Raw genomic sequence first — 62,070 nt, forward strand, 5'->3', positions numbered from 1 at the left:
AACTTGTTATAGCAGAGTATAGAATGAATACAGTGTAAGCACAATAAAGTATAGCTTCTAAACAATAAATACAAAGCAATAAATGGAGCTTGACTCTGTTGGTTGGCTTTAATTGATCTTGAATATACTTCACCAACTCTCACATGTAGAAGGTATGATCTTTCAGTTCTCAATGAATGCACTTTGAATGATTTTCTCATTAAAGCTCTTTCTTTTTGCTTTTCAATTTATGCTCTTTATGCATCTCTTTTTGTTCTATTGGTGTTCCCATATATTTATACCACTTGGAAGTGGTTGGAATACTCTCCTAGTCATTAGCCAGGTTAAAAGAGCCATTGTGAGATAAAAGCAAACGTTTTGACTTACAAAAAAACTAGTCATTACTATTGTTAGACATAGAGGGGTTGACTCGACATTTTCAGAAGTTGACTCGTGATCTTTAGGAGTCGACTCGTGATCTTTAATAATCGACTCATGATCTTCAAGGGTTTACTCAAGCTTGCTATTGCTTTTGCTGCACTCTGTCTTTCTTCTGTCATCATTGTAGAGTCGACTCTCTTAGTTCAAGAGTTGACTCATTTGGTGACAGGATTTGATTCGTTATTTTTTGGGGTTGACTTGTCCGGTGACAAGAATCGACTTGTTATTTTCAGGAGTCGACTCTTCAATAGATTGAGTTTTAATACTTTCTGCTTTTTCATTATAGCCATTCAGGGGTCATCTCACTTGTTTCTAAAATCGACTTTTGTTTGACTAGAGTTAGCATGTTTTTCTCATGGGTCGACTCGCTAATGAGATGAGATTTCCAGTGCTCTATCTTTTGTCAGTAGCTATTCAGTGGTCGACTTGCTTGTCTCTGGGGTTAACTCTTGTTAGACTGGAATCAGCTCTATACTTCATGGGTCGACTTGCCAACACAATAAATTCCACAACTTTCTATCTTTTGAGACTTATATAAGGTCGACTCTCGATTCGCTGGAGTCGGCTCGTGAAAGCATATCAACTAGAGACAATATGCCATGGATCGCAAACGTAGGGTTGACTCTTGAGATAGTTTAGAACAAAATTTTCTGTATTTACATGTGAGCTTCTAAGAATTATTCATAGCCTTCTTGGAGTTCTATTTCTTGATATAGAGCTTCAGATAAATGATCTTCATTTGATAATTATTGAAGGCTTTCTTCTTGGTTTTCTAAAATCAATCAATTAAACTCAAAATAATACATTAGTCATCTTTTTACTTAATTATTTTGCGTCATTAAAATCAACTCTTTAGGCTTAACAATCTCTCCTTTTTGATGATGACAAAACCTTTGAGTTTTAAAAAAAAAAATATAAAAAGTGATAACATCTTTTAGATTGTTAAATTTGCAAAATTCAGATAATAATGTAAGCAAGAATAACATTTAAGTTTATATTGGCAAAAATCAGAAAGTTTAAGCAATAGTAGTATCTCTTAAAACTGAGTTTATATTCACTTTTATTTTTGATTGAAATTACTTTTATCACAAAATTGTTTTTATAAATAATTCTTTTCATTTTTGATGTACAAATATAATTTTTAAAAGAGAATTTCAAATTGTCAATTTTATAGATTTTATATTTAGTTACTTGTTTTTATTGTTTTCATAGCAGTTTATATGCTACCTCTTTATACATATAACTTTACTTTTGTTTTCCATTGATCCTTCTTTTGGTTGACATTTTTATTTATTCATTTTTGTTTGAACTTTTTTTCTCTTTTTCACTGTTTTTGTGTCTGATCGAGACTGAGATTGAGGTGTTCAATATTTCTTCAATCACCTTTTTTTTTTTTCCCGGCGAAAACTGTTTGATCACGGAGGATGGTGCAATTCGCGAGGGAAATCCCCAGATTCTGATATATCTTTCGCCTAAAAGAACGATTGATGTTCTTTCCCTCTCCAGACCGCTCGATCGAGGCGCACAGGGTCGAGATTTGGGTTTGTTTGATACGCGTGGAGATGGGACTCGAACGGAAGATGAAAAGGATTCGAACAGGACCGAGCTGCAGATTGGGTTGCCTCCTTCATGGCTCGGCACTCCGGTGAGATTATTTGGATGAAAAATGATGTCCCTACTCCCTTATATCTTTTTTTTTGCTGCTGGCTTGTCGGACTATACTTATGTGAGAACTATATGAAATGCCGTTTTCATAAATAAAAAAATAAATAATAATAATAATAATAATAATAATAATAAATAAATAAATAAATAAATAAATAAATAAATAAGAAGACGAGAAAGAAAGAAAGAAAATTCTAATCTTTCTTGCGCCGGCCTTCTCCCCGAGCAGTGGAGAGGGAGGGCCCACTCATCCCCCAACCGCCGTTGCTCCTGCAACGCCGTTCACGTCGCCGGATCTCTCCCTCGCGGCTCTTCCGGCGCCGTAGAGGCCAGTCCACCTCCGTGGCCACTTCGGCTCTTCCGCCAGTGGCGACCAACCCGAGGATCGTCGACACCGTCCACCTACTGCTCGATATCAAGATGATCATCAAGAAGACGGCCTTCGTCGCCAAGAACAGCCCGAGTTCGAGATGCGCGTCCGTGCCAGCAAAGCCAGCGACTCCAAGTTCACCTTCCACATCATTCCCTCCGACCCCTGCGACGCCTACTGCAAGCAGCGTGTCTCTGAGTTCCGCTCCTTCATCAGACCTTTGACTGCTATATTCCACTAATTAAGTTCGTTTCCCGATTATGTATATTATATTGTTTGTCATTGCAGAATTACTGCAACGATCCTCTTAGGTGATAGATAATATAAGATATTCATTGCCTCTTTATTAGTTAATATTTACCTCTATACACTTGGTATATTTCTATTTGCCAACTTGGTTGGAACGTCAACGAGTCGCATAGAGAATTCCGATCAGTGTCAGAGTTCCTAGTGGACGGATCAAATTTTGTGAAAAAAATTCCTTTGTGTCACGTATTTGATAAAATGCTATGTGCTTGATAAAATGCCTGGCCGAATTAAACGTCTTTAGAGCGGACTCTCTGGTGGTTCTAGTTTCCTTTGTCGTGGTTTTAGGGTTGAATCTTTTGGTTCTAGAAAAAGAATTTTGATGGAAAAAAATCCAATCCATGGTATCCAAGAAGCATGATGGGGGCTGTTAGCCGTGGGAGCTTGTTGACAATTAGGGAGAGTGCTTTGAAAGATTTGCTGGTGAGAGTAAAATTTTAGGACAAAAACCTCCTGTCCAAGGCCTCAAGCGCGCCTGAGATCATGATGACGAGAAGAGCTTCATGTAGCCGTGGAGCAAGCTAAGCCTCGGCAAGAAGTTAGGTTGAGTGGTGGGTCCCCTCTGTTAGAGTATGCCGGTAGGGAACCGGCCAGCGTCCTTGTGTAGTTGAAGGGGTCACGCATGGACCAAGTAGATCTGGTTATCTACGGGAGAACAACCAGAATCTACTGCAATTGTAGAATGTTGTGTAGCTCTTGATGGCCGCCATCAAGAAATGGATAGCTGTTAAACAACATACGCTATATATGACATGGTAAATGCTCATAGATCATCTTATTTGATAGCTGTTCATCTCTTGATGGTAGTCATTAAAGACTACATAACACTCTGCAGTGTAGGCCCATGCACTACAAAGGATTTTTGATGGTGTAGCCAAGGCGAATCATCATAATTAGCAAGAAATAGCTTTGGCATGAAGCAATCAGGTGACAACGTTTGCTTTCAAGTTCAACTTGGAGGATTTGAGTTGAAAAGGTTTACATGTCAATTGGGTATCATTTTCTCTAGGCTTGGTTTCTATATAATTGGTTGTGGTTCCTGCTTTTATTTTTTTTCTTTTTTTCTTTTTTTTTTCTTTTACCCATGATATCTCTAATATGGATTGGATATAGATATGCCCATATTTGTTTTCATATTTCTTCAACAAATATGAATATTGATTGAATAACAAAATTAATATCTATAATTATTTTAAATGAATACGGATATGAATTAGATAATAAAATATCTATTTTTTTTAATTGATATATATATAAGTCAGATATTAATTAATTTATATTTTTCTATCCGATATGATAGAAATTGAATCTTGAGAGATATTCAATAATGCTGGTGAACTTGAAATGATTATAAAGGATGAGAGTAGAATCTGCAAAATATATAAGGCATAATTACTAAGCCTCCACACAAGCCAACACAGTCAAAGGATTGGATCAATAGTTCAATTGAATTTCTATTAAATACTAAAAATTAAAATTTATTTAAAATAAAATGTACATTATAAAATATTAATTAATTTTCTATATTAAATACTTCTATTGCTCTTTAGTTGCAAAATATATAAAAGATAATCATGAATTATCTAATTTATAGACATTGTAAAGGATTATATATAAATGTCAGAATACAGAGAAGTTATTGATATTTTTTATTTTTTAACAATAATTTTTTAAATATTACAAAGAATAAATGATATATTTCTTTTTATTTTATCAAGAGAAAAGAATAATATTTTACAAATAAAATTATTATTAAATATAAAATATCATAATATATACGAAATAACACGGGCATGACTGAAGATTAAGTAGGCAAATAAACTATCATTGTAAAAAGGAGTTGTATAGTATAGCTGAGTGGTTCAGTGCTTGTTAACTAACTAGTATATTTGATCAATTCATACTTAAAAAAAAATTCAAATTCTGGATCCATGATCCGGATACCTACTCATAAAGGTTTGAGGGGCGGCGGAGGGTCGGCGGATCTACGATATGTCTGTTGTGTGCGCCGAGCTTAAAACTGCCTGGGAGGGATTGTTCTATGCCGGACTGATGTTGGGGGTGGATCGGATTCTCCTCAAGGGGGACTTGGCTTCGGTGATCCTATGGATCTAGAGACGAAGACGTGCCACTGAGAAGAGGCCGATGCTCCGTGACATTTGTAGTCTTTTGGAGGAGTGCGGCTCCCACCAAGCCACGCATGTATATAGAAAGGTGAATGGTGCCGCCGAATGGATTGCTTTCTTTGCGGCTCACGACTCGAGTGGCTTTGTGTGAGTGGACGACGCATCGTTGCTAAAGGCTTTATGTAGTCTTTTGTTTTCCAATTTTCTTAGCTGCATTCACACTCGCCGGGTGTGAGCTGCTGTTGTACAAAAAAAAAAAAAAAGCGCTCTCTTATCATTTCATTCAAAAATGATAATCACATCAATTTCATGTACTAAATTATTTACCAAATTGATATAACATTACATAAATATAAAATTTGGAGCTCCCATCAAATAAAACTATGAACATGCTTCTAACACATGCACATGCAACCTTATTGGTGGCTCCCTCATTATTTCACTCAGAAAACACCATCATATTAATTTCACGAACTAAATAAATTACAGAAAGAAGATACATAAATATACACGGAACACCCATCAAATAAAATATTATCAATATACTTCTTTCACTTGCACACACAAACAAAGGTGCCAAATAGTATTTAAAGCTTCCCGTTGTGGAAGCTATTTCGTTTGATCTTTGTAGATGAAGAAGCCATAAAACCCGGCCACGGCAACAAAAGCAGCCATGCTCCATATCACCACTGCCAAGGCCCATGGCATCATGGCCGAGACCCGCCATGCGAAGGCAAGGTTGAGGGCCGTGGCGAGCACCCAGATGGCAACCTTTAGTCTCTCCCTCTTCTCGGGCGGGCCGTTCGGGCCCAGCTTCTCGAACCTGTCGAGGCACCAAAACAGGAGCAGAAGGTTGACGTAGGATGAGATCACGAAGGCCAGCATGCTTGGGTCGTGATGCGAGCGGTAGATAGATCCTGCGACACTGAAGGTGAGGAAGACGAAGCCAAAAGTTGGGAGATGATTAGAGACTTCGGTGATGAGAAAGGTGAATATATTCCTTCTCGGATCCGCTAAGTTTTGTTCCATGTCCGGTTGTTGCATGGGACGCATAGCATATAGCGTGTTTGGTTTCTTGAGGCAATGTGAGGGATTTATATAGGAAACATGAAACTTGGGGATGCAGTAATTGGAGTTTCGTGGTCCCTTCCGAGATCATGATGAGGGCTAAAGAAGCACACGATCCATGATCCAGATTTCCTCGTACACCGCCCACTTTTTAGAACCTTCTGTCGACGTAGCTGCTGAGGCAAAATTCTTGAAACGCAAGAATAAGACTGACCGAACTGCCAAGGCAAGCTGCACCTTAGTCTTTTTGTTTTTGTCCTTTGTGCAGATTTGCGTAGTCGTTAAGGAAACTAGACTTTTTTTTTCTTTTTTGCGGACTTTGACTACGGAGTAGTACGCGCTGGAGAAATTCTATCTACCCGAGTACCCGCTCAGCGATACATTGAGCTAATTAAACTAAACTAAACCTTAGTCACCACGTATCCCTCCCTCCTCCCATCACCATGAAAGAGAACAAGGAGGACCAAAGGAAAAAAAAAACAGTGGCCCTAAATTTTTTTTTGGTGGGTAACAGTGGCCCTAATTAATGTCCGCTACCTTCCAAGGCTGCTGCTCTTTCCCTCATCCCCCTCCTCCTCCCCTTCCTCCCACCAGTCTCTTCCGACTTTTCGCTGCCAGAGCTGCCCACATATTTCGAGGTCAATGCCCTCCTCCTACTCAAGCAATCCTTTACCAACACCATGGCCCTTTCCTTCTAGAGCTCCGGCAATTCCTCCCATCCTTGCGAGTCCAAGCCCGAGTGGCTGGCATCATTTGCTCTCATATATGGAGGCACCGTCACCAACCTCAACTTTGCTCGCATGGGCCTCTCATCGCCTGTAGCCCTCGCCAATAGCAAGAATAATAGAATTATATTCCATGATTGTATGTTCACCCTGCTAAGCAGCTTGGCTCTCAAGAGGAAGCTTGTAGTCAAGAGCACCACTCCATAGCACATAGAGGGAGGAAAGTCCAGATTTAACGAGCGGTTGTGAGTCAATCAAGAGTTGGTGCTATAGATGTTATCAAAATAAGAGAAAATCTGTCGATCAATCTTGTGCCACTCGGCGGTAGACTAAGAACCTATAATGTAAAGTAACAAAAGTAACCACCTCAAATGTAGGTATAGAGGTGGTAAACGTTGTAGGCTTGAGATTAATGAGAACAATATGACCCCACGACTAATGAGGTGAGCACGGATGCTCCAATCAATAGGGCCCGTAAGCTAAATGTGCATAGTAGGAAGATAATCTCCTGAGTTATCATAATGCAAAGAGATCAGCATTCACGAGATACTAAGGGACAAGTATACAAGTGCCCAGCTAGATGCAACTTGTCATGGGATGCATGGTTGCACATATAGGTTGGGTGCACACAAGACAGCAATGTGGTCTTACCTCTAGAGTGACATCATTGAGTGCACACGTAAGTAACAATTTTCTACCGGCACAATATGTTGTGACTCAAGCTTCAAAGATCAGTTAAGCTCAGGACTCTGCTGAGCTGAGCTTCGGCTGAGAGTTAACTGGTTTCCTTATTTCAGTTAATATTATTCATCACAGTTAGTTGGTTATTAATTCCGTTATTCAGTTGTAACAGAACGTGGTTATATATATGTGTAACTGGGATCGCGTCACTACAAGAATAATGGTCATTAACGACGCATTTTTTGGCCTTTAACGACGCTTTTAAGCGTCGCTAAAAACCATCCCGACGCTTTCCTAAGCGTCGGCAAAGCGTCGCCTATGCTACAGTGGAGAAAATGTTTTCCGACGCTTCGAAAAGCGTCGAAAATTAGCACACTACAAGAAAATTCATCTTTCCCGACGCTTTTTATAATCTTTACCAACGCTTATAAGCGTCGGCTAAAGTTCCCGCGACGCAAACAAAAGCGTCGCAAAAGCGTCGGCGATACCGGAGTGGCAAAAGTTTTTGCCGACGCTAAGAGAAAGCATCGGCAAAAACAGGGCTTCCCTGACGCTACCAAAAGCGTCGGCAAAAATAGATTCGCCGACGCTTTAAAGCATCAGTAAAGCCAAAAGCATGCCCAGTTCTGGATTTTCGCCGCTTTTTTTTAGCATCGGCGTAGGCGTCCAGTTTACCAACGCTTTAAAGCGTCGGCAAATGTATTTTTGCCGACGCTTTTTTTTAGCGTCGGCGTAGGCGTACAGTTTACCAACGCTTTAAAGCGTCGGCGTAGGCGTGCCACAACTTTTATTTACCAACGCTTTAAAGCGTCGGGATTGCTTTTTTTTTTAAAAAATAAAAATACGAATGTAAATTATAAAAACACATTATAAAACAATATGAACCTGTATTACATTTACATTGACACAAACATTCCAATCATTCGAAATATTTAAATTGTCATATAATCAAACTACTTTGTCACTACTATTGAACAATTCCCACACCAATCCTTCCCTCTCACTATAATCATATAATATACAGTAATGTTGAACAAGTTATAATTACAATTGTTGTTGTCTGGTAACCCTGCTGCCATTGCTCTTTTTGGTTTCTAAAGTCGAGCCTTCATGGCCCTCCCATACAGTCATTGTCATCATCTTCTCCATCCTCATCATCTTCACCTTTATCCCATGGAGCTTTTCCACCTCTCAAACTTCTTAGAGTAGGTCGTTTCCTCTTGACATTAGCTGTGCACGTAGCATAATCCATAACATCTTCCCTAAACAACCTCTTGAACTCCTGCATTACAATATCATATTATGAATTAGTGCAATATGGAAATTTTATATTGTCAGGGGCACGAGAAAATGCTTAACACTAATAGGATAATAGATTTTAACCTCTAAAACAGTCAATAATAGGGCTATGGTTGGGAAGTAAAGGGAAATACAACATGAAATGTTTTCAGCCAAGTGTTGCTCTATAGTTATGTGACTAATTAGCCAATAAAATGGAAGCATATTTACTTTGATGTGAAGCTGAAGGCTGACCAAATTGCTGATAGATGTATGTCCGACAAAACAGGTTTTCAACATAAGATAGGAGAAACGAACCAAATGTCCAGAAGATCCAAACACTTCATGGTGAAAAATGTGATATTATATTAGCAGTGCAGAAATACGATGTAAATTAAGAAATCTAAAGTTTCAGTGGCAAACCTGGTATTTTTGAACCATATCTATAGTTTCAGTGGCTGACGCCCTTTTATGAACTCCAGCACGGATTATAAGTATCCAAACAAGCATTATAAGCCTTTATCAAGTGTGCACGGATTTTCCGAACCATAGAAAATCACAGGCCTTGCTACTGTATCCTTTGGTTCTCAAAAGCATGTATCAATCATATAACATTTTAGAAACACCCCTCTTCATCTGCCCAGATGTAGTTGATAAGTCTTCATTCTCAAGAAGATCAAGGGGTAGAAATTCAAAATTGTAGTGTCAAGCAGATATCTTGACAAGGAGATGCAAATTTGCATGACCAGTCACATGTACAAACTAGAGTTAAAATAAAATATAATGCAAATGCACAAAGCATGGCAAGTACGTACCTGTGTTCACCTTTTTGAAATTCATCAGACTTTACATGCAGTTCTAACTTGTGTATGCAGGAAAACTAAGACCAAATATTGAGAGCCATCCCACAAGATTTGTAAGCTCACTCACCAGGTTATAAACTCATGCCTGTTGCTTAAAACACAGCCTTGAATGCAAGCAAGCATGAAACACTGATAATCATTACCCAAAAGAACTGTCTCTTTCTCTTACATAAATGATCAGAAATTCCCACAAGAAGTTTCAGAATTAAAACTTGAGAATGACCAAGCATTTAGATGGTGATAGCTAAAAGTTAAGAAAATAATAAAAAATATTAAAGAAGCTGCAAAAAAAATTCAAAGCACAGATCATCCAATATTCCACCATTATGCCTATCTAATTTATAAAGTACTCTTAACTTTTATCATTCAGCATAAATATAAACATAAGCATACTCATTATTTGTTGGGCATGATCGACAAGCTGTCACCTTCACGAATACTTCCAGACTCTATGTTAGAAGGAGAAGAGATGTGGAGAAAGGAGGAAAGTAAACTTCTTTTCTTATTTCTTGAAGAACAGCTATAGCCCTCCTTTTATATGGGAAGATGGTTATCGTGTACAACTCATATACAGCTACAGCTACAGTATAGGTCATCTACAGCTATAACTACAGTATAGGCTCCAACGGCTAGTTTACAGCTATAGCTAAGCTAACATCCTCCCTCAAACTCAAGATGGGAGCGAAGATGCCAACTTGAGTTTGCGAACCAAATCACGATGACGCCCCGGTGGATGTGCCTTCGTAAAGATATCAGCAAGCTGATCCGCAGAAGCAACATATATCAACTGAATAGTATCTTGCTTGATATGATGCCGAATGAAGTGACAATCTATTTCAATATGTTTTGTTCGCTCATGAAATACATCGTTACGAGCAATCTGCATGGCACTCATATTATCACAATGAAGAGGAGAATGGCTAGTCAAGGAAACACCCATATCATGTAGTAACCATCGAAGCCATAAGAACTCAGAGGTAGTATCTGCCAGTGCACGATACTCAGCCTCTGTACTGGAGCGAGAGACAACTGTTTGCTTCTTGCTTTTCTAAGAGATAAGAGATGACCCAAGTAAGAAACAATAACCTGTGGTAGAGCGACGATCTGTAGGATCTCCGGCCCAATCAGCATCAGAGTAGGCCTGTATATCTAGAGTGGAGTGGGCTGAAAAATAAAGGCCATGAAACAATGTACCCTTAACGTACCGAAGGATACGTAAGACTGCTGCATAGTGTGTAGAGCGTGGGGCATGCATAAACTGACTAACCAGGGTGACTGCATAGGAAATATCAGGGCGTGTCACGGTCAGGTAGATGAGACTGCCAACCAATTGCCGATACAGAGTTGCATCTGTCAATGGTTCACCATCGGTGGGAAGAAGCTTAACATTCATTTCCAGAGGACTATCCACGATCTTGCTATCTGTCAACCTAGCACGAGATATCAACTCGGAAGCATACTTAGCCTGTGAAAGATAGTAGCCATCGGAGTTGGATGTCACCTCGAGACCAAGAAAGTAGCTGAGGGATCCTAAATCCTTCATTTCAAATTGCTGTCCAAGAAATTGCTGAAGTGTATGAATTCCTAACACGTCATCTCCAGTGATAACCATATCATCCACATATAGCAAGAGAAGAACAATACCAGCCTCGGATCGGCGAATAAATAGGGCAGAGTCATATGCACTAGGAGTGAAGCCCTGTTGAGTGAGGACTGAGCTGAACTTGGAAAACCAAGCTCGAGGAGACTGCTTGAGGCCATAGAGCGCCTTTCGAAGACGACAAACTTTTTCCTGTGGATGAATAAGACCTGGGGGAGGTTGTAGATACACTTCCTCAACTAAGTCACCATTGAGGAAAGCGTTCTTAACGTCCATCTGATGCATCTTCCATTGCTTAACAGCTGCAACTGCAAGTAAGGAACGAAAAGTGGTAAGACGTGCAACTGGAGCAAAAGTTTCCTCATAGTCAATACCATACTCCTGGGTGAATCCTCGAGCCACAAGACGGGCTTTGTAGCGTTCCACTGAACCATCAGCGTGAGTCTTGATCTTATATACCCACTTACATCCTACTGCAGTCTTTCCAGGAGGCAAGTCAGTCAGATCCCATGTATGCGTATCATGAAGAGCTTGGAGTTCATTAGACATGGCCTTCTGCCAAAGGGGATTAGAACTGGCCTCGCGATAATTGCGAGGCTCATAGAAGGTAGCAAGGGCATAAAAACAGTGATAATCATTAAGATGAGACGGGGTGGATCTTACCCTATTAGAGCGGCGAAGAGTTGGAAGAGGCTCGGAAGTTCCGGTTGTGATGATCAGATCAGTGGACGATCCAGACTCTGTGGAATCGGACGTAGAAAGATTACCTGATGAGCTCTCATTACCTGCATCAGAAGGGGAATCTGGAAAGAGATCAACAGTGGATCTATTGAAGATGGAGGAATACTGAGGAGGACCCGTGAAGAGTGGAGATATGCTAGTAAACATCTTGTGTTCCCAAAATTGAACATGTCGGGATATACGAAGTCGCTTGGCTATGGGGTCATAACATCGATAGCCTTTATGTTCGATACCATATCCAAGGAAACAACAAAGACGTGAGCGTGGTCCAAGTTTGGTATGTTCATGTGAAGGAAGGAGAACAAAGCAAGCACAACCGAAAACTTTTAGAAAAGAGTAATCAGGGACTTTTTCATTAAGAACTTCATATGGTGATTTATTTGAGATAGTGGAAGAAGGTACCCGATTGATGGTATAGACTGCTGTAAGAGCAGCCTCTCCCCAAAAGGACTCAGGTAATGCGGCAGAAAGAAGGAGAGACCTGACAGTGTCCAAGATATGTCGATGTTTTCGTTCGGCACGACCATTTTGCTGAGAAGTATAAGGGCAAGACCGATGGGATACGGTTCCATCTTGTTTAAGTGCTTTCATAAATGAGGTAGAGGTATACTCCATAGCGTTGTCACTACGAAAGACTTTTATAGGTCGACCAAACTGGGTTTTGACCATCTGCTGAAAGTCACGAAAAATGTCAAGCAACTCAGAGCGATCACGTAAAAGATATATCCATGTATACCGTGAGTAGTCATCGATAAATATCACAAAATATCTTGATCCTCCCTTAGTTGGAACAGGAGCAGGACCCCAAATATCAGAGTGTACCAAGTCAAAAGGTGCAGTGGAGAAAGAAACACTTTTAGTAAAGGATAAAGCATTTTGTTTTCCTAATTGACAAGAGACACAATCAAAAGGTTGAAAATGAACTTTTCCTAAATGACCACTCGAAACTAAAGACTGAACGCGAGATAGAGAGGCATGCCCTAATCGAGAATGCCAGAGACTCGAAGATATAGCAGCAACTGATGGGATAGGACTAGAACTAGGTACATGTAATGATGTGAGCTCAAACAAGCGGCCAATTTTACGCCCGGTCCCAACGAGCTGGCCCGTCTTCTGATCCTGCACATCACAACCTTTATCAGTAAAGGATACTTTAAGACCATGTTCCACAAGTTGACCAACAGATAACAAATTGAAAGACAATTTTGGAACAAGATATGTATCAGGTAAAGAAAGAGTAGGAGTAGAGACAGACCCTACATGACTAACATCCATATGGGAGCCGTTAGCGGTATATATCACAGGAACACGATTTAAGGTTGTTTTCAAAGGAATTAAGGAGGAATCAGAGGTCATGTGATTACAGCAGGCGGAGTCAATAAACCAGGAAGAAAGTTTACCTGAGATGGTAGAGAGGGCAGTGCGAGATAGAACCTGATGGACTATTGCCTCAATATCAGCTGTAGTAATAGATGAAGTGGGCATAGAAGAAGAAAAAGACGCAGAATCCGACGATCCAGTAGACGCAGCAGCTGCAATCCGGTATGGCGAGACTGTATAGGCTTTCTGAGCTGCTCTCTCGTCAGCCTGTTTCTTCCTGCACTCTGAGATCTTATGGCCTAGTTTGCCACAATAAAAACACTGTTTCTGAAATTTACTAGTCTTTCCCTTGTCTGACTTTGAAGGAGTAGCTGCAACTACTGGAACAGAAGCAGAATGAATGAGAGGAGTGGGTAAAATACCAGCTGATGTGGCCATAACCATATCAGTAGAAACACCTCGCCGAGTAGCTTGGCGAGTCTCTTCAGATATAAGCTCGGTGAGGGCTACCTCAACAGTTGGCCGAGGAGATCGATGAAGTAAAGAAGCCCTGGTGTTCTCAAATTCATCTCGAATGCCCATCATAAGTTGAATAAATTGCCGACGATCCCTATATTCCTGAAACTTCTTGGCAGAGTCCTCGTCTGTAAAATTAGGATCAGCCTGGGAAAGCTGGTCCCAAAGACTGCTAATCTGTGAATGAAAGTCAAGAATAGATTGACCAGATGCTTGACGCAACTGGTGAATCCTAGACTCCAATTGAAACTGGAGAGCCAAGTCACTCGAGCAGTTATAGCGATTTGCCAAGAATTCCCATGCGAGCTTCGCATTTCGAAATTTGGGAAGAAGAGTTTGAATAGAAGGCATAGATGTATTAATGAACCAAGAGAATCTTCAAAATCAGCATCGGACTCTGTAGAAATCTGTGTAGGAGCCTTCTTGTCTCCGGTGACGAATCTCCATAATCTCCGCCCAATAAGAAAAACAGACATTTGTTGGGACCAAACATTATAATTGGTCCCATCCAAAATAACCTCAATAGGGCGTGTAACATCAGTTGACATAGCTATGATTGAAATCTCAAGCAACTTCTCCCTTCCCTTTTTTTGTTTTTGTTTTTTTTTGTTTTGTTTTTTTTTTTTTTTTTTGGAGAAACGTGACGGAGACTTTTTGTACGTTTCTTGTAGCTCGCTTCTCAGACCATGACCAAAATTTTTTCTATTTGCCTCTATACTTGGGACATGAGGATGGGCAAAAGAATGTACCTTGGGCAAAATGGCTGTGTCACGTCTCGGGTGTCAGAAAGACGTGACCAAGGCTCCTTGATCTTTCGCCTGTAGGGAGACTCGAGAAGCTGCTGCACAGGGCGGCGGGAGCAACAGCTTTATGTCACCTTTTGCGACGGGATGTGCTGCTGCGGGCGCCCAAGATTACGTCAGGAGGAAAAGACCAACGCGGCAGTGCAGCGGCAAGTTCTTGTGGCGGTTCCGGCTGTCGGACAACGTGAAGACGAAGAGGGCACCAAGGAGAAGAATGGAGTGCTCACGGCGACCGTTCCCAAGGAGAAGACCAAGAAGCCGGAGAATGGAGTGCTCACGGCCACCGTTCCCAAGGAGGAGACCAAGAAGCCGGGGAATATAGAGCGAAAGAAAGCCGGTTGCCTCTACAACGGGCAGCGGACAGTCCTCTTCTCCGGAGCCGGCGCCTGACGTCGAATGGGCTTCTCCTCCAGCGACAGACGGCGGAAGCTCTTGCACTGCTGCGGTAGGCCGGTTCTCCACAAGAAAAGGTATGGCTTCTAATGGAAAGCCACAGTGAGAGGAAGCACGTGCCAGATCCCAACGATCCCGACGATACCACCGCCGCCGAAGAAGAAGTGGCCGGCAGTGGCCTACGAGATGGAGAGAAAAAAAGATTGCTTCAGGATTTCTATGGCTCTGATACCATGTTAGAAGGAGAAGAGATGTGGAGAAAGGAGGAAAGTAAACTTCTTTTCTTATTTCTTGAAGAACAGCTATAGCCCTCCTTTTATATGGGAAGATGGTTATCGTGTACAACTCATATACAGCTACAGCTACAGTATAGGTCATCTACAGCTATAACTACAGTATAGGCTCCAACGACTAGTTTACAGCTATAGCTAAGCTAACACTCTATTTTTCCCATCACGACAGTTCCCATTTCTCTGTATTTATCAATAATTGGCATCGTAAATATCAAAAGTTTATTATTGTTTTATAATAATTTGTCAAATGGCACTGCCAAGAAAGGCTAAATAATTAGGTACAAGGATGCAGAAAAATTAACTTGATGAATCTCCATCACATCTATGGAAAGTGCTAAGATTGGGCAAAAGAGAAAACTAAAGTTCTGATCATAAAGTTAGCTGAACATGATTATTTCGAACCTTTCATGCGCATCATACAACATAAAGCGAACTCTCATCCAACTCTACGAGACTCTTAACATCAACCTAGAATACATGCTCTCCTTTTTTCTTTTCTCTTTCCCAAGTTTACCCTTTTTAACAGACAGTAATAAATGCATTCAGTTTTTTCTCCTTTAACCTGCCTTACAAGAACCAAACTAAATGTGTACGTATCCAATTACTTCACAATAGGAGACCCCTCGGTGCTTCAAATCATGATTGTTCATCCTGAATTACACTACCACTTGCAGCCCAGGGTAACGGGATCGCCATTCACAACCATCTATATAGTTCAAATCAAGGGTTTAAGCACCTCACTGGTGTGGCAGGGACCCATACCTTACTAACATGCAGTACGCGTGCTGGTGCAGGCATAACATAATTGAGTTCTTTTTTTATTATTATTATTTCCAAGTGCGGAGGTAAATCTATATCTGCATGCAAATGAAAGCACGTTCATAGAAATCAATTAACTTGCAAAAGGGGTGAAAATATCTTTTTTTTTAATTTAATGCTTGGCCCCAAACCTTTGAAGAGGTTTGCCTGCACTTATGCTTGCTAATTAAGCAGGCAAGAATTCTTGGTAGGGCTCCTCGTCTAGGAGTAGGAAGCATGTGTCTCCCTTAATTGATAATTATCTTTGACTTGCAAAATCTTAACGCATAAGAGAAATGATGGGTATGATGGAGTAAATGATGGCGGTTGCTGTCGCCGGGAGGTAGATCCCATCACCCCCGGTACATACCACAATATCTCCGCTTGCTTTGCTTGGTCGGATTAATGGCGCAGCTTAGTTCAAGTCAACATTTACAAAGACAGATACTTGAATTCAAAAGGGAATTGAGCTATGCCATGTTCTCAATAGTAGCTTAGTAGCAGTATATTAATAAAACGATATCAGTTTGACGTGATTGAATGTACCACCTTGATACCTCTAAGCTATAGTCTAAAGGCTGCAATCTGATAAAGTATTTCCTACTAGCTTTTGAGAACTAGAATGGGAAAAAAAATCTGGCTGAAATAAAAGTATTTCCTATCATTTTGGTTTGAATAATTCAATGTGGTGATGCTTGAACTAGTATTCTGAAAAAAGGAAAAAAGAAGGGCCGTGATACAATGTGCATATGATAATGACTGTATTGCAACCAACCTAGTTAGAATAGATCAACTCCCTATAGCCACAGTTATAAGACAATGTTGGGATGGCATAACAATATGGATGATTAAAAGTTTTTAACATGCGTGAAGGATGTTCTGTGGAAGCAGGGGATTCACATGGGCTGGGCGAGGCCTGATCTTTTCCAAACTTTTAGTCACGCCTGCAGGGAAAACCATCGGTTCTCTAGGAGGCATAAGGGGCAGATTTTTTAAAATTGCAAATATATTTGCACAGAGGGACCGGTTTCTTTTGAGGAAAAATAGAAGGGCAATTAACAACTTAGGTTATCTAATACTAAAACCTTGCTAACTTTGGATGGTCGAGGCTACGAGGCTAGTTTTTGAGGGAATCTATCATGTACTATTTTCTTGTGGGTGAGAATAAATATCTGACACTATCTATTTCAATCTTTATATATGGAGTGCTTGTATTCGACAAATAGGATTCTAAATATTGATATTAATTCAATGCCAAATTTCCTATGCATTCAGATTGGATATTGACAATACGAATAAAACTACAGATATAAGTCAGATAATTAAACATTGTGAACCATCAAATCAAAAATTTGATTATATAGAAGAAAATTAATTAATTTCAACTTTATATTTTTGCTCCTTAATTTTTTGATTACCATAAGTTTCTTATATAAAACTATGCACTTAAGATATATCCAAATTGGTTCATTATTTGCCCTGCCACATGCTTGTGGGCCTTACGGCCATGTCTGGAGTCACTGATGAATTTCACAAATGTTTGTGGTCTCATTCACCCTCTCATAGGAGAAAGAAAATGATATCATAATTTAGTCTGTACTTGAAAGATTGTATTCAAAACTTGATATAGGAATCACAAACTCCAATCCTTCTCTCAACTTCAACCCTCCTTCCCTAATTAGACTATATATGTCCCATCATTTTGCACAACCAATCCCTGATAGCAAAAAGATCATACAGAGATATCTTTGGCTATCAATTTTGGCGGGACCTCATTCTCAATTATATTAACACTAAGCATATCATTTTCAGAAATTGCTTATCTCAGGACAGTAGCTTTTAAAACTCACAGATTTCTTTAGACATAACTCAGTTCCTTGACCCAACCATATTATGTATTTGGTACTCTATTTAATGCTTCCAAGTCAATTAAATCCATCTATTTTCAGCTCTAATTTCTTGTTTGTCTAATCAAGAAAACAGCCTCCTTCATGATTGTCCTTCCATAATGTGATTGATAGTGAACTATCTGAATGCCGTTTTCTACATGGTGTATATGGTGCTCTTATTGGACTAAACTACCAGAGCAGCATGTAGGCAACCCACAAAGCATCAAAAAGAAATCTTTGATGTAAACTGATGATTCAAAGTACCTGGTGAAGGCTGCTTGATTGACTCTTGTTGAACTAGTGACCACTCATTCTCCAATCTCTGGACCGTTACTTCCATTAAATTCTGACAGTAAAGATGAAGAGTAACAGTGTCATCCAAAATGCCAGTTGACGTTATTAATTGATATGAAGAATGGAACAGACCAACTCTCTTTTCTTTTCCTCTAATTCTTCTAATTTGACACTGTCTGATGATCCCTTCTCCAAATGTAAATTTTCCGTACTATTAGAATCAGTGGTTAATGCTTCAGGTTGATCGATTTCCTTTGCCGCAAGTGCCCTTTCCAGCTCAGCCTTTAAATCCTTCTCGATTAGGTCCATTTCCTGCAACCAAACATCTTTAGCAATAATATTTGCAAGTGAAAAATAAAAATTGCCTATCAAAGAAAATTAATGTGAAAATAAAACAAAATGAAAAAAAATAAAAATAAAACAACCATTTGATAGTCAGTTGAGAAACTTTTAAATTCTTGTAGGTGACGAGCATTTGTTGAGTTATGCTCATTGAATTCTCAGGAAAGGATAAACTTGAAGGAACATGGGCATATCAGAAAGGCAAAAGGAAAAGCACTGCATGAAGGAATTTATATTTAGCGAAATTTTAAAATTACAGTCCAAAAAATTGATACGAACTTAAAACCTCCGGAAGTCAACACCGCTAATGCAGGAAGAAATAAAGAGAAATGGCTTGGAAGTGATAACTTCTGACCCTCAGTTTACTCTGAAGTAGGTCAGCCTCATGCAACTTCTCCTGAATTTTCTTCTGGCAGTTTGATATAGCCTTTTCATATGCAGCATTTTCTTCTTGCAGAGTGGTAGCTCTTAATTGTGCCTACGGAAAATCTCAATGTTAAATTAGGTACATAAAACAAGAAGGTATGGGGGAAAAAAGAAACAAAAGTAGCCAGCAGCTTCACGACAAGTTCTAGGCAACTGGTCCGGATGCAAACTATAGCAACAAAAACGAACACGCAAAGCAGAATAAGAAGCCGTAATCAAAATGAATGAAGCCTGAATAAATGCAAAAGATTGATATGGCAGAACAATTGCTGATTTTTTTTTACGCACAATATTCAGATTGGTCTTTCCTTTTCACTTAAAGAATAATATTTTCGAAGCGTTCTTGAGAATTCTTTCAATAACATAATTTTATCAACTAATCACTCATAGAGAGAGAGAGAGAGAGATCTGATGTTGTCCGATCCAATGCCCCAAAACCCAAATAAAGAAATTTAATGAAAGAAAGGCGTACATAAATTTCACGCGATCCATACAAATGCAACAGAGTATACACGAAATTGAAAAGGGGGGGATGGAATTAAATGGAATTTTGTATGGTATATAAATTGATTTGGGGAATGGACGGAGGAGGGATCAGACATACTTGTTCTCGGGTGGCGGAGTGGGAGTTGAGTTGGAGGGCGAGGGCGGCGTTGGAGGCGAGGGTGTGAGCGTGGAGGTGGGGGAGGCGCTGGGAGATGTGTGCGGGAGGTATTCGGAGCCGTAGATCCTGGATCGAGCACCTTAGGGAGGCCGTCTTCTGGTCCAGCTCCAGCGCGTACTGCTGCTGCTCCGGCGTGAACACCACAGGCAGCCGCTCCTCCTCCTCCTCCCCGCCCTGCCCGCTCCCTCCCACCACGTCCGCCTCCCACCTGCAATAAAATGCCGGAGAGGAGGAAGGAGGAGCGGAGCTTGCCGTCGGACGTCGCTCGGCGCCGGAGAGCACAAGGGTCGGCCGCTCATCGTCGGAGAGGAGGGAGGAGGAGAAGACCTTTCCGTCGGACGTCGCTCGGCGCCGGAGAGGACAAGGGTGGGCAGTTCGTTGCCGGAGAGGAGGAAGGAGGAGAGGAGCTAGGGCTTGAGATCGGGATGCAGAATGAGGAGGGGAACGACCCGCTTGTTTTTTGTAGTGAATTTGAGTTCTGCGCGTCGTCTTAGGCCACAATAGCGTCGTCTATGCCCGACGCTTTCTATTGGGGCTGGACCGAAAATCGCCGACGCTTGTAAAAAGTGTCGGCAAAAAAGGGTCGGTAAAACCCCATTTTCTTGTAGTGGCAACGCTTTACCGACGCTTTTAGCGTCGGTAATTTCAAACATACCGACGCTTTAAAGCGTCGCTAATTGCAATTTAACGACGCTTCATAGCGTCAGTAAATGTTCAATTTACCGATGCTTTAAGCGTTGTTAATTCAAACTTACCGACGCTTTAAAGCGTCGCTAATTGATTTCTGGTCGAAATTTTAACGACGCTTTAAAGCGTCGTTAGCATATTAATTTTTTTTAAAAAAATTAAAAAAATTTTAAACCCTGTTTACAAAATCAAAGCCACACACACTAAGCGAGATATACACAAAATCAAACATATTTATCTAAACATTCATATTGTCAAATTACATTCATACTATCAATTTACGTTTACAATGTACTTCAAAAAGCATAAAAAAATACATATAAAACTCCAAAATAAATGCTTCAGGGGTCGCTGGCATCACCATCTCTACGTGCAGATGAAGTATCAGGAACCTGTAATAAAAAAACTTAAGAAGTTAAGAATACGAAAATTATTAAGCTCTTTAAGAAAATATGATACTTATGCAAAATGTTCAAGTAGATGTAGTAATTTACCTGAGGAGGGACAAACTGATGCAACAAAGATGTAATCTGATTAATCTAAGCCCTCAAAGATTGCATCTCTGTCTGGTGGCTCTGCTTCAACTCTTTTATCTCTACTTTCAGATCATTAACCTCTGCAGTGCTACTACTCTGTCTAATATCTTGAGTATATCTACCCACTGCAGACAACTGAGTGGGGGTAACTCCAACGCCATAACCCTTCACTCGACCATAACGCTCCGAGCCCATCAATTCGGTAAACACCTGAGCTTCGACACCTCTGGTGTTGCCGATTGAAGATGACTCTCCGATACGCTCTGAAATAAGGGATGTAGCTCTGTCCTATATCTCTCAAAAACAATCAAATTAATTTTTGAAAAATTAAAATATATAAAAAATCATTGCACAAATTATTAATAAATACATATAACTATATCTCTCGACTCCTCTCGGACAAAGCTGCCATCTCGGTGGGTGTGAGTCATCTTATAGAACTCCACCTCACCAGGTTTCCTCCCATGGTCTTCCATCTACAACAAAAAGTATGTTGGAAGAGTTTCATCTTATAGAACTATATCATGATACATGCTATATGATACAAGAGTTTCAAAAAGTTTCAAAAAAACTTACGAATTCAGCTCTGAGCCTCGCATAACTCTTCGAGCCTGAAGTGTGAGGAATTGTCTGAGATGCTCGTGCGGCTCGACCAATGTCAGAATATGTCTACCACGGAAAAAGTAAACATTGTAATATATTAAATATATTAAACATTATATAATGTATTGAGAGAGAATACACAACCTGTCCTCTCTCGGAAAACCAATAGTGAACAAGCTCCCTCCACTGATGATGGTATACATCAGGAGGACAAACACGAGCAACCTCCTCCTCTGTCATACCCTCGCGCTTCCAGTCGGCCTTCAACTTCGACTTATATTCTTTCCATTTGTGGTTGAGGAACTTTAGCACCCAATCATGGCTCTCTGGAGGGAGCACAAACTTTTCTACACCAAAATAAAGAATATTATAATAATATTAAATCAAAAAATTAAAATTATAATAGTAAGCAAATTAACATACAGTAGCTATCAAATTCACAATATTAAATTCAATTCTTTACCTATACAAATTTAAGAAGCTTAACTTTATAAGAAGGAAGCATATCATTCCACTTATGATAGTTGAGCGGACACAACTGACCCCTACGCGCAACTGATCCTAAGAAACTTGATAAAAGGCTTCTAGCCCTCTTGATGGGCTGCCCTAGTTCGTTGCATTCAACGACCATCTTCTCATCCTCACGAAGCTGCCACACATCCCGTGCTCGAGAGGAACCCCGTGTCAACCTCACTCTCCCTTGTTCATCTATAAAAAATAATAATTAAAACATTGGAGGCAAATTAATTAAAATAATTAGATTGTAAATGAACTTAATATATGCACTTTAAATCAAATTACCCTGGATATGCAAGTCATCCATAACCTCCTGGCCTGGATGTTGCTGAGACTGGAACTCATGCTGAGACTCGGACTCGTGCTGCTGGGGCTGCTGGGATCGCATGGACTGAGCAGAAGAAGATCCCACCTGAGACTGCTGGAACTCCACATCTCTGAATCATTTTCCTCGGAGCATTTTGTTACCTAAGCAAGTACTTAAGCAATTGAAATCTGTTTAAAAATGCAAGAGTAACTAATGTATAAATCATAAAATATTAAAAATTCATAGGGTACTCCACAGAAAGAAAGGCCCTGATCGCTAATGTATAGTAACTAGTAATGCAATTGCAAGAGTAAATAATTATAGTCCAAATCTTCCACTGGATAATGAATCAACCAAACTCAGAATCATTTGATTCAGTTCTCACGAAATAATTTCTGACAGATAAAATAAACATCATGAGTAAAATCACTATAAATCATAAGAAACATCAAGAGAAGGCTAAGCCAAATCAATTCTCAATTGTGGAAGCCAGCTATTAGAGACAATTCCAGTTTTGTAGACTCCAAAGAAAAGAAACATGCCTCTCCGATCAAAAAATTGACATTTGCAGAGATGTCAGAAAGCAAAAGAAAAGACTATGCTTCAGCTATATGAAAAGTTTAGCTCTGGAGATCAATGTAAAGCACAACTAGCATTATTATGATGATGATCATCAGTTCTACTTAACTGCTCCCAGGTCAAGTCCTGAAAAATATAAAATATTGGTGGGAAAGAAAAAAGCAACTGATGCCTCTGTTTCTTGATTTTCCTGGTGATTGATTCCCAGAAGCAAATCCATTCAATCCACAGACTCAAAGAGATAAAGAGGCACAAACAAAAATATATAAGAGATTAAATTCACCAGTCCCAAATCCAATCTTCTGTTCAACTACAAGAAAGTAAATAGAAAGGCGATACATGCATCTCAACCCTCAGGACATCAATCAACCTACTGCACCAAAACCACCTGTTGCAGGGTTAAGCATAGAAAATTTGGGGATCACAGGGAGGTAGTATTAGTGACTTCCTAGTCACCAAAACCAGCAACTATATCGAAAGAGGAAGAGATTCTACATCATAAATTCTTTGTAAAATTCTTACAATCCGGATCACTACAGAAAAAGTAGGTTTTATCGACGCTTTTTTGCTCACAAGCGTCGGCAATTTTTGGTCTAGCGTCAAACTTTTCCGACGACGCTAATAAGCGTCGGTGTAGTCGCCAGCCTACGACGACGCTAAAAAGCGTCGTCGGAAGCCAACATTTCCCCACCATCCTATACCCCAACAAGCCCTCTCTCTCTTTCCGTTTTCCCGGCCACCGCCCTCCACCCTCAACCCATTCCAGAGATCGAAGAGAAAATCTACTTCAGTACTCTGATCGCTTTGTAACCCCCTCCCCATTCCTCGTCCATTCCTCCCTAATCCCCTCCAGATTCAAGAAGCAGAAGGGCTCCGGCGATGATGTTTTCGCCCGCCTCTTCGCCGCCTCCTTGGATCCCGACTTCGCCCCCCTCTCCCTCGAACCACGGATCCTCAAGTGCCACTGCGGCCTCTTCCTCCTGCGCTCCTCCCCGACCCTCGCCTTGGATCCTCAAGTTCAAATCGCCCGTTCGCCCTTCTTCATCCTCAGACCCTCAGACCCCGCTTCTTCTTCTTCCTCAGACCCTCAGACCCTCAGACCCCGCTTCTTCTTCTTCCTCTTTCCTCCGAGTTCGTCCGTTTCGTGATTCTTCGAGTCTTCATCATCTTCAAACCTTGAGACGCCTTGAGCTCCGGGTTTCGTCCCTTTTTCCACCCGGCGACGGCCGTGAGACGCCTTGGAGGCGGCATTGTGAGGTGGTCGATGGCGTCAACCAAAGTACCAAAACCATCTACTTCCAAATCTAGGTAGGAGATTGTAAAATTCTTGGTTTATTCTTTAAACATTCGCCTTTACCACATTTGATCTGGTGTTTGATTTGGGAAACAGGTTTCTTTGCTTCAATCGAAGAAAATCGTAGCTTTGCGGATCAACACCTCTTCAAGTTCCTGTAATCCGTTTATTCTTCCACCTGATTTGGCTTTTGATTTCTCTGTTCTTCTCCATTCCTTTCTTGTTTAGTCTTTTTTCTAGTTGAACTCTCATCTTTGCATGTTTCTATTATTTCTTTAGAAGTCTTTAGTTTTTAATGCTGCATCTTGTTGTTTAGTTGTGAGAAACCAATTAATCTTCTGAAGGTCAGTCTAAATGATTCTATTCTTTTTTTGGACTTGTCTTATAGATCACTGATGGATGTCAATGGAGAAAGTATGGACAGTGCCTCCGGGCATACTACCGGTGCACCATGGCGACCGGCTGCCCAGTCCGCAAGCAGGCAATGATCATCTCCATTGGTTCCTCTCTTTCCTCTCTGAAGAAGAAGATAAAAAATATTTGTTGTTTTTTGGTGTTTCATCAACCCTTAAAGTTACACTAGAACATGTCCTGTCTCTGTGTGCTTGAGAGCCAGCTGTTCTTCTTCTTTTTTCAATGTTCCAACTAGGAGTAGGACCTCTGTCTATTCTTCAAACACATTGATTTCCAACATATTGAGGTGATATGCCTTATAGTTTGATGCATCTGTAGGAACCTTGGTTGATATGCTTACTACTGTTCCACATTTCTGTGCTGCTGATAACTATCATCTCAAGGAAAAATGTCAACTTCCAACTCTGCCTGTCCATGCTAGCATGTGAGTTCTTTCCTCGAATAGTAGTTTAATTTTCTATGAGTAATCTAACTCATGTATTATCATGAATCACAAATTGCTTGATTGCTGGCACATAACATACAACAAGGTTCTTGGAGTTTGATTACTCATACTGGATTTAATTATGTTATTATGTTAGGTTGCTATACTCATGGGTTTAATTTTTCATATGAGAAATGACTTCATCATTTCAGACAGCTTGGCTTGGATATGGACCAATGATATTATAAGATTCCTAAATACGTGACCCAAACTAGATGGGATAAGTCTTCTTGTTTATGCTTACAAATGGTTATAATTGTTAATTTTATAATGAACCATATACCAAAATTAGACCCAAAATATAGTACAGAACATCTATGACTGAAAGAGTATACACATGTAAGTTTGACATTTGAGGTCAAAACTGGTCTGCTAAAATCCCTGCCAATTAATCTAAGATTAATAGGCTTAGTAAGAAAATCTATGAAGCTAACAAAGCGAAAAGAAAATTTTATAATATAATCGCATAGCATAAGATTGTGAAGACACACAATAATGTTTGCTAGATATGAAAACATGACTATATTCTTAACATATGCCAAAATGAGTATATAAAATGAAAATGCTCACAAAAGATTCATACAGGTACTCCAAAATGCATAGAAAAGACACTCATATTTACAAAACAAGAGGGCCAAAAAACTTAAAAAATAATAGGAAGTTCTGAACAAAATTCACTCAAAGAAGTTCCGTAGTAGGTGATACATAAGCCCAGAGTTTTGTTTGTTTTGGTTTCTCCGGAAGGCTAGGCATCTAGAACTACTCGAGGTCAAATTGGATAGTCAAAAGAAACTGAGGAAGAAGTGAGAAATAACTGGTACCGTATAAGCATACATTATATACGTAAATAGGTTTATTCTAACCAACTAAACCAGCAATGCTCTTTCGGTTAGCATACAATTTGATCTCTATAAATTAATAAATTAACCATTTTTGGCAGTGGTACATAACATTAAACATACTCTATCTGGATTAACTAGATGCAGCCAAAAGTGAACAACTAAACTGGGAACAACGACACAACATCATTCGAGGGATTGCTAGGGGACTATTGTATCTTCATGAAGATTCTAGAGTACGAATTATTCATCGAGATCTGAAAGCTAGCAACATTTTGTTAGATGCAAGCATGAATCCCAAGATTGCAGACTTTGGATTGGCAAGACTTTTTGGTGGAGACCATACTGAAAGCAAGACAACTAAAGTTGTAGGAACATAGTAAGTTTTTGAAGCCTAAATTTCACTATGCTTTAAGCCTTAATGATTCACATTATTTGATTGTTAATGGTTTGCAGTGGATATATGGCACCAGAGTATGCTATACATGGGAGTATTTCCCTTAAGTCAGATGTCTTTAGTTTTGGTGTATTAGTTTTGGAAATCGTCAGCGGAAGAAGGAACAATAGTTTCTATGACCCTGGAAATGTGATGAATCTTCTAAGCTACGTAAGTAACTACAAAATTCACATTTACATTTTCTACTATGATATAAGTCTAGAGATGACTACGCCATGTTCTAACAGACCTTTACCAGGCATGGCAATGTTGGACCAATGAGACAGCACTGAAATTAGTTGATCCAAGTATGGCTGAAAATTATTCAAGCCACAAAATCTTGAGATGCATCAACATTGGGCTGTTATGCATACAGGAAAATCCAAGTGACAGGCCAAACATGTTATCAGTTTTTTTGATGCTCAACAGGTACAAAATGAAACTCCAAACTCCCTCACAGCCTGCATTTTTTTATGCAAATGCCATGACCGAGTCATATGGATTTGTTGAAGATGCCGGTCCATCTAGAGGTAAACATGAGCAGTCTACAAGTACATCGACTCTATTCTCTTCAAATGAGGCGTCAATTACCGAACTAAACCCTCGATAGGGGGAGAAACAACTGTACTAATAAATGCTTGTACTCCATCAGCCTGCCTTTTAAATCTAGATGGCTGGTTGTTTCTGTAATTTTGGACGTATATACCGACTTCACAAATTACATATAGATAATTTAATATGTTTGATGTGTAAGCAAGGTAATCAAAAATACCTTATATATGTATTTTGACCTTTATAATTTACATTCGTATTTTTATTTTTTTTTAAAAAAATAGCAATCCCGACGCTTTAAAGCGTCGGCGAAAACGCAAAACTGGATTGGTCTTTATCGACGCTTTAAAGCGTCGGCGAAAACGCAAACTGGAGTGGGCTTTATCGACGCTTTAAAGCGTCGGGAAAGCCGTTTTTGCCGACGCTTTCATTAGCGTCGGCAAATCCCTGTTTTTGCCGACGCTTTCTCTTAGCGTCGGCAAAAACCGGACCCACGCCCACCTGCCCGACGTCTGACCCACGCTTTGGGTCGCGTGGGCTGGGAATTCGCCGACGCTTATAAGCGTCGGTAGAGACAAAAAAAAGCGCCGGGAGTTATTCCTTCTTTTGTAGTGGATATAGTTCTTACAACCCGGATATAGTTCTTCATCACAAGATTTCAGCAAGTTATGATATCGAGCTGTGTCATCATTAGAGTGTATATGTTCTTCAACATGCATAAAATCAGTTGATGTACGCTCATCACCAATTTCAGTTGCTTCTTGTCCTCCACTAATATCTGTTAAATTTCTAATACTATGTCCAAGAGCATCTCTGAGTAAGCCCCTTATTTCATCTTCTCCTACAGAATTTTTTTCTGTATTACTGGATGCAAAACTAGAGGTGTCTTCTATATACGAGGGTTGGTTACATGGAGATGACAATATCAACTCTCCATGAAATACCCATTCAGTATAACCTCTTGTAAAACCATTCCATACTAAATGTTCTTCAACAGTTTTTGGAGCAAGAGAAGAAGCATTTACACATTTTCGACATGGACATAAAATCTTCCCATTCATATTAGATTTCTCAAAAGCAAATTTAATGAAATTCTGAACTCCATTCAAATATTCGTCACTGTATCTCGGCTTATTCATCCAACTTTTGTCCATTCTAAGAAAAAACAAGGTAAATGATACAGTCAAAAATATGCATGCGTACACTGAATCAAGCAAAATTAAGTTAAACAAATAGCACTTAATCAATTAATTCAATGATTGCATAGCCTATATTAACTGACATGGTCTGGAGATTAAAAATGGGACAGAGGGAAACGAGTTCTGAAGTACCTGATAAGAGAGCAAGTCTTCCTTTGATAACTTTCCCAAATTTCTAAGCCAACGAAGAGATTTGAAGAGCAGTAGATCTAGATCACATGCAATCGCTCCAATCCACTGAAATGAAAAATATTAATACAGTAATGAATGAACATTCCTAAAATAAGGAGACAGAAAGAGAAAGATATATAAATATCTTCAGACAGAGCAACCAAATCCACCTAATAAGGAAGATGAATAGAAACTTGTGTGCCTAATGATTTGGTATTTAAGAGACAAGTGCTATTCATTAGTCTAAAAGCATAAATTTGTGAAGTCTGGTGCTATGAAAGACGAAAACCTCACAGTAATACAAAAATATGATATGTAGGTAAATATAATGCTTTGCTATAGAAATTTTTAAAATTTTAATCTACAAATTAATGGATTTAATTTGACAAAGTATCTGCAGAATTAATGATTTTTTTTTTATAGCAAGTTGAAAACTTATATTCACCTATGTTACAATTCCTCTCTATAAATTAATTAAATTACTATATTACATTCTACTTATTCAATATATGAATATTGTTCAACAGAAAGGTACAATAGACCAATCTTGGCTGCTACGACTGTATATTTTTAAACTAGCTACAGATGAGTATCAACAGATCAAAAGATGCTTTCTTATATTATATATCATCAGAAAAATATCAGCTGACCATTAAATCTAATGGTCTCTATATATTCAAATCACATATATAATATATAGATATTCATATTAATATTTGGAAAGTAATTAACTCTTTTGTTGGAATTCTGTCTCAATATTTGCTAGATTTATTTCACTCAAACATTCCAGCATCTTTTTCCCCTCTGCGATCACCTCCTCAATCATTTAGCTTCTAATACGTAATCTATGAGCAGTAATTTGAAAATATGCAGAAGAAAACCACCTTACCCTATAGTTATACATCAACCAAAAGCACCAATAGTTCTTCAAATTTAAAAAAAAAACAGAAGTTACGAACTAGTAGAAAGAAAAATACAACATATATATGGACTAGCATAGAAGAAATCCCAGTAACAATGTGAGCAAACCCATGAACCTAATGATGGAGGGTAGTATTCAAAATTCGGCGTCCCAGGCGGCGGAGGAGGATAGCTGCCCTCAGGCTCTATCGGTGTGGATGGCGGTGGCAAGCACGGATTTAAAGATCCAGAACATCTAGAATTTAAAGATCGAAGCAAGAGAAGAAGATCCCAAACCTGGCCTTGTCCCTATCCTTGCCGGCTCCAAACTTCAAACGCCGCGTGAGTGCTCTGCGGCGGAGGAGGCGGGAGATATCCACAGAGAGGAGGCCAACGGAGAGGGGGAGGAGGGGAAGGAGATGCGGCGGAGGAACGCGATTTGGGGTCGCTCGGCGGAGGGGAATGGCTGAGATCGGCGGAGGGAGGGGGGAGTCGGTCGGCGTGAGCTAGCTAGGGATAGTAGGGATTTAGGGCTGCGGAGGGAGAGGGTCGATCGGGTTTTGTTGTGGGAGAAATGAAGTCCGACGATGCTTATAAGCGTCGTCGCATTTATCCCTTATGCCGACGCTTATAAGCGTCGGTGATTAAACAATGCGACGCTTATAAGCGTCGGTAATGGACCCAACACTCCGATGCTAACAAAAGCGTCGACGGAAGGTTTTTTACCGACGCTTTCTAAAAGCGTCGGCATTTACTGTCGCAAGAAAAAAAATTGCCGACGCTTTTATCTAGCGTCGGCAATATAGAGTCGGCAAACACCTTTTTTGTTGTAGTGCGTAAGAGTATTCATTCAAGTAGTGAATAGTAATCGGAAGTCTTTCTTCCGTTCTCCTCTATTTTCGAGCTTCTTGGTCCATCAGTTTCTCCATGGTATCAGAGCTTCGAAAGCTTCTCACCATAACTGCCTCTGCAAACAGTAGTGCCAACTCAGTCCCTTCACTCGTTCAGAGTATAGCGGAAGATCCAATGAGTCCTTACTTTCTGCATCACGGGGATAACACAGGTTTGTATCTTGTTTCCTTGATCTTGAATAAGGAAAACTACTCAACCTGGAGCAGATCTATGATCATGGCCTTGAGCGTCAAGAATAAGAAAGGCTTCATCGATGGAAGTATTCCCCAACCTCCATCGAGTGATCCATACCATGCGGTTTGGATGAGATGTAATATGATCGTATCTGCATAGATCTTGAATTCTATACCGAAGGAGATGAGCACCAACATCATCTACATGGAAACAACACAAGAAATTTGGCTTGATCTGAAGAAGAAATTCAGCCAGAGCAATGGCCCAAGAATCTACTAACTACATAAGGTGATTTCATCTCTTTCCCATAATCATGGCAGTGTGATTTCTTACTTCACCCGTTTGAAAGGACTCTGGAAAGAATTGGCCAATCTTAGACCTTGGCACCCAAGCGAGTATCAATCTAAAGAGCAAGCCATCCAATTCTTGATGGGACTGGATGATTCCTATTCAAGTGTTCGTGGACAGATCCTGCTGATGGATCCCTTACCATCCGTCAACACGGTGTTTGCTCTCGTTCTTCAAGAAGAGAGACAACGTGAGGTAACTGCGGCTATGACCCAAATTTTCGAAGCCTCTGCTTTCATTAGTAAATCTTGTGGTGATTCAGCTCACAACAAATGTCAATTTCTTACCTCCGGCTCGAAATCCATTCAAAAGAACTAAATCTGCAGAAAGGAAAGACCCATGTGTAGTCACTGCGGAAAATCGGGTCATACAAAAGAAAAATGCGATAGACTCCATGGATTTCCACCCAGTTTCAGTTTGACAAAAGGGAAGGGAAGGACCTCTTCTTCTGTGGAAAACCATATTTCCTACATTTCAACACCAGAATCCTTACCTAACCTCTCTAAGGTCACCATCACCCCGGATCAGTGTTACATGATCCTCTCAATCCTGCAGTCCCATGAGATAAGCACTGCTGCACAAAGGCTATCACATCCATCGGGGAATCAGGTCAGGATTTTACAAATCAAGTCGGCAGCACCTGGCTTCTCAGGTAACCTTACTTGTTCAATGGGCACTTTTGCTCAAAATCAAGCACATATCCCTTGGATCATTGATACTGGAGCCACGAACCACATGGTGTTCAACCTCCTTCTTTTCTACCATCGAATCCAATGTAAGTGCCACTGTTAGACTTCCTACTGGTGAGAGAGTGCCTGTGACCCACACAGGATCAGTCAGAATTTTCATATTCCTCACTCTAAAGGATATCCTTTGTGTTCCAAGGTTCTCTTTCAATCTCATTTCAGCCAGTAAACTGATAGAAATGCATCAATGTTGCCTGATTTTCTTGTCAAAATTCTATTTGATACGGGGCATGTTGAATTGGACAATGATTGGAATGGGGAAACTTGAAGATGGCATCTAACATCTTCAAGTAGATGATAGTCATGCTGCTGGTACTGCAAAGGCTTCCTCTTCTGTAGCTGGTACAACAACGATACATTTTCCTATTGCCAAAACTTTCATGTCTTCCCCATTGTATTCCTCTACAAATCTGGTTGATGCTTGTCACGCTTTTGATCTATGGCACCGTAGGCTAGGACACTTATCCTTTTCTTGACTTAGCATGTTGAATAAGTCTATACTTGAGATACACATTGATGTGAATAATCATTGTGCCATTTGCCCTCTTGCTAAACAACAAAGACTTAGTTTTTTTCATACAGGCCATATTTCAAACATTGCCTTTGAACTTATCCATTGTGACATTGGGGGACCTTTTTCCACACCCGCACTTGATGGTTCCAGGTACTTCCTTACTATCGTGGATGATTTTAGCAGAGCAACTTGGGTATACCTATGCAATCCAAATCACAAACCCAAAACATCATTCAGTTCTTTTGCACCTTCATTGAGGTACAGTTCTCTGCTAAAATAAAAGTAATAAGATCGGACAATGGAAAAGAATTTAACATGATAGGTTTCTATGCATCAAAGGGAATCACTCACCAACTTAGCCGTGTTGAAACTTCCCAATAGAATGGAGTGGTAGAAAGGAAGTATAAACACATTCTCAATGTTGCTAGAGCATTGAGATTTCAAGCCAATCTGCCTTTAAATTTCTGGGGTAATTGTGTTCTAACCGCGGTTTACCTTATAAACAGAATTCCAACACCAAAACTCTCTAATCGATCCCCATATGAAGTATTATTTTCTTCAAAACCCTCTTATGCACATTTAAGGGTGTTTGGTTGCTTATGCTATGTTTCTACTGTACGAAGACATAGATCAAAATTTGACCCTAGAGCCAAACAATGTATTTTTATTGGGTATCCCCATGGCATGAAGGCATATAGGGTTTATGACATTCAGACCAAGACAGTGATCATTTTTCGAGATGTTGTATTCCATAAGTTTGTTTTTCCATTTCAACACAACATTACTTCCTATACATTGGATTTTTCATCTCATGACACTATATTCTCCCCACATTCCATTGCACCAAGTGAGTATAAGTTTGTTGTTTCAAAGCAACACCCCACACAAGACATCGGCACCCATAATTTAGCAGCCGGTAAACCTACTGGCATGCCTAATGGCACGCCCGATGGCATACTCAAATTCATCCCTCACTCTTCAATTCCTCTTCCACACTCTCCTACCACAATACTGCCCACAGGTCAGCCACCAAATCAACCTTATGATCAGCCTTCAAGTCAGATTCCTAGATGGTCCTCTAGACTCAACTCTTCATTAGTGCAACCAACCATTCCTCCTCCCAATCAGCAAGTTAGAAGATCCTCTAGACTCAAACATCCCCCTACTTACCTCAAGGAGTACCATTGCAGTTTGGCATCGTCTACTTCCCACTCTCAATCATCCATTCAACAGCAAATGCCCCATACAAAATCAAGAAAGGCTCATGACATCTCAAAATTTCTGAATTATGAAAGGCTCTCTTCACCCCACCGGACCTTTGCTTTGTCCATTTCATCCTCAACTGATCCAAAAGGTTATGCTGAAGCCTCCATGTTCCCTGAGTCGTGTGAAGCTATGGATGCTGAATTAAAGGCCCTCATTGCAAATAACACTTGGACTATTACTGAACTGCTAGAAGGAAAAGAGCCGATTGACTATAAATAGGTTTACAAACGAAAATTCAAAGCAGATGGAATTGAATAAAGGAAGAAAGCAAGATTAGTTGCAAAGGGATATACTCAACAAGCCGGAATTGACTATCATGACACATTTTTCCTAGTTGCCAAGTTGGTTACTGTGAAAACACTTTTAGCAATTGCAACAGTTAAGGATTGGCACTTGTACTAACTTGATATTAACAATGCCTTTCTATATTGTGACTTGAATGAGGAGGTATGCATGAATCTGCCTCCTGGTTATGAGCAGTAGGGGGAGAAAGGAAAGCGGATGGTTTGTCGACTAAACAAATTCATATACGGGTTAAGACAAGCTTCAAAACAATGGTTTGCAAAACAATCTTCATTCATCACTTCCCATGGTTTCACTCAATCTAAAGCCGATTACTCACTACAAAAGAAAGGACATCTCCCGGCGCTTTCTTGGGTCTTTACCGACGCTTTTAAGCGTCGGTAGATCTCCTAGCCACGCCCCCCAAAGCGTGGGTAAGACGTCGGGCAGGTGGGCGTGGGCTCGGTTTAGGCCGACGCGTCAAGAAAGCGTCGTTCATCGCGGAGACGCTTAAAAGCGTCGGCGAACTCATTCTCAGCCCATTAGGCGACCCCATTAGGATGTGACCCCAGATGAGGAAGAGGATGGGCTCGTTCTGGGCGATGGGCGGCAGCCCGTTGAGCTAGTCGTCGTTGGCCGCGGTGGTGGAGATGTCGAGCTGGGTGGACATCTTGGCGAAGGCCCCTCATCGACGTCTCCAGGAACAAGGCCCTCAATGGAGGCAACTTCCAGGGTACTCCCGTCGGCATCTCCATGGACAACACCCGCTTGGCGATCGCCGCCTTCGAGAAGCTCATGTTCGCCCAATTCTCCGAGCTCGTCAATGATTTCTACAACAATGGGCTGCCATCCAATCTCTCCGGCGGCCGGAACTCGAGCTTCGACTATGGCTTCAAGGGTGCGGAGATAGCGATGGCAGCCTAGCTCCAATTCCTTGGGAACCCGGTCACCAACCACGTCCAGAGTGCAGAGCAGCACAACTAGGACGTCAACTCCCTGGGCTTGATCTCTGCAAGGAAGATGCAAGAGGCGGTGGAGATCCTGAAGCTCATGTCCTCCACCTACCTGGTAGCAATCTGCCAAGCCATCGATTTGAGGCATCTGGAGGAGAACTTGAAGAACACCGTGAAGAACACCGCGAGCCAAGTGGTGAAGAGGGTGCTCACATCGGGTGTGAACGGCGAGCTCCACCCATCGAGGTTCTGCGAGAACCTCCTAATTCTCCACCACCACTTGTTGATCCGCCGATGTGGGGCTAAATCGAGGACCTAATTAGTTCTATTATCCCGAGAGGAGAGGAAGGGCAATGAAGAGATCGAGAAAGAGAAATGAAGAGAGGAGGGCCTCTCGGGAGGAAGGGCAATGAAGAGATGAAGAAAGAGCAATGAAGCCTCTGATGACGCTAAATAGCGTCGTTATTTCAAAAAGGCCTCCGACGACGCTTTCAAAAACGTCGGCCTTTTTTAATTTATCGACGACGCTAATTAGCGTCGTCTTATTCCAGAAAGCGTCGTCTATTGCCGACGCTTTTTAAAGCATCGCCAAATTGTGGTCCTAGACCAAAAATTGCCGACGCTTGCGACAAGCGTCGGCAAAAAAGCGTCGATAAAACCCACTTTTTTAGTAGTGACTCCTTGTTTATAAAAAGAAATGGCTGCTCATACACTGTCATACTTGTGTATGTGGATGACATAATAATCGCAGGTAATGACATTGTCTACATAAATCATCTTAAGCAGGTCCTTGATGCACAATTCAAACTCAAAGGCCTGGGGACTTTGAAGTTCTTCCTTGGACTCGAGCTTGCTAGAAGCTCACATGGAATATCCACTTGTCAACGGAAGTATACATTGGAAGTTCTTGAAGATGCAGGATACCTCAGTTCGAAACCGGCAAAATGCCCAATGATACAAAACTTGAAGTTGAGTCGGTTTGAAGGGGAACCGATTGAAGATCCTATTGTTTATAGAAGATTGATAGGACGACTGCTATGTCTCACCATAACAAGACCGGATTTGAATTATTCTGTGCAAGTATTGAGCCAATTCCTATATTCGCCTAAACAACCACACTTAGAAGCTACTTATCATGTATTGAGATATTTAAAAGCTACACCGAGACAGGGGTTGTTCTTTCCATCGAAATCTAAACTTCATCTAAAGGCATTCTACGATGCTGACTAGGCAGCCTACTCGGATACACGTAGGTCGGTCACAGGCTTCTGTGTCTTCCTTGGTGAATCGCTTATTTCATGGAGATTAAAGAAGCAGCGCATAGTTTTAAGATCTTCAGCCAAAGCAGAGTATCGCTTTATGGCCTCTACTAGCTGTGAAGTTACATGGCTGTTGAATCTTCTCAAAGACTTGGATGTGGAACATACAAAGCCGGTATTGTTGTTCTGTGACAATCAAGCAGCGATCCATATAGCTTCCAATCCAGTATTTCACGAAAGGATGAAGCACATTGAGATTGATTGCCACATTGTAAGGGATAAGCTTCAAGCAGGAACAATTCAAAGTCTTCATGTATCCGGCACCGTTCAACTTGCTGATCTACTTACAAAGCCGCTTGGAGCTGCCAGATTTACAACTTGATTTGCAAGATGGGTGTCCATAATTTGTACGCTCCATCTTGAGGGAGAGTGTTGTGACTCAAGCTTCAAAGATCAGTTAAGCTCAGGACTCTGCTGAGCTGAGCTTCGACTGAGAGTTAACTGTTTCCTTGTTTCAGTTAATACTGTTCATCGTAGTTAGTTGGTTATTAATTTCGTTATTCAGTTGTAACAGAACATGGTTATATATATGTGTAATTGGGATCGTGTAAGAGTATTCATTCAAGTAGTGAATAGCAATCGGAAGTCTTTCTTCTGTTCTCCCCTGTTTTCGAGCTTCTTGGTCCATCAGTTTCTACACAATATAAGAAGCGCCTATGTGATAAACTAACGAATACTTGGCATGTACGCAGCCAATTAAGTTGTAGATCGATCAAGCGCATGCATAGCTTCTGAATATGGAGTCTTTGCATACGGTGAAAGAAACATTTTGAATTGATGATAGAAAGTGAAAAAGGCAGCAAAAAGCATTGAACTCGGCACTTAGACAAGGAAGTCTTCCTTGTAACAATTTGTCAAACAGTTAAGAACCGTGGGAATTATCTTTTGCTCTTGCCAAGTAGTCCCTGAGGTCTGTTACCAAATGGGAGCGAGTGCTGCTCCATAAGTCATGCTAATGATGGTGAGAACAATGGAGTATAATAGCTCAATGAGGTGATTGAACCAAGCAGATCGAGATAGCTCCAAGGGCTCTTAATGGTGCTGATGGATGGAGATTTACCGTAGTCTAAAAGCATGTAACAAAGATGGAGAGACTTGGTTGGAAGACAATAAAGGCTTCATTCAATTAGGCTACAGCCAGAGGATAATATGATCACCAACAGTACATTTATATAAAGAATATACATATCTATATACAAGATATCTCTGAATCATCAAACTACTAGAAGGATAACATCTAGCGCTGCCAAAGCCAGCAACCCAATGGTGCAGCAAGTTAACATCCTGACAACCATAATGGAACTTCTTGTGTTCGGAGGCCTGAACGTAAGCACCATCAGGCTTAAGCCAGAAATAAAAGCTGAGAGCATGAGGAATACGCAACTGTTGAGGTGGAGACTGTCGGCCTGGCTTCCAATGTACCCTGTGAATATAGTCGCAATTCCGCCAAAGGTGATAGATGTAACCGAGGTAGAGACCATAGAGGTGAGTTTGAGCTCGATGACTTCCAGACTTGCCACACAATGGCCATGCTTTGTTGGCGTCTCAAGGCCAAATTCCATAGCAAACCAGACCATGGCTCCAAGAATTGTCGGGGAAAAAAGCTGGCAAGACAAATTCCTCAAGGAATAGATGGGAGAACGCAATCGCTGTCATTGCTTGCAACATTAACAAGAAATAGCTAAAGAATTTGGTGAAGGTAATCAGGCGTTGTCTGGTGATTGGACTATTAAGACTTGGCAGTACCAAGGCAAGCAATATCGAGAAAAGGCCAGACAAAGAGGTGGTGAAGATGATGAAGAAACCAACATTAATATGGGGTTTACGGGCTGGATCAGAAACATTTCTAGTATAACCAGAGATAGATCCAACCATTCCCCCGAAAGAGAGGGTAGTAACACTTGAGGAGAGCTTTGAGGAGCGCTTTAACTCGGCTTTCTGACCTTCATAACCAGCGATAATGTCTGCTTCGTCTAGTTGAAGTCCGTGGTAGTAAATGAGCAGGCCGACGATCACTACAATTGGAAGTAGAATAAAAGCCAGAATGGCATATTTCTTGGGTAAGAGAACTAAAAGACTAAGGCTGGTCAAAGTTAAGAGGACACTAGAAACGTACGTGAGAACCACGACAGCCATATACTGTTTTCTTCTAGTATTGGGATGATTGAGAGTGAGCAAATTCAAGGTGAGCAACATCAGGATTAGTCCAGATAAAAAAGTCGAGAAGGTGACGAAAGAGCTAATGATGAGTTTGAGGCTATGGGCATCTCCGATTGCATGCCGGCAATATCCAAAAATAAATGTCATTAGCACCCCAAAAGCAATAGTTGTAACAGTAGAGGAGAACTCTAAGATTCGCTTCAATCTAATGGCCATGCGACCTGATTGTTCTGCACCTTTTTCTTGGTTTTCACCTTGTTGTATCTGTTGGCACACAACGGAAAAACATAGTTACATCACACACACACACACACAGAGAGAGAGAGAGAGAGAGAGAGAGAGAGAGAGAGAGAGAGAGAGAGAGAGAGATTGCTGGTGAGGAATCTTTCAGAGATCAAAAAATGAATGCTCATAAAACTACAGAAATTGGATATGCGGTAGTAAGTATGCATGTGTTGAAAAGGAAACAGAAAAAACTACCAAAAAAATTTTCGCTCATAGAAAACTTGGTTCAAGCAACATCACTGAAATAAGGAAAGATGATTGGAGAAGGAAGATGTATCACGGACAGTAAAATAAAAATAAAAATAAACATGGTTCCAGCAGTTTTTTGCTCATAAAAACTTTGGTCAAGCAGCATCAAAATTTTTTTTAGGAAATACGAATTTACTAACACTCAAGAACATAGAATTCTCTTGGGAAAGGAAAAGAAAAAAGAAATTACAATCAGGAACACAAGGAAACTAATCTACAAACATAAAACAGTTAATTTTGGATGCAAAACATAAAATTTGCCAATCTCCCATCAGGGAAGATAGGGCGTCTGGCCTTTAATTTATTTACCAGAGGCCAGGAATTCTGTAGGAGGCGATCGACCTCTGCTCGCCATGGTCTTTCTGAAGGGAGAGGAATCACCAGTTTAGGCATGTCCCCAGTGAGCTGCTTCAAGAATTCAGTCAGTTATCTTTTTAGTTTTCTGGGGGCTGCATCAAATAAAGCTAACTAAGATGAAAAATTTATTTACCTGAGCAGTTGCATGAAGTCTTCTTTGGTAATCCATTTCCATGAGATCTTAAGGCGCCGCTTAGAATGAGTGATAGCCCGAGCTAGTAATTAAACCCATCATTCCATGAAGTCTTCTCTATCTCTTTGTCAAGGAGGACTTGGTCAATAAAGACGGTTTACTTCACAAATTGCGCCCAGTAGTAGCTATGGAATTTCATGATGCATTAGCCAGTAATATTGGATGGTTTTTTAGTGATAGCTGCTTCTTTAGTTTAATAATTTCCTTTAGACGTAGCAATATTAAGGTTCTTATCTATTTCATCCAGTTATATTATGAAATTACATCAAAAGAAAAAGACATTCGAGTAGTGCAAATTAGTTGAAAGGCATCTCTATCATGATAACATTTCTTTAATATATTTTATGATAAAACATTTGACCATGGGTTCATGACTCTTATTTTTCTCTAGATGGACAGGCTTCTTTTCCAACCCAAAAGGCCAGTGGCAGCCGTTATTCTTGACTCCTAAAGCAGTGAAGCGTGTTCGCTTGACACTCCAAACTAGCGAGCAACAAAGTAACCGTAGCCTACGTGAATGGTTGCCTCTGATGTTCCTGATAAGAAATGATACAAGAAAACTGGAACTACTTCCAGGATATATGACAAAAGCATACTATCACATTTATTGCGTTATATATATCTCATATGGATGACGTTGGAGCTTAATGCAAATTAGTTTACGCAAGTTAGTGGGCCATCACTGATTAGTGAATGAAAACATTGACAACCCCCGATTCTAAGCCGGCTAAGCTAACCAATCTGGTCCATACAAATTTTTGTTCCAACCTTCTTGCACTAACAGCTAGAAGTTGGACTTGGAGTTGGGCATCGGACTGTCGTCAATGCTGAACCAGACATGATTAGGCTGACCTTTTTTTTTTAAGGAAACAATGGCGCAAAGGACCAAAGAGATTTTAATGAAACTCATGATGAAAATAAATACAAGGTATAAAAAGAAAAAACAAAATATTTTTCGCTTCTGCACACGTCACCTGTGGAAGATGAAGAACCAAGTCTTGTGCTTGATCCATATAATTTTGATATCTATCTTGATTGCAAGCTTTTGGATTTAGAGGAAGATGAGAACATGAGGATATAAAGGCCAAACTCCTAGAAACCTTGGAATGCCAAGAGGAAACAACTATTTTTGCTAAAAAACCATCGATAACTTGAACCTTGGCACACTTGATGACTCGAAGATAACTTGGTTTTGAGCCTCATTATCTTTCTGAAATGAGATGATATTTGATTGAGTTCCTACAAACCAATCTTGATGTATTTGCTTGATCCTACACCCATAAGTTGAGTTTAGATTATATTAGGAGAAATATTGGACACTCCAACCTCAGACCAGACCTACCCATTTTACCTTAGACATAAATCAAGGAGAACAACTCTAGTCCTAGTCGAGCAGCTGACGACTCGAGGTAAGCGACTTCGCCCCAGCCAAGAAGTCGACCAATCAAGGTGAGTAACCTCGGTCCTAATCGAGGAGGAGTCATCGGTTGACGAGAACAATCAACATGTGTCTACAAGGGCTGACAGTCCCAACAATCGGCATCTATAGACGCCCACAGTCATGACAGCACCATGGCTTGTGCCCCACTAGCATTGCCTGCCACCCACACGAACTGGTACCCGTGCCTCGGTTATATTACCAACTATTACCTAGCCATCATTTTACGCCATGGCACACCAGGTAACAACAAAATGAGCTTTCCTATATAAAAAGGCAACTTGGAGGACTTGACGTACGCATGCAATATTACTCATAGTGACGATACTCTACTAATTTTTTTTTCTTTCCATACTATTGCCTCTCTATTCTGACTTAGGCATCGGAGGGACCCCCACGAAAAACTTTTCGGCAAGCAAACTTTTTGCAAACCACATCTAGAGAAAATCTACCCCCTACACCTCGGCCAACCTATTCATCTCGCCTCCGGTCGCCCGAGCTGCACTCCGACCTTAGCCTAAAATTGACAGCAACAGATTGCCGCTAGAGGAAGAGTACTAGACCCCAGCAACATCGATATCCATTGAAGGGAGAGACAATCAGCATAAAGTCACAAGGAGCCCGCGCATCATGTGCTTCACAATGCTGCGCTTTGACCTCCTGAGTGTCGTTGCAAAACCCAAAACCTGCTCTGGCGGAACAACCCACCGTGCCTGTGGACCTACTCACTCAATAGGTGTCGGTGCTGGCTGTGGTGGTCCAGGGCCTCCAGCAGACAGTGGCGCGACTAAAGTTGGTCCGACCGAAATCTGGCCACCCTAGCCACCTTTCTTAGTCGACTGCATACAACATGCACCTAGTAAGCCACTGCTCCTGAGGCCGAGACTCGAAGCAATCCTTCTAGAGTCGACTTACCCGGCAGAGCAGTCCTGGTCGAGAAAGAAAATGGCATGCTCCAAGCCACTATTCCAACAAAGACTCTACTCTGACTCTATAATCTCCTTACCGCATGGAGCCTCCATCCCGGCAGGATGCCGACCTCGATCGGAGAATCAAGAAAATGGGTTGACAGATTCAAGCCCTTAGGGGACAAGTTCTGAGGGAGAACAATGCCCTCAACTTCTCCTTGGAGAACCTATTCACCAGGTGAATTATGGAAGAACCAATTCCACGTCGGTTCAAAATGAGCTAGATAAAAGCTAGGGGCAGCGAGGCTGGACTTATACTCACCAATCCGGATGGAATAATCACAGAGTATGTGGTTCGAGTTTGAGGCCTCAAATAATGAGGCCAAGTATGAATCACTCATCACCGAGCTCAAGCTCTCCAGGAAGATTGGAGTTTAACAGCTGAAGGTCTTCAGCAACTCACAACTAGTAGCCGGCAAAGTTTGGAGGGAATTCAAAGCTCAGAGGCCATCGATGATCAAATACTTGCAGAAGGTAAAAGACATTACCTTCGCCTTTCATAGCTTTGAAATAAAATAGATCCCTTGAAGAATAAATTTCAAAATTTGATTAATTATTTTGTTGAAACCGTGAGAGGCTTTCACATGAAGGGAAGAATCCTTTTGCTTAGTGAGACACCAAGAGGGCTGAAGGAAGTTGGTGAGATGCCATCTTTTCTTCTCCCAACCATTGGATCGAGTGAGGGTGAGAGTCTCTCATTCTTTCCAAACTTATCCTACCCTTGTTTCACACCATACCCTTGCTCACGCCCTCCTTAGAATCTTCCTTCTTTTAGGATTCCAAGACCCGTTCCACGTCCAAGCCCCCTCACATTCCAAACCCAAGTCAGAATTTGGGTCCAAGCCAATCCACCCGCCCTAGCCCAATCAAGTTCAATGCTAATTTTCAGCCACCATCCATGAAATTAATAGAACCCAATTGAACCATCTTCCATCTCCTTTTCCTTCCTCCTTCCTCCATCCTAGAACCCTAGCCGCCACTGCCAAAGGAAAGAAAAAAAAAGTGAGAGTTTCAGCTATCATCTACACAAAAAAAAAAAAAAAATCCAGCAACATCCATCTCCAACTATGTCAAATGGTATCAGAGCATCCTTTTTCCTTCCAAGCTGCAGCCACAATGAAGAGAAAAAATTATTGCCATGCCCACCATCTCTATCTTCATCTTTTTTGTTTCCCACACACGGCCTCCGATTGCGTCAAGTCGAATCCTGAGAAATATTCAATAATGCAAGTAAACCTTGCACTACTGAATGACATGATTATAAAGGATGAAAAATAGAATCTATTATCCAAATTACAAGTGATGCATGGATAATTAGGTAAGGGTCTAAGGCATAATTACTAAGCCTACACATAGACTAACACAGTCAAAGGTTTGGATTAATAGTTCAATTGGATTTCTATTAAATGATAAATTTTTATTTAAAGTTAAATGTATATTCTAAAATATTAATTAATTTTATAAATTTTCTACATCAAATTATGCCATTACTCTTTAATTGAAACATATATAAAAGATAAACATGAATTATATGATTTAGAAGGCTTGTAAAAGGTTATATATAAATGTCGGAATATGGAGAAGTTATTGATATTTTTAAATTCTTTAATAATAAATTTTTAAATATTATAAAGAAGAAAATGGTATGTATTTATTTTTTTATCAAGAGAAAGGATCAAAATTTTAAAATATAATTATTATTAAAATATAAAATATCCGTACATATACCAAATAACTCGGCATGACAGGGACTAAATATATAAAATAAACTATTATCATAAAAAGGAGTTGAATGATGTAGACGAGTGATTTAATACTTGTTAACTAATTAATTGGTCATAAGTTAGATTAATTCAGATTTTGAAACTTTTTCAAATTCTGGATCCATGATCCGTATACCAAGCATATAAAACTTTTTTGCTCCCTAAGCATATAATTCGAAAAAATAATCCTATCAATTTCATGTACTAAATTATATATGAAACTAATATACCCTTGCATAAATCTAGACTTTGGAACTTCCATCAAATAAAGCAATCAACATCGATCCTTCTTACACATGCACATGCAACCTTATTGGTGGTTTCATCAATATTTCACTCAGAAAACACCAGCATATTAATTTTACATAGTAAATTAATTACAGAAATAAGATAACATTACACAAATATACATAATTTGAAACGCCTATCAAATAAAATATTATCAATATGCTTCTTACACGCACATATGCAACATAAGTGTCGAATCGTATTTAAAGCTTCCAAGTTTGGAAGCTATTCCGTTTGATCCTTGTAGATGAAGAAGCCATAAAACCCAGCCACGACGACAAAAGCAGCCATGCTCCCTATCACCACTGCCAAGGCCCATGGCATCACCTCCGAGACCCGCCACACTAGTGCAAGGGTGAGGGCGGTGGTGAGCGTCCAGATGGCCACCTTTAGCCTCTTCCTCTCCTCGGGCGGGCTGTTCGGGCCCAGCTTCTCAAACCTGTCGAGGCACCAAAAGAGGAGCAGAAGGTTGATGTAGGACGAGATCACGAAAGCCAGCATTCCTGGGTCGCGACGCGAATGGTAGATAGAGCTAGCGACACTGAATGTAAGGAAGACAAAGCCAAGAAATGGGAGATGATTGGAGACTTTGATGATGAGAAAGCTGAGTATATTGCTTCTCTGTTGTGCTAAGATTTGTTCCATGTCAGCTTCGTGCATGGGCTTGCCCTCAGGATCCATTAACCTGGTGGACTTGCAGCATGGTACGCCGAGAAGATAAAATGTTGGGTTTCTTGAGGCAAGCAAACGATTTTATAATGGGAACCAAGGGAAGCATTACGTGGTTGCTTCCGGGGACGATGAGGACGACGGCGCATGGCACAAGAATAAGCCTGAATTGGTGAGGCGAAGTAAAAAAGTAGTTCCTTGGTTTACAAGTTATCGTCTTGACGTGTTTTTTTCTTTGGGTGTGCGTCTAGATTGACCTAGTCTTCATTTATTATTTTTCTTTGGTGCAGATTGACGTAGTCTTTAAAGAAACATTTATCCGAGGACTCGGACCACTGCCTTTATTGCCTAGAAGTTGTTGTTCCTTCTCCCGGTTGCCTTCGTTGGTTGAATATCAAAGGCGCATATCAACTTATCGACATTGTTTTTTGAAACAATGGCCAAGATCTATTTGATTTTGTAGAGCAGAATCAGCAACTCTTGTAACATTTATCTGGTCATTTGTTTATGTTCTGAAGATTAGATCAGTTCCGTAGTTGATTTTTACTAATTCCAATGTCTCACTAACACGCTTTATCTCGATAGCCCGAGCTGAGCATGCAATAGATGCCCATACATCCATAGGATTTAACCTCACAAGATAAGCAAGGCTGACCTTTTGATTCATACACATACCATTCTAAACTGAGACAATGGTAGAGATAAATAAAATAATATATATATTTATTCAAAAGAATAGTCCACAATCACTAATAATAAAAATACATAAATTATTTCAAGAATGTTAATCAAATGTTTTCTAAACCCTAAGCTCCTTACTGCTTGGTCCCAAGCTCCGTCTACTCTACTGCATCTGAAAAAAAAGAAAGAGAGAGAATAAGATCACGACTTAGTAAGTTACCAAAATCTCTAGTTGGATCAAGTATATTATGTAAAAAAAATATAAAATTTCAATTTATATGATTTTCCATAAATAAAAGTATGCCAATGAGCATATCAAGTCTATCAACATAGATTTGAAGATGTATAATGTATTTGGCCAAAATAAATTTTTTAAACTAAACATGAACGGACCTCTACTCTCACTCTCCTACTCTTTATGACTATGGCTATAATTGGCCTATGACAAGCTCTGAAAGAGATTAGATCCTGATTACAACTTGCCATCCACCAGTCATGCACCAGTGATCAGCCTACTGAAGGCTTGGAAGGAAATTAACTTTGTATTCACATGAAAATACATGCTTCCATCAACATGGTCTCACAATCAACCCTAATTGGCTAGGTCTAAAAAAAAAAATTAGCTCCTGACTACAACACACTGTCAGCCGGCATGCACTAGTGATCGTCATTGGAGGCCTGGAAGGACACTAGATCCTATGCCCATATGATCATAGTCAGACTAGATAGTAGCGAAATCAGAACAATATATGATGTTAACATTATTTTACCTAGGTTATTCTAAAAAACATCTAAATTTGTCTGCCTAAGTACTCGCTTACATTGACAAATTATGTGTGTGATAGAGTTCATCCAGAGGGTTCAATTGTGGTGGATGAATGCATTACATTTTACTCACAATACTTGCATGGCACAGAGATGAAGTTCAACAAGCTATCCAGGATCTATGGTGACATTTTGATAAGGCCGACACAAGCGTATTGCTATGTTCTTTTTAACTACCCTACAATTGGCATGTACCTTGAGTAAGATACTTTTCTCAACCAAATAATATTCTTATGTACATCGAATGCAATTTTTTTGATCTCACATTAAATAATCTTGCGTGATAGGAAGCATATTGCTATCCTTGAGATGCAAAGCTCCAATGCAAGACGAAGAGACAGAATGTTTGCACAATAATACCTTCTATGAATGGTTTAAGGCTTATGTAAGTTTTATGTTGCATCAAGCTAGATAAAATCTAATGGGCATTTCTCTCTTTACTGAGATTTGTAATTGCAACTTAATCCTTGTAATAATGTTTCTCATATACAAACAGATTGAAGAGCTTCTTAAGAAAGGTAGTGTTCAAGAATTTATTGAAGTTATCGATGGCTATCTCAAGGTCCTAATGAAGTGGCAAAAAGATTTTCAGGATTCATCATAAATGGTTTTCAATTTCAACCTAAAGATTGTGAAAGAAGCAAGAAAGTCAAAATAGTGGAGTTGTTGTTACAGCAGGGACATCAAACTTCGCAAGTATCAGAGATAAGAATCTGGTCATAGAAGATGGTACTTACTATGGTGCTCTAAAGGATATAATCAAAATCGATTATTGAGGGCACTTTAAGGTTGTATTATTCAAATTTGATTGGGTAGATGTGACATCTCAAGGTAGGAGAATCAAACATGATTTTTGTTTTACTCTTGTCAACTTTAATAGATTAATAAGTATTAAATGAAATATATTAGATGAACCTTTTTATTCCTTGCATTCCTAAGCAGAATAAGTTTTTTATGTAGAGGACCTTGTGGACAGAGGTTGTCATGTGGTTAGCACAATAAAGCTAATATATTTGTAGGACATGAGTGATGAAGTTCTTCTCGATGATCCGGATGCTTACTATTGCCCAGAGGTGCAGCCCAAGAGGGATGGTGAATTGGGTCTTTTAAAATTAATAGTGTGAAGTGAATGAGTTACTGAAATCTTCTAGTGTTGCCCAGTAGATACAACCCAAGAGGAGGGATGAATTGGGTCTTTTAAAATTTTTCAACTACTTCTAAACTTTTCAATTAATTAAGCTAAGTTGTATAGATGCATAGTGAAATTTAAACTTAGCAACAGTTTGATTCTAATCTGATCAAGATTAAAACTATTAAGCAGCGGACTCAATAAACAATCAGTCTAGATTTTCCAAGCAAACATTTCAATACAATGAATCTTAATGCAGTTTTATTAAATGGAAACTTGATTAAACAATTTGAATATACTTGCAACTAAAGGATGCGCGGATAAGAGTTAAGCAAGCAATTTAATTAGATATTTATCTAAGTAAGTGAGGAAGTTAAACAATGAAAGAAAGCATCACAAACACAACAAATATATAGTGATTCGGTGCACCCCAGCACCTACATCCACTCCCCAAGATCTCTTGAAAATTTCACTATAATCACTTAGATTACAGCCGGTTGTTTTACAAGCTCACAACCTAACTTGTTGTTTTCACGAGATCACAACGAACTCGGTCGGTTTTCACAGGCTCACCGACTAGAACCAACCGATTGTCTTTCCGGGGTGACAATCAAAACCCACTTGGTTTTTTCCGGTTCACCAACCACAACCTTACACCGTTGGTTTTCCCTTTGGCTCACCAACAAACCTTAAACCCCTTGATTCAATCCCTTGATTGAATCAAGTTATAAGATATTAGAACAAGAGTTTTAAAACAAATACAAGCTTCTTAAATAAGCAGATATAACAATGTAAATAAATAGAGTAAAGAGAAGAAGCCCTCAAACAAATTTTGTAGATGAAGAAACTCAGCTTCTTCTTTACTTGACCCTCTTCTGATTTCACATAAGGTAGTCTTAGGATTCACTCAGATGCTCTTCTTCTCTCTCTTTTGCTTTGAATGGCCCTTTTGTGCTTTTGGAAAGCGTTTCTCTTGAAATCTCTTTAAAAATCTCTTTCCTCTGTGTTCTCTCCCACTTCCTTAACTTTTTTCCTTGCTCTCCCCTTGATTTTATAGCTTTGGATGATGTGGGAACAAAGATCTAGCCATTAGAGACAAAAATAAAGCCGTTGTGACCCATCTGCATATTCTGAAAATATTATCCGTTGGAATCGGAGTCGACTCGCGCGATCTGGAGTCGACTTGCGCTTTACTGGAGATGACTCGCCTACTGTTCCGGATTTGAATTAAAGTGCATGGCTTGTCCTAGGGTTGACTCGAACCAAACTGGAGTCGACTCGCCAACAGCTGGAGACGACTCAGCACTTAGGGGTCGGCTCGTTCTCGGAAATCCAGAGAACCCCATTTTCTGATTTTCTTCCTTGAGTCGACTCGGATTAACTTGGAGTCGACTCGTTCACCAGGGTCCCTGAAATTGATTCTCTGTCTTTTTGTCTGCTTCCCTTTGGAGTCGACTCGGGATCATCTGGAGTCGACTCGCCAAGCATCGGAGTCGACTCATAACCTTTTGGAGTCGACTCGCTGACAGGATCTAAAATCCATCGTTCTATCTTTCTATCTGTTTTCAGTCGGAGTGACTCGGAGAGTCCCCGAGTCGACTCGAGCATTGTTCCTTGAAATTTTTAGTACCAGAGTCGACTCTAAACTTCCAGGAGTCGACTCGAGGGAATATTCTTTTGAATTTTTCTTTGAATTTGCTCCTCCAACTTGAATCCTTTGAACTTGAACCTTGAGCCAATGAAGTGTGGCTTTCTTTTAATTTTTTGAGAGCTTTTGAGGCCTTCTTCTATTCTTCCAACTTGTTATATTTCTTGCAAAACAAATATCTTTCTTCTTGCAACACAAACATTTGTAATTATACTTCAAGATTTTGTGATCATCAAAATCAATCTTTGGGTCAGCAATCTCCCCTTTTTGATGATGATAAAACTTGGAGTGTATGCAATATAAAATAGATTGTATTCTAGAACTAAAACATAGCTAAGTTATATGAAGTAAAAGACATGCATATTTAAAACATACTTCATAATAATATTTTAGATTTAATCAACTTAACATAATCAACACATAAAACATTATGAGCATATACTCAGATATTTCTTCATCTTTTTGACAACATCAAAAAGGTTGCAAGATAATGAAACATTAATCACAAAGCAACAAATGATACTCAAATATTCCTTTTCCTTACTGTACTCTGATTTTCAGTCAATGCATGTCGAATTATTGCAAGAATATGAATCATATAACTCAAGCAATAATGTCAGAATAAGATTAATGAGCATAGATCAGAGCTAATTAAGATGATTTCAGAGCAAATTATAATGAGAGCACATCGAATATGATTCCAAAGATAGTTTTCAAATCAAGTGTAGGTGGAACCTTTTTCAAGTTAATTCAAGGAGTATCAAGAATTATATTCAAAGAAAGTACGAATGAAAATCTAACCCTTTTCATGATATAAAAGTATTGGGGCACACATAAAGTTCAAAAGTTTGTTGATAATTCTCTTATTTCTTTTAAAAGTCAAGGCATTAAAATTAAGCAAGATTAGTTGGCATAAGATTAAAACACTAAAGTGCAAGCCAACAAGAGCTCATTAATGGATTCCAAAGTAAATTTTCGATATTAAAACAAATAGAATCCATTTTAATTTATTTTCAAAACAAATAATTTACCAATGAAGTGCAGATGAAAATCCAAATTTTGAAACATATTCAACGAAGCACAAGGTTGATACCAAAATATGCTTAAATTGATATCAGTTTTAAACCAATTAGACATTAAAAGCATAGTAAAAACATTGCCAAATATACATTGATTTGGCTTTAAGAGCATTCATTTTTCTTTCATGTATGTAAGCTTCTTGAGTTCTATTCATGAATCAGACATACAACATTACATTTCAAGCTGATTTTCACTTTTATTTTTCTCTCCCTTTTTTATTAAATTAGAGGCACGTAAGATCAACTATTTGAATTACAATTTGGTCCATGATGGATGCCACAAGATATATTAACCAAATAGCAAGTTTCAAAGTGTATCATAAAGATTTTCAGATTTAAATTTCAGATAATACATAATGGAGAGTATTAGGATCACTTCTCATTTAGTATTCTTTCTCTCTCCTTTAGTTATGGATTTTTGCGATTAAGCTCCATATAATCTCTCCCCCTGAAATTTTCTTTCTTCTCCTTAATTGATCATTCCACTTAAGAGTTTAGAATTTGAAGATAATTTTCAATAAAAACATTCAAATTGTTAATCTTGAAAATATGTTTTCTACAAATTTCAGCATATTTTCAACTTAACCCATTGAGAGCATATTGCAAGTATCAAATCATATTCATTTGAGATGATAAACGCTCTATAAAATTAAACTCAAGGTATAGGCTATATATAATTAAGATAAGTAATGGCAACACAAGGAGGTTCATCAAAATCAATTCATAAAATATTCAAGGTATGCATCATATGATAGTGACTTTTGAATAAGATGAAGAGAGATTGATATGTCTAAAACTTTTCCTCAAAAGATGCATTCTTCTTCAATCATTTTTTTCTATGATATCAAGAATGTAGAGTGATCTAGAATTATTCAAATTTATAGCAATCACTCTTTTTAATCTTTCAAGAACAAGTCATGCTTCCTCTTAATCTTTGAGAAAATGTACTAAAATATTAATTAGAAAATAAGTCTTTTGAAGCTCAATTTCTTTCGAAAGCAATTATATTTTCTTTCTTTTAAGAGTCATTTGAGTGAGTTAAAATATTTCTACCTTTAAGAGCATTCACTTTCTTTTAAAAATAGTTTTTTCTTTTAGTGATGAAAGCAACAATTATGCAGAAAGAGACATACAAGATTATTCAAGTGAATATTTATAGAATTTAATTTCTTACTCATAGATTCACAGCAATGTATACATGAAACATAATGAATCTTTTTAATATCAAAATAAAGTCATATATTTAGAAACATTTGTTCGCAATCAAGATCATTGAAAAATACATCATTTAAACTAATTTTAGTATACTTTAAAAATAAGAAATGATATGTTTCAGATGCGTATCGGAGCAATCAACCAAGGCATCAAAATTAATTCTGTTTTTCTTAAGTTAAGATTTTCATTTAGGAATCATATTGAGTTATTCTCCTGAATGATGCGATCATTGAAGCATATAACTAAGGTTACAAAGATGTAACAATATAAATATTTTTAAATTAAATTTAAGCTTTTATACAAAATCGGATTATGAACTTCATAAAGATTTTCAAGGAGGCTTTCAAAGTTATAATTTGAGATATGTATCTTCCACATTGTAGCTCATCTTAAATCATTACGATTAAAAATATATATTTCAAACATATTAGAGCATATTCAGAATCTTTGTATTTAATGTTGAGTTTTAGTACGAATTAGAACATTATGTACCAAAGTTAGGCAAGTTGCACTACCAGAAAACACGCGTATAGTGACGGAGATTCCCGTCACTATACCGTGTTTCCGGTTACTAATATGGAATTGGTGACCGGAGCTCCCGTCACTGACTTGGTTACAAAAACACGCGTCACTAAATTATCGTCCCGGGCGAGAAGGAGATGAACACAAGCGCCGAGCAAAGAGACAATGAAACCCTCGGTAGGTTAGGGTTTACCTCCGGGAAGAGATCCTAGCCGACGAGCAAGAAGGAGGGGGCGTCGACGAGGTGATGTAGCCGCGATCGGGAGGCGTGATGTTGCCGTGGTCGCCGTCGGCAAGGAGGAGCCGGAGAGGAGAGGCCGGAGGTGGAGGGGAGGAGAGGAGATGGGAAGCCGCGATGCCAAATCCCTAACCACGCCAATCTTTTAATCGAGACCAAATGCTTCGAGTCCCAGGCTCACCCTGTCACCCAGCTCCAATCGGGACGGGACTGCAAGCCAAATTTCATATTGAATTATTTTTGGACTAAGTCGGTGTGCAAACCAAATTTCATATTAAACTATTTTTTATCTATAAGGTTGATTGGAAGAAGGCTGATTGGACGGAACTTGCTGTAAAAAATATTTTTGAACTATAAAGCATGGTAAAAAAAATTCCAGACCTTCTTCCAAAATCCAATCCCATTGCAGGAAAGTTGCAATAGGGGTACAAATGGGTCATGGCCAACACCATGAGATTTGAAATGAGAAGGAATTTGAGTTTTCTGGAGAGCGTTTTGGAATTTGAGTTATCGAAGAAATTTGGGGCGAAACGGCGGGCATACTTAGTTTCATGTTGGATTTTCCTCCTTTTATCTTTTTTTAATTTAGATTTACTCAAAAATAATATTTTTAATATTTATGGAATTAAAATTTAAATTTGGTGACGAAATTTTTGTCAATAATCTGTCACGCCAAAAATAATCTTTTAAAATTTATAAATACTTGGGTTACGATATTTGTGACGGCTGAATTTGTCACTGCGGGGTTGCAATTTCGCGTTATCATTTGCTGACAGATATTCCGTCACTATTGATGGTTACTAAGGTTTGGCGCCCATCCTACCCGCGCATTCTGTGACCGGTCTGTCACTAATCGGGTCACTAAGTTTACACCACGGTGACCAAATTTCTGGCGGTCACTAATCAGTCACAAATAGTGACTGATAACGGTCCGTCACTAATTTTCCGTCACTATACGCATGTTTTCTGGTAGTGTTGAAAGATAAAACAAATCAATTCATTTTTGCTTAAATAGAATATCCTTCTCTTCTCCTTTTTATAAATTTATTTAATTTTCAGATTTCAAGATGATCGCTGAACGACAATCTGAATTTTTTATATAATACCAAAAAAAATTATGTAGTATTTCAAATATTAACTATGTGAAACTGATTTAATAAAGCAATTTTTGATATGAATCCAAAATATATCATTTGATGAGTATGAAATGCAAGTAAAAATATATTTTTTTATTATGCTTTGGAACACAAATTGTTTTGAAAACAAAGGTGAAGCAAGGACTTGTGTGCAAAGTTAAAAACACATTCCAAATTGTTGTTGATAAAAACATGTTTCAATCAAATTATCCAAGCATGGAGCATTACAAAATATTGAGAACCCATAATTCAAAACATCATGCCACATGCAAAATATATTTATGTGTTAAGTCATAACATCATGCATTAAAATATTAAAAACAAGCATATCAAGGATCAAAATTAATTCTTTTCAAATAAACTTCTCCTATTTAAATATAGTCTTGCACTGATTTCATCCTTAAGGTATGTTTTCAAGTGATTAAAACTTGACTTGATTCTTGTTATATACTTTCATTTACTTTGTCATTCATTTCCTCATTTTTTTTAAATTTCTTTCCTTAACCAATTAATGAACATTTTGATTTGTTTTTCGTTTTTACTTTCTTATGCTCTATACTCTATTTGCTCCCTATCGGTGGAGTTGGAAAGGGCACGAGGTACTACCACTAGCCTTTCCTCTTATGCCGTCCCTAATATACCCTACACCGAATAGTTGGTCAAATAGTACCGGGATACTACCACTAGCCTCCCCATTGGCACCATCCCTATGATGAGCAATATAGAAAGGTTAAAATATTTACTTTAAACTCTCCCTGTTTAAGTGTAATTAATTATGGATTTTATCCCTTCCAAAAGAATACTCACACAAGTCTCACAATGTGCCGAATATATTATGCTTGTTTTGCTTTTTCTTAAAATTGGAGTATTTGCTTTTACTTAAATTTTACTTCCCTTGAATAATGTTCATTTTTTTTCTTTATCTCTCTCTCTTTTTGTTATTCTCAAATAATATGAAAGAGTAGAATAAAAAATAATCTAATATGCTTCATAACACATAAATATATATCATGCAAACAAAATTCTTATTATGCTCAAAAGATCATAAATTAAGTTTAATCTAATTTTCAGTTGTTTCTATCAAAATTCTGATTATGATTCATTTGTTATCAATAAAATATGATTCATTAAAGTTAGATTGAATCTTGCACAAGGGCACATAATAAGCATACAATCTGGTCTACTAACTGTATGATAAAATAATTATTCTATTATGCTTCAATACAGCTTTAAGATAATAGATCTACCTTGTTCATCCTTTTCAAATTCTACAAGATGGGGTCATAGACATACCCTTGTTCATGCCAATCTTCTATAAGAGTTTTCTTGTGGACTAAACTTTGGTCAATGAAGATCCCCTTTCTTATTGTCTTAATTTGGGAGTTCGAGAGAAAAAATTAACTCATTCACCATACATATTTCAAACTCACCTTTCATGAGCTTAGTAAAATCTTCATATAAATTTTCATTAGTAGAACCAAAAATGATGTCATCAATGTATACTTTGAGCAAATAAGAATATCACAAATTCTTCTTTTTGATGCATAGATTTATCACTATTACTTTTTATCAAAAAGTTACTCAAGCTTTTATATCATACTTTTGGTGCTTGTTTCAAATCACATATTGCTTTATCATATTTGTAATAAGTGTTTCAAATAAGATGGTTATTTTACATAGATCTTCTTTAATGAAATAACCACATAGGAGTGCATTCTATACATTCATTTGACAGAATATAAGCTCATAAAGTAAGCAAATGATAATGGTGATCTTTACTTCTAATCATGCAGGAATTTCATCAAAATTCATTTCATCTTTTCTTGATTCAATCTTTTAGTAGTCACCAATTTTTCTTCATTAAGTGCATTTCTGAAAAACTCAATTTGGTTCTATTATTAACAAGTTTTCAGATTTTATTGGCAAGAATTCAAATTCTATCTCTTTCAAAAATGATTTAGTTTAACTTGACCAATTATAATCTTGTTAATTCTTCTTAAGGTGTTTTTGTTTTAGATTGTTATATGTAAGCAAAAAGATTAACCATATATATATATAATCTGATTTTAGTGACTTGATGAAAGATCATTAGTCTCATGAAGAATAAAATAAATTGATATTTCTACAACTAGGATCTTTTCATTGAATATTCTATATGCATTGCTTGATGAATGATACCCAAAGATAGGAGTATCTTTATCAGATTTGGCATTATTATAAGAATATATCAAGCATAACATGTACGACTGAAAAATATGAAAGATATGCAATAGTTCATTTTCTATTTTTCAGAAGATCAAAAGAAGTTTTCATCAAAAATAGATCTAATAGAAACCATATGTATGACAAGTAGTAATGATAGCTTTTAACAAAAATCATTTAAGCAGATGACTATCATACAACATTGTCGTTTTCATTTCTTCAAGGATTCTATTAACTCTATTTTACTTATGGTGTTCTTGGTGCAGAAACAATTGTATTCAATATTATTTTCTGTGCAAAACTTAACAAGAAATTAATTTTCAAAGCTGTACCATGAATTTTTACAGTTTGCAAACCTTTTTTATTTGAAACCTTTTGTAAGTTTGTGCCAAAGCAGAAAATATTTCAATTTAAGTGCCAAGAATAAAACCAACGTTAGCTTTGAGGAATCATCCACAATTACAAAGTCAAGAAGCTTATCTCCTAGGTTCACTATCCTAGAGATCCAAATAAGTTATTGTGGAGAATTTTTAAAGACTAAGAGGTGGAAACAATGTTTTCAGATTTAGAAATGATTCTAGTTTGTTTTTCTAAATGACATGCATAGCAAACTTTGATCTTACTGAAATTAATCTAAGTAAGCCAATGACAAGGCCTTTTGAGATTAAGTACATACTAGCATGAGTTGATTTTATATGCCAAAAGTGGTTTCTTTAGTCTTGGTATTTATAGTGCATATATTTAAAGGCATACCAAGTATACATTTTCATGTCTATTATCAATAAAAGATAATGCCATGGATAAAAACTCTCAATCAAGCATATAGAGAATTCATAGAGTTATTCTTAATAAATTGATTAATCATTTAGCAACTTATCCAACAGTAAGTAAAGCATACTATAAAATAAAGTGATTTGATTATATTTTTAAAAATATTACTTATATCACAAAATTGATTAATACCTGCAATTCATGTTTTAATCAGATACTAAGGCAAAGAGAATGATGAAATGCAAGGATTACTAATTTCATTATTCTATTTATTTTAATTACTTTTCTTAAGTATATTTTAAGTTTCATTCTTTAATATATGTCTAGAGCACCCAATGTCCAAATTAACATCTTTTGTTGGAGCCTTGAGTGCTAGACACACCTGCAGAAAATATTCAGATTTTCAACTTAGGAATCCAAGCTCTTTTGGGTCCTTGTAGATTAGCTATTATTGTTCCTTTTGGAATCCATATTTTCTTAATAGCTATTTTGTCCATAGGCTTGAAGATTTTAGGATTACAAGGAGTGTATTTCTGCATTCTCTTATTAAATTTAACAAACATAGATTTAACATGAGTAGTAGATAAACCTTCAGTTTTCTGTTTTTGCCTTTTAGGTTCATCTAATTTGTAATGTACAGATTTAGGAATAACAGAAGAGATTTTACATAGCTTTTGTTCCTGTTTATCATAATTATAAGAATCTACTTTAAAATAATTAGAAACTGTTTTAACAAAACATATTCTTGAAAATTTTTTGGGTGTACCAAAGTTGATATCCTAATCCAACTTTATCAAATTCAGCTCTTTGATTATTTATCATTAGATTCAACTTTTTAGAGCTCAAAGTAAATCTTTCAATAACAGGTTTTAATTTGTCAACTTCTTTAGTTAATCTTCTGTTATCTTCTGAAAGCAATTCATTATTTTTCTTAAGTTTATCATGGCTTTCAGTGAGAAGTTGGCTTTTCTGATTTAGTTCTTTATTTTTCTCAATTAAGATTTCAGTTTTATTAGTTAGTTTCAGTTTTTCATCTATTAGGATTTGATTTTCATTCTTCAAGTTCTTGTTCTTACAAATAAGTTTCTTATATTCTAAATACAAATCAGAAAAGGCATCATGAAGTTCATCGAATGTAAAATCAGATTGAGTTTAGGCATGTACTTCATCTTTGAATGAGAAATCACTTTGTATTCTAGTACATACCTCATCTTCATGTCCCATAAAGCAAAGATTTTCCAATTTCAGTTTACTGTTCTTCTTCTTCAGAGCTAGTTTCAAATTTACTAAAATGTTAGTGCATTCATATTTAACTTCAAACATATTTCATATTTTCTTAGCAGTTATGTAAAAAGATATGCTATTAAGTTCACTATCATCTAATGCACAATATAGTATATTCATGGCTTTTAAATTTTGCTGAGCCATTTTTTTATCATAATTAGTGTTTGTATGTGGACCATTGACTATGATACTCCATAAATCATAATCAAGTGCTTGAATAAAAATGCACATGCGTGCTTTCTAATGTGTGTAGTTTATGCCATCAAATAGTGGAGGTTTATCAATTAATTGTCCCTCTCTTAGAAAACTATCTATTTGAGTTGTCATGATCTTTGGCTCTTGATCGTGAGATCAACCAATTAAGCTTAGAGCACCTGCTCTGATACCACTCGTTGCCCAGTAGATACAACCCAAGAGGAGGGGTGAATTGGGTCTTTTAAAATTTTTCAACTACTTCTAAACTTTTCAATTAATTAAGCTAAGTGTATAGATGCACAGTGAAATTTAAACTTAGCAACAGTTTGATTCTAATCTGATCAAGATTAAACTATTAAGCAGCGGACTCAATAAACAATTAGTCTAGATTTCTCAAGCAAGCATTTCAATACAATGAATCTTAATGCAGTTTTATTAAATGAAACTTGATTAAACAATTTGAATATTCTTGCAACTAAAGGATGCGCGGATAAGAGTTAAGCAAGCAATTTAATTAGATATTTATCTAAATAAGTAAGTGAGAAAATTAAACAGTTAAAGAAAGTATCACAAACACAACAAATGTATAGTGGTTCGGTGCATCCCAGCACCTACATCCACTTCCCAAGACCTCTTGAGAATTTCACTATAACCCCTTAAATTACTGTAATAACCCCAAAAAAATTTTTATATAAAAAGGGATAGAATAGTCTTTTAAAATTGATATAAGGGGTAAAATTGGAAAGAATCAAAAGATAATGGCATAGTTGTAGATACGTTGAAGTGGTTAAGGGTAAAATTGGAAAAGAAATCAAAAGTTAATGGCATAACAGTAGATATGTTGAAGTGTTAGGGGCAAAATGGGAATTTAATAATATTAAACAAATGGTGAATAGTGCTTGATGTGACTTAATTGGAGGGTTTGAGTTGGTCTGGAATGAAACCGAGAGAGAGTAACAGAGAGGGAGAGTCAGAGACGCAGAGAGGAAAGAAAGAAGGAAAAAGAGAAGAAGAAGAAGAAGAAAGAAGAAGAGGAAGGAGATTCGAGGAGGAGAGGGATCCGGTTGCGCTCCCAGCTGAAGAAAAAACGTAGATCTCCTTCTCCTCTACGCAAGGACCTCGATTTTCAAAAAGAAAAAGGTAAATATCCATCTATATCTAGTCTTTTGATGACATTAGGTTATACAAAGGGTGGATGTAGTCTAGAGGGGTCGGATAAGGGTTGTAGAGGTGGTTAAAGAGGAAGAATCGGATTTCAACAAATTTTTCCAGGCACTACAGAAAAACTGTGTCAAAGTCCTAACTTTGGTGAATTATTTTGGAGGTCAATCGGCCTCTGATGGTGATGCATGTTACCTTTTTGGAATTCCCTATGAGTGTAGAATGTTAGATAAAAATTTCATCAAATTTGGAATCTGGAAAGTGGATCAAACCTGGGATGAAGTAACCGGCTGTCGGTCCGGATTACTGTTTATCCGGGTGGAAAAATAGGGGATTTCATGCTATAATAGGGTATTAAGCCTAGATTAAGCTAAGGGGACCTTGTACTCATGCAAGGGAGTCCCTAATACACATAAATGGTGAGTTAATTAATTAAAAAGAAAAAGAAAAAAGAAAAGAAAAGATTTAGGGAACGGTGAAGTTGAATCAATTAAATTTCTCTATGTTATAATTGGCACGTAGATTATGACCCTTGATACAAGAATAAATGTATTGTAAATGCATGTCACAGTTGGGCAAGAAGCTAGGAAACAAGAGGAAGAAGTTCCCACTGCCTGCTGTAGATTTTTGGGAGGCGTATCAGGGCCTGTGCCGGATTGACAGGCGAGTGGGAGTTTGTACTTTGCACTATGAGCATATTCCTTATTCATTTTCATGAATGTCGCCAAGTGTGAATTGATTCCACTTAAGCATATTGATTGATATTGCAGCATATTCCTCTATAATCTTGATTCTCCATGCTTGATTATTTTATATATGTATTTGAGGGAACATTGAGAGGAATTACAAGGGGTAGATGAGTAGTTAAATTGGTTCCAAATTGTGAAATGACTTCTTTTGTAAATTGATTTCATTTCCTCCATTTCAAAGACTTGTAGAGCCCTTCTCATGGTATATTGAGTTGCATTGCACACCCTTGACCCCTCACTCCCAACCCTGATGTTAGTTTATGATTGGGTCGGAGTCGAGTGAGTGGTAGTCTTGATCATACTCTTTTTAGTAGAGTATTGGAAGGGTTGCTTATTTGCATTTTATGCATGGCTTGGCAGTATCTGCAGGACACCTATAGTCGATGGGGGTTGAATATCGGCCTGTGTGCACATAGTAGCCTTCTGGGTGGCGGAACCTAGTCCCTTCCTAGGGGGGACACGGTCCTAGGCGTAGGATCGGCGGTCCTACGACTTATATTCTGCTTGCCGCCGGGCATAGTAAGACCCTGCGAGGTGCAGTATGGCTTTCCGCGGATGTAGAATTTCGCGAGGTGCCGTTTAGTATATAGATGTGAGATGGATTTCTGTTCTGGATACTGGCCAGCATTTACATGATCAGTGTTGTATCTTATCCTGCATATGCATGTGACACTGGGGAGTTGTTGCTGGTTCGCCTGGGGCGTAAAACCCACCTCCGACAGCTGTCTAGTGATTATTTACATATTGGTGTGGTGTCATATTCGATGTATGCATATGGCAATAGGGAGTTGTTGCTGGTTCGCCTGGGGCGTAAAACCCACCTCCCGATAGCTGTCTTGTTGATGATTCAGCCTATTGACACCTGATTTATATGATTCAGTACTATAACCTGTTGAGCATATTCATGTTATCATACATACTTATTTGATTATTCTATATATGCTCCAGATGAGTTGATTGGGATTGTGATGATTACTCCTTATTTCTATGTTGAGTTATGTGTACCCTGTTCTTGACGACTGCTCATATGCTCTTGAGATTTCACCTCGAGCCATATTATATCTGGTCTCATGTGCATAGTACTCTCTACTCCACTCACTGAGTATTCATATACTCACTCCCCAGTTTGGTGTTTTTGATTGCAGGGCAGGTATTGTATAGAAAGAGCAGGGTTAGAGATTGCCTGCTAGCTGTGCCGCTCCATAGTATAGTATAATGTAGATAGATGTTTATACCTTTTGTGTATTATAAACCTTCTATTGTATATAGTGCATAGTTACAGTCATAGATCCTGATGTGGATATGGGTTTGACCATGGATGGATTAGGAAGCAGGTATATATATATGTGTGCAGATGAGTTATATGCCTGAGATGATGTATTGATATATATTGTCCAGGTTCATTATGTGACAGATTATGTGATTGCTGCTCTGACAGGTAGTGTTGTTGTATGTATTGAGATAATCCTGACAGGTCACTATAGAAAAGTGATCATTTTGTGCATGCATCATGCCAAAATTTTTCAGAATTTATGGATGATTAATAGGTAGTAGGGTTCTACGTGGTGGCTGGTGGCCTTATGCCTACCCGCACCCTAGGACCGTCGCGGCGGCCCGCCGGAAACGGGGCGGGGGTCGTGACAAAGCTTGGTATCAGAGCAAAGGTTAAGAAAAGTCCTGTCAGAGCAATAGGGTGAGTCAGGATTAAGTATAAGATTATACTATGGAGCATAGGATTTTTTTTATATGTTATTTTATGAGTCATTTATAATTCAGTAAAATATATTTGGGGATAAGACTTAAGAGTTCTTTTTTTTAACTCTTTTAGAGACATATAAAGAATACCTCCAAGGAGAGGACCTGCTCGTCCTGGAAGGAGGATGAGCGAGATATAGCATTGGATGCGGGTTCTGCACATGTCGAGCCCCAAAGAAAAAATCTCCTCCTGCTGATAGACAGAGGGTTAATGATCAAGGAGAGTAGGAAGTAGAGATGCATTGATGGAACAGTTACTGGCGGAGAATCAGGCTTTGAGAGAGTAGATTGCTCGGGGAAAACCTCCTGCCCCGTCAGTAGTATCCATCTCACCTCCTATACCTGTGCCAAGAAGTTTGCCAGGCGGGCTCTAGATGATGAGGAGATTACTGCACAGAATTTCTTAGGCTCAGAACCCCGGAGTTTAAGGGGGAAGAAGGTGTAGATCCTTAGAGATTCCTAGGAGACTGAAAAGATGATACGAGATTGCCCTGTTCTGATGCAAGGGCTATAGAACTTGTAGGGGATAGTATAGAAGTGAGATATGTGTATCCTACCTGTGTGGTAGAGATAGAAGGTAAAACACTCCCAATTTATTTGATTCCCAATACCACACCGAGCATAATATGAAGAGCAGATACACACACCCTTTGAGTAATCAGGTAATTTACTCTTTTAAATTCGAGGACGAATTTTATATAAGGAGGGGAGGATATAATAACCCCAAAAATTTTTTAATAAAAAGGGATAGAATAGTCCTTTAAAATTGATATAAGGGGTAAAATTAGAAGGAATTAAAAGATAATGGCATAGTTGTAGATACGTTGAAGTGGTAAGGGTAAAATTGGAAAGAAATCAAAAGTTAATGGCAAAACAGTAAATATGTTGAAGTGTTAGGGCAAAATGGGAATTTAATAATATTAAACAAAGGGTGAATAGTGCTTGATGTGACTTAATTGGAGGGTTTGAGTTGGTCTGGAATGAAACCGAGAGAGAGTAACAGAGAGGGAGAGTCAGAGACGCAGAGAGGAAAGAAAGAAGAAAAAGAGAAGAAGAAGAAGAAGAAAGAAGAAGAGGAAGGCGATTCGAGGAGGAGAGGGATCCCGATTGCGCTCCCAGCTGCAGAAAAAATGTAGATCTCCTTCTCCTCTACGCAAGGACCTCGATTTTCAAAAAGAAAAAGGTAAATATCCGTCTATATCTGGTCTTTTGATGACATTAGGTTATACAAAGGGTGGATGTAGTCTAGAGGAGTCGGATAAGGGTTGTAGAGGTGGTTAAAAGAGGAAGAATCGGATTTCGACAAATTTTTCCGGCACTACGAAAAAATGTCGAAGTCCTAACTTTGGCAAATTATTTTGGAGGTCAATCGGCCTCTGATGGTGATGCATGTTACCTTTTTGGAATCTCCTATGAGTGTAGAATGTTAGGTAAAAATTTCATCAAATTTGGAGTCTGGAAAGTGGATCAAACCTGGAATGAGTAACCGGCTGTCGGT

The 62,070-nt window shown here is 38.7% G+C and overlaps 4 protein-coding genes and 1 pseudogene across 6 annotated transcripts; 2 read left to right on the plus strand and 3 right to left on the minus strand.

The window, feature by feature from the left end:
- Positions 1 to 8,231: 8,231 nt before the first annotated feature.
- LOC103697891 lies at positions 8,232 to 20,179 on the minus strand. The gene is made up of 7 exons (XM_039122962.1): positions 20,175 to 20,179; positions 19,522 to 20,059; positions 18,847 to 18,969; positions 18,282 to 18,461; positions 18,120 to 18,201; positions 15,321 to 15,348; positions 8,232 to 9,955 (listed from the first exon to the last, which is right to left on the minus strand). Exons 1-6 carry the CDS (start codon positions 20,177 to 20,179, stop codon positions 15,329 to 15,331), a joined length of 948 nt encoding a protein of 315 aa, XP_038978890.1. The 3' UTR covers positions 8,232 to 9,955; positions 15,321 to 15,328.
- Positions 20,180 to 20,481: 302 nt separating this feature from the next.
- On the minus strand, positions 20,482 to 21,748 carry LOC120109218. The gene is made up of 5 exons (XM_039122964.1): positions 21,552 to 21,748; positions 21,381 to 21,473; positions 21,179 to 21,280; positions 20,763 to 21,092; positions 20,482 to 20,660 (listed from the first exon to the last, which is right to left on the minus strand). Exons 1-4 carry the CDS (start codon positions 21,645 to 21,647, stop codon positions 20,808 to 20,810), a joined length of 576 nt encoding a protein of 191 aa, XP_038978892.1. The 5' UTR covers positions 21,648 to 21,748; the 3' UTR covers positions 20,482 to 20,660; positions 20,763 to 20,807.
- Positions 21,749 to 23,522: 1,774 nt separating this feature from the next.
- Positions 23,523 to 27,029, plus strand: LOC103697647 (cysteine-rich receptor-like protein kinase 8). 3 transcript variants are annotated; one of them, XM_039122959.1, is made up of 7 exons: positions 23,523 to 24,117; positions 24,200 to 24,260; positions 24,492 to 24,584; positions 24,836 to 24,941; positions 25,982 to 26,219; positions 26,297 to 26,447; positions 26,536 to 27,029. In XM_039122959.1, exons 3-7 carry the CDS (start codon positions 24,555 to 24,557, stop codon positions 26,884 to 26,886), a joined length of 876 nt encoding a protein of 291 aa, XP_038978887.1. In that variant the 5' UTR covers positions 23,523 to 24,117; positions 24,200 to 24,260; positions 24,492 to 24,554; the 3' UTR covers positions 26,887 to 27,029. The 3 variants fall into 3 exon arrangements, with proteins under 3 accessions (XP_038978887.1, XP_038978888.1, XP_038978889.1); XM_039122960.1 differs by having other exon boundaries at positions 25,988 to 26,219; XM_039122961.1 differs by having other exon boundaries at positions 26,525 to 26,581.
- A 3,414-nt stretch (positions 27,030 to 30,443) lies between these two features.
- On the plus strand, positions 30,444 to 35,934 carry LOC120109216 (annotated as a pseudogene).
- Positions 35,935 to 37,157: 1,223 nt separating this feature from the next.
- On the minus strand, positions 37,158 to 38,715 carry LOC120109217. The gene is made up of 2 exons (XM_039122963.1): positions 38,616 to 38,715; positions 37,158 to 38,036 (listed from the first exon to the last, which is right to left on the minus strand). The coding sequence occupies exons 1-2, from the start codon at positions 38,697 to 38,699 to the stop codon at positions 37,158 to 37,160; spliced, it is 963 nt and encodes a 320-aa protein (XP_038978891.1). The 5' UTR covers positions 38,700 to 38,715.
- Between the last annotated feature and the right edge of the window lie 23,355 nt (positions 38,716 to 62,070).

This window comes from Phoenix dactylifera, unplaced genomic scaffold, assembly GCF_009389715.1.
Source record: "Phoenix dactylifera cultivar Barhee BC4 unplaced genomic scaffold, palm_55x_up_171113_PBpolish2nd_filt_p 001909F, whole genome shotgun sequence".
Taxonomy (NCBI): Eukaryota; Viridiplantae; Streptophyta; class Magnoliopsida; order Arecales; family Arecaceae; genus Phoenix; species Phoenix dactylifera.

Coding starts and splice junctions, on each gene's coding strand:
- LOC120109217 (XM_039122963.1), bottom strand. CDS start 38,699: ATGCCTAAACTGGTGATTCCTCTCCCTTCAGAAAGACCATGGCGAGCA. Junction 38,037..38,615: donor TACAGAATTCCTGGCCTCTG/GTAAATAAATTA, acceptor GTGTGCCAACAG/ATACAACAAGGTGAAAACCA.
- LOC103697647 (XM_039122959.1), top strand. CDS start 24,555: ATGGCGACCGGCTGCCCAGTCCGCAAGCAG. Junction 24,942..25,981: donor CTGCCTGTCCATGCTAGCAT/GTGAGTTCTTTC, acceptor TGGATTAACTAG/ATGCAGCCAAAAGTGAACAA. Junction 26,448..26,535: donor TGATGAATCTTCTAAGCTAC/GTAAGTAACTAC, acceptor GACCTTTACCAG/GCATGGCAATGTTGGACCAA.
- LOC120109218 (XM_039122964.1), bottom strand. CDS start 21,647: ATGACAGAGGAGGAGGTTGCTCGTGTTTGTCCTCCTGATGTATACCAT. Junction 21,281..21,380: donor CGAGGCTCAGAGCTGAATTC/GTAAGTTTTTTT, acceptor TTTTTGTTGTAG/ATGGAAGACCATGGGAGGAA. Junction 21,093..21,178: donor AGGAGTCGAGAGATATAGTT/ATATGTATTTAT, acceptor TGAGAGATATAG/GACAGAGCTACATCCCTTAT.
- LOC103697891 (XM_039122962.1), bottom strand. Junction 18,202..18,281: donor AGGAAAAGAAAAGAGAGTTG/GTCTGTTCCATT, acceptor CTTTACTGTCAG/AATTTAATGGAAGTAACGGT. Junction 15,349..18,119: donor AATCAAGCAGCCTTCACCAG/GTACTTTGAATC, acceptor TGATAAATACAG/AGAAATGGGAACTGTCGTGA.